Source organism: Coffea arabica, chromosome 10c (assembly GCF_036785885.1).
Source record: "Coffea arabica cultivar ET-39 chromosome 10c, Coffea Arabica ET-39 HiFi, whole genome shotgun sequence".
In the NCBI taxonomy this organism is placed as follows: Eukaryota; Viridiplantae; Streptophyta; class Magnoliopsida; order Gentianales; family Rubiaceae; genus Coffea; species Coffea arabica.
This window is the reverse complement of record NC_092329.1, coordinates 30,494,780-30,557,175: the sequence shown is the minus strand read 5'-3', so window position 1 is coordinate 30,557,175 and position 62,396 is coordinate 30,494,780. Positions and strand designations below refer to the sequence as shown.

General features: G+C 37.1%; 2 protein-coding genes and 1 long non-coding RNA gene across 5 annotated transcripts; all 3 read left to right on the top strand.

Moving 5' to 3' along the window:
- Window positions 1-35,529: 35,529 nt before the first annotated feature.
- LOC113714049 (protein MAIN-LIKE 1-like) lies at window positions 35,530-41,421 on the top strand. Its single transcript, XM_072068481.1, has 2 exons — window positions 35,530-37,343; window positions 39,900-41,421. Exon 2 carries the CDS (start codon window positions 39,900-39,902, stop codon window positions 41,385-41,387), a length of 1,488 nt encoding a protein of 495 aa, XP_071924582.1. The 5' UTR covers window positions 35,530-37,343; the 3' UTR covers window positions 41,388-41,421.
- Window positions 41,422-41,731: 310 nt separating this feature from the next.
- Window positions 41,732-46,376, top strand: LOC140015891 (uncharacterized). The gene is made up of 4 exons (XM_072068723.1): window positions 41,732-43,042; window positions 43,283-43,858; window positions 43,914-44,492; window positions 44,649-46,376. Exons 1-4 carry the CDS (start codon window positions 41,732-41,734, stop codon window positions 46,374-46,376), a joined length of 4,194 nt encoding a protein of 1,397 aa, XP_071924824.1.
- Window positions 46,377-51,490: 5,114 nt separating this feature from the next.
- Window positions 51,491-60,977, top strand: LOC140015676 (uncharacterized). 3 transcript variants are annotated; one of them, XR_011822309.1, is made up of 3 exons: window positions 51,491-51,863; window positions 54,259-54,590; window positions 60,488-60,977. It is a non-coding gene; the product is annotated as an uncharacterized lncRNA (long non-coding RNA). The 3 variants fall into 3 exon arrangements; XR_011822308.1 differs by lacking the exon at window positions 51,491-51,863 and having other exon boundaries at window positions 54,107-54,590; window positions 60,488-60,792; window positions 60,885-60,977; XR_011822307.1 differs by lacking the exon at window positions 51,491-51,863 and having other exon boundaries at window positions 54,096-54,590.
- Window positions 60,978-62,396: the final 1,419 nt, after the last annotated feature.

The window sequence follows — 62,396 nt, the reverse complement described above, 5'->3', positions numbered from 1 at the left end:
AGAGGAAAGAGAGCAAGAGAGGGCCGGCCACTTCTTGAGGATTTTTGAAGATTTTTGGGTCATTTTTGGTTATTTAAGTCAATGGTAAGAAAGTCTTAAGGTAAGCCCAATCCAATGGTGACACTTGTCACCTCATTTAATGACTTGCCTAACTTTTTTGTTTCTCATACACCTATCCACTTGGTACCTCTAAAAATCTCACAACATCCGGTAAATTAATTCCAGTATCCAAAACTTAACCTAATTGGCCGAATTTTTCCGAACTTTTCGCCCTAGTGGGTCCCACATCCAGTATACACTCTTAATTTCTCAAAACCTATTCGATACTAGAAAAATCATCTAAAAATTATATCTGCTCCTTAAAATTATCTAGAATTTTTCCTAAGCACGAAAATGCAGAAAACAAGCCATGAAAATAATAAAACCTAGAAAATGCAAAAATACGGGTTCTCACACTCTCTCCCCCTTAAAAGAATTTCGCCCTCGAAATTTCTTACCTTAATTCACGAAAAGGTTAGGGTACTTCGTTCGCATCTCCTCTTCCACTTCCCAGGTAGCTTCCTCTACCCCATGGTTTCTCCACAGTATCTTCACCAATGGAATCTGCTTGTTTCTTAGCTCTTTGACTTTTCGGTCAAGCACTTGGACAGGTTTTTCTTCGTAAGCAAGCGATTCGTCCACGTCGATCTCCTCTGGTTGTAAGATGTGGGAGGGGTCAGGATAGTACTTCTTGAGCATCGAGACGTGGAAAACGTCATGAATTCTCGAGAGACTTGACGGCAGCTCTAGTCTATATGTTACCGCGCCTATCCTCTGCAGGATCTTGTAAGGTCCGACGAATCTCGGTTGCAATTTTTTTCCTCTACCTGCCGTGACACTCCGTAATGGTGTAACCTTGAGGAAAACACAGTCTCCAACTTCAAACTCCAAGTCTTTTCTTCGGTTGTCTGCGTAGCTCTTTTGTCGGCTTTGAGCAGTTTGGAGTCGTTGCCGTATCAACTTGACCTTTTCTCGAGCCTCTTCCATCCATGGAATAGTGGTTGGATCCAATGCCTTCCTCTCGCCAACTTCATCCCAGTAGATCGGCGACCGGCATTTTCGTCCATATAATGCTTCATATGGAGCCATTTGAATCGATGAATGGTAGCTGTTGTTGTACGCAAACTCTACCAAGGTCATGTGTTGACCCCAGTTGCCTCCAAAATCCAGAATGCAAGTTCGTAGCATGTCCTCGAGAGTTTGAATGGTTCGTTCTGATTGTCCATCCGTCTGAGGGTGATAAGTCGTGCTTAAGTTGAGTTTCGTCCCTAGAGTCTCCTAAAACTTTAGCCAAAACCGAGATACGAAACGTGGATCTCGATCAGAGACGATGCTCACAGGAACACCGTGCAGCTTTACAATCTCGTCCATGTATAGTTGGGTCAACTTGTCCATGGAATACTTCATGTTCACCAGCAAGAAATGGGCTGATTTGGTTAATCGATCGACGACCACCCAAACGGCATCGTGTCCCCGCTGCGTTCGCGGCAAACCTGAAACGAAGTCCATGGTGATGTTTTCCCACTTCCATTCAGGTATCTCAAGGGGTTGTAACACGCCCGATGGTTTTTTATGCTCTGCTTTCACTTGTTGGCAAACGAGACATTTTTGCACGTACAGAGCAATTTCCTTCTTCATATTGTCCCACCAATAATTTCCTTTCAGGTCTTGATACATCTTACTACTACCCGGATGGATTGTATACTTGGATCGATGGGCTTCCTCTAGAATCTCCGTTTTCAACGATTCATCTTTCGGCACCACTATTCGGTTTCGGTATTTTAAAATACCCTCAGGACCAAAATTGAAATCAGTGGTTTCCCCTTTTTCCACTTTCTCTCCTCACTTCCGTACCATCTGATCCTCCTTTTGAGCTTCTTTAATTCTCTCCAAAAGAGTGGAAGTCACTTTAATATTGGCAAAAATCACCTTATGGCTCCCAGGGCACGATTTCCATTCACACACGGAGTCTAACAATTCCCACTCTTTGATCATTAGACTCGCGACCTGAGCTTTGCGACTTAGGGCATTGGCCACCACGTTTGCTTTTTCCGGATGGTAGTTGATGGTACAGTCGTAATCCTCTAGAAATTCCATCCACCGTCGCTGCCTCATGTTTAATTCCTTCTGTGAGAAAAAATACCTCAGGCTTTTATGATCGGAGTAAATTTCGAAAGTTACTCCATATAAGTAGTACCTCCACTTCTTCAGAGCAAAAACAACTGCAGTTAGCTCTAGATCGTGGGTCGGGTAACTTTACTCGTGGGGTTTTAAATTCCTCGAGGCAAAAGAGATCACATTTCGGTTTTGCATTAATACACAACCCAGGCCTTCTCGGGATGCATCAGTGTACATAGCATATCCGTCCACCCCGTTTGGTAAGACTAGAATTGGAGCCATGGTTAATCTTTTCTTTAATTCCTGAAAACTTGTCTCACTTCGGGCGTTCCATAAGAACCGACCATGTTTTTTCGTCAAATCGGTTAAAGGACCGGCTAGTTTGGAGAAGTCCTTGATAAAACGTCGGTAATATCCAGCCAGTCTTAGAAAGCTGCGGACCTCTGTGGGAGTTTCTGGCCTCTTCCAATTAGTCACAGCCTCTACTTTCGCCGGGTCGACTGAAATACCCTCTTGAGAAATTACGTGCCCCAGAAAAGCAATTTTCTCCAGCCAAAATTCGCATTTGCTGAACTTGGCATACAGTTGATGGTCTCTCAGGGTTTGCAAGACAATCTTCAAGTGTTGCTCATGCTTTTCACGGGTCTTGGAATAGACCAGGATGTCATCGATGAAGACTACTACAAATCGATCCAGATAGGGCTTAAAAATCCTATGCATTAGGTTCATGAAGGCGGCAGGAGCATTGGTTAGTCCAAAGGGCATCACTGCGAACTCGTAATGCCCATATCTCGAGTTGAAGGCGGTCTTCAGAATATCCTCCTTCCTGATTAATAACTGGTAGTACCCTTGGCGGAGGTCCAGTTTCGAGAAAACCACCGCTCCTTGCAACTGATCAAATAACTCATCGATATGGGGCAGTGGATACTTATTTTTAATTGTAATATTATTCAGGCCCCGATAATCAATACATATCCTCAAACCACCATTTTTTTTCTTCACAAACAGTACAGGAGCTCCCTAAGGAGACCCACTCTCTTGAATGAATCCTCGCTCCAGAAGGTCCTGTAATTGCAACTTTAGCTGCTTGAGCTCTGCAGGAGCCATTCGGTATGGTGTTTTTGAGATGGGTGAGGCTCCCGGTAGCAGGTCTATTTTGAATTCAATTTCTCTTTCCGGAGGTAAGGCTACTAATTCATCAGGAAACACATCCGGAAATTCCTTCACTACGCCCACATCCTCCACTTTCAACTTATCCGTGGGGGTGTTAATCAAAAAGGCCAAAAATCCTTGCGCCCCTCTACTTAGAAATTTCCTAGCTCGAATGCCCGAAATTAAAGTAGATGAGGCTAGCCTACCCCTTATATCCAACCTTAAGGTCGCCTCACTAGGAATGTGAAATTCAACCACTTTTGTTTTACAGTCCAGTTGGGCATTATACTTGGCTAATCAGTCCATACCCAGTATCACATCATACCCCTTAATAACCAAGCTTATCAAGTCTCCTAACAATCTTTTCTCTCCTACCCACACTTCACAATCCCTATAAACCATACTAGTAACCAAGCGTTGATTCCCCGTAGGTGTACTAACTTCTAGGTCGTATGGTAAACTAGCAGATTTTATATCGATGCCACACATGAAATCAGGGTTAACAAAGGAATGGGTGGCACCAGGATCAATTAAAACTTTGGCAAAACGGTGGAAAATAGGGATCGTACCTTTTATGACCTCTGAGGAATCTGGGACCTGTCGAGGTTCTAAGGAATAGACTCGAGCTGGCACCTTAGGTTTCGCCTCATTCCTCTTATTCGGTCCCGTGTTGGTCTTTGACGTGGTTTGAGTTCCCCTTCCTTCTTGCGTTATGAGTGGGCAGGTAGCAAGCTGGTGGTCTGCGCTTCCGCAACGCAGGCATTTGCCTCCCTTCTTCCAGCAATTGTCTTCAGAGTGATTCAGCTTTCCGCAGTACCCACAAGGTCCACGAGACGCCGAACCTGAGCCCCTCTGGAAGTTTCCACCTTGGCCTCTCCCGGCTGGGCCGCCCCTAGACTGAGCCCCTCTGCCGGAACCTGACTGTCGCCCACCTCCAGCTCCGCGTCCAAACTTGGAGGGAGTACCTTTGTCCCCTTGTCCAGAACTGCTTCCAGGAAAGCCCCGCTTCTTCGCCTGGAAGTTCCGGACTTGCAATCGAGCACTCTCTACCCTTTGGGCCTTTTCTACGACCTCGCTAAAAGCATTGATTTGAGCCACTGCGAGGTCCTTTTGAATTTCGACGTTCAAGCCCTGAATGAAACGCCTGATTCGCCGTTGCTCTGTCATGATCAGCTCAGGCGCAAATTTGGACAAACGGGTAAACTGGCTCTCGTATTCCGCCAACGATTGAGTTCCTTGGCGGAGTCGGATGAACTCGTCTTCCTTCCTTTCCTGAACTAGAGGAGGGAAGAATTTCGCGTTAAATTCTCGGATGAAATTCACCCAAGTCCTGGGCGTTTGTTCCCGTTCCCATTTTTGTCGTATGACATTCCACCAGGAACGGGCCGCCCCTTCGAACTGGAAAACTGCAAAAGTCACCTGCCGTTCATCGGTGTAGTGCAAAGCCGCAAAAATATCAACCATTTTCTCGAGCCATCGCTCGGCAACATCCGGATTGAATTTGGGAGGAGCAAACTTTTGAAAATGTTCGAGTGCTCTGTCTTCGCTCTCGATGTGGTTACTAGGGTTTTTAGGGTTTCCAGGATTAGGGTTTGTATTCTGGCCTTGTTGCTGCACCACTTGTGCTAGCAAGTTAGTCATTTGCTGCATAGCGGTAGCGATTTGCACATTGGGGTCAGGGTTAGGTCCCGTAGAAGTTTCCCCAATACCCCTATCTGGTGTGGGTTGTCTATTTCCGCGCCCACGTCCACGTCCACTACGTGTTCCTTCCATACTTTATATGATCTAGGCAATGGTACTAAACCAATATAAAACAATGCATGTAAGTAAAACCCAAACACTTTTAAAAACATACATATACATTCCAAACAAGGCAACAACACACATATAAACAACTAGTCAAGTCAAGTACAGTCAAGTCAAGTACAAACATGGACAATCCACGAGGGAAAAGCCCCATCAAAAGAAATGTACACATAGCTAATCCAACGTTCAAAACGATTAGTTAAGGCTCTTTCCCTATCCCTATATACAGAACAAAACTATCCCAAAAGAAAACCTAGGAGTCGTAACCTAGTCCGACGACGAGCTAGTAGACCCACCCGACGGGGTAGATCCAACCCTAGCCTCGGGCCCCGCACAAGAGTCCTCGTCACTCACGCCCTCGACCACCTCAGTACAGAGGTTCAGGATCGAGGCAGCTCGAACCTTCACCTTTCGGGCTCTCTTCATCTCGCGCTCACGAGTGTCCCTAAGCTGGGTGCAGAGGTCATCCACCCTATCCTCCACCTCAAGCACATCATACTCTAAATCCTTGATTCGCTTAGCTTGTTTCTCATTATCTGCCCTCAACTGCTTCACCTCAATTTCAAGCCTAGCGTTATCTTTTGCCAACGCCTTCCGCTCCCTTGCCACGGCCAACACTAAGGTGTTAGGGTAGGCGTAGGCGTGGCGACACTCACACCGACGAAGACGACTCGCCGGACTCCAACGCAAGACGGCCCCTCTCGGCTGAATCTGGTACGGGATCACTGGGAGCGCTACACGGGGTCGCTCGCCTGCAAGGCCATCACTCGGTCCACTAGATCCGTCCATCCTACACCAAAAGAGTAAATAAGCATAAATAAGGCCATAACAAAGAACCCTCAAATCAAGCAATTCTAATACACCCAGGCCAATTCAAACCTAGACTCTGATACCACCTGTGACAGCCCCACCTTCCCCTAAAGCGAACCAAAGGGGTTAGCAGACTGCCTGCCCAGCTCTCGCCAGGACTAACGGTGCAGTTTAAAGCGATCTATTGCGTTCCGGAACTTATAACGCGCGTAAACAAGGCAAAAGGGCAAAATAACCCAAAATAAAAAAAAATGAAATCCGGAGTCGGCCATGAATAGTAACCGACGCATCAGAACCCAACCAAACATTAAAACACATATACGCTTGACATTTTGCAATTACAAGCCACAATGGCATACAAAAGTAATCCAAAAGTTACTACATGTTTGGTTTGCCAAATTAAAGTGAAAACGGCCATAAAGATACATTTAGGGTCCCACTTCATATACAATACAAAAGAAATATTCATCTAGTTCATTCAGCAACCAACTAGCAAGAATCATTCCAAAAGTAATCATATGCCTGTAAGGAAAACAAAAGGAACGGTGTGAGCTAATTGCCCAGTGAGATACTATCACTTACGCAACCAATTGCATATAAGCATCAAACTTTCATTCAATATAGTAAAATAAGCAAAGGCACACGTCAAATATGGTGATAAAAGGATACAGATGGCTCTCAAGAGCCCTTTTTCTCGTTTGCATTTCTTGATCGGGCGTCATTGACTCTCCGTCAATGTTCAACAATAACCAACCGTAGACTCCACTTTACTTCCATTCCTTCCACCTAACATTCCCCAACCGGGCCCGAAATCCAAACACTTGCATTGTGGTATTACTCGAGTAAACCGGAATCGAGAGTCTCTCATACTACAAGATTCCATATAACATTGCCCCAAGGCACATTAATTGGCACGACCAAGCCCTCGCCGGCTCGATTCAATCAATTACCAATGGGGTTGAGCTCATTGATAACATTTGTAGTCGTTGGAGACTCGTCCAAACGACACCAAGTCATGCATTTCATTTCATATAACATCTCATATAACATTCCAATAACTTTCCAATAACATGCGAAACAATAAGTGAGAGTGATAAAGTACACTCTCACGTCAATCAATTAACATTCAACATCTCAAGTTCAAATATCAAAGCCATATAATAGCACACAAGTGAGTAGTACACTCACCAAGCTCGCAAATGTGGTTTCATGCACTTCCATCAAAAGAACGTTGTGCACCACGGTCACGTCCTAAAACATGCAAACAAATACAATGAGACTCGATAACGAGTCATAAACCAAGGCCACACATGACCTCAATAGGGTTCCATAAGCATATACAAACATTAAAGGAAACCAGAAATTTTGGAAATGTAACTAGCTTTGGCCCTGAAAAAACAGTTTTTGTCCTCGTTTTGCGGTAATGGCACCAATTTCACTACAATTATCGGATGAGGGTGCAAGACCCACCATTTCGAAGCTAAAAGACAGGGCTACAACATCACAGAAGGTCACTCAACCCAGTTTTGAGTGCAAACAGGTCAAAAATGTAAGATACTACATCAAAAACGTAAAACAGATTCACCAAAATGCATTCTAGCGGAAACATCATAACGCAGGCTCTACAAGTCCAAATCCAGAAATTCCAATACCAGCTAAAATCTAAGAAACAGGGCTAAATTTCATCAGAAGGCCTCAACAACCAATTCGGATGCAATTCCAGCCAAAACAACCAATTACAGGCGCAATCCTTACATTCGGGTAAAACCAGAACAGCAATAGTAATTTTGACTTTTCTCATTTTACACTACTCCGATTGACCTGAAATTTTGTAGGCACCTCTAAAATGTCATTCCCTACAACTTTCATGTTTTAAGATAAGGCCAATTCGGCCTCTAAATAGGACCTAAAATTTCGGACAGAATGCTCCCTCAAGAACCCTAGTTTTCTGAAATTTCTTCCAAACCAGAAATTGGTTGCAATTAATCACTTTTCCCACCTCCTTAAGTCATTATAGACCATTTCCAATCATCATAGATAGCCACACAATCATGCTTATATTAAAACAGAAAAATCCCCAAAAATAATAAAACTTCATCATTTCAACCACAAATCAAGAATTAATCCATAAATTTGCATCTTATACTACCACTAAGTATGATTTAAGCATCAATTAAAGGAGGAGGGTGGTTCTTCACAACTTACCTTAAGAACACGAGAGAGAGAGCTATTGACCACCTTAACTTTCCAAACAACTCCACAAATCCACTCACTAACTCTAATTGAAGAGGTTTTATAGAGTAATTTCAAGGTTGGATGGTTAGTTTTGATGATTTGGAACAAGATTGAAGTGTTTTCTTCCTTGTGCTTGGAGTAAGAGAGAGAGAAAGAGAGCAAGAGAGGGCCGGCCACTTCTTGAAGATTTTTGAAGATTTTTGGGTCATTTTTGGTTATTTAAGTCAATGGTAAGAAAGTCTTAAGGTAAGCCCAATCCAATGGTGACACTTGTCACCTCATTTAATGACTTGCCTAACTTTTTTGTCTCTCATACACCTATCCACTTGGTACCTTTAAATATCTCACAACACCCGGTAAATTAATTCCAGTATCCAAAACTTAACCTAGTTGGCCGAATTTTTCCGAACTTTTCGCCCTAGTGGGTCCCACATCCGGTATACACTCTTAATTTCTCAAAACCTATTCGATACTAGAAAAATCATCTAAAAATTATATCTGCTCCTTAAAATTATCTAGAATTTTTCCTAAGCACGAAAATGCAGAAAACAAGCTATGAAAATAATAAAACCTAGAAAATGCAAAAATACGGGTTCTCACATTTATAAATTACGATTTAGGGTTTATAAATTAGGGTTCAAGTTTTATGAATTAGGATTTTAGCTTTATAAATTAGTATTTAAGATTTATTAATTTGGATTTAGGGTTTAGAAATTCGGATTTTGACTTTATAAATTTGAGTTTAAGATTTATAAATTTGGATTTAGGATTTATAAATTAGGGTTTACGATTTATATATTTGGAATTAGGGTCTAGTTATTATATTTTAGGGTTTCATTAAAAAATAAAAAAAATTGATCTATGCATGTGGCTATTAGAAAGCTCGCCGCATGCACTATTGCATGCGACGAAGCATATTCAAAAAAAAAAAGTGAAAACAAAAATTTCCTTCTCAATCGTAAAAGAAAAATGGAAAAGAAAATTGGTTTTTTTAATAGCCGATAATTTCATTTGCGGAGACCCTTCAATTATCACACAACACCACTTCTCCGACTTTTTCTCTCATTTGCATTATTTTTGGAAATTCACCTTTTTATTGCACTGACCATTTATTTTGAACCACCGTTTATTTTGAACCCAATAAAATAAATGGTCAGTGAGATAAAACTCAAGCAGAACAAACTAAATGGTTAGTGGAATAAAACCCAAACCCAATAAAATAAACAATTGGTGGGATAAAATCTAAATCTAATATATACACTATCACGGAGGATACATGACACATAAGCAAAATTTTAATTTTAATTTTAAATTTAGATAAGTTATCATGTATTTAATGGTGATGGTGTATATAGTGTATAAAAAATTAATCCAAAATTGATTAGACATGAATCTTTTTGAATTTTTTTTTAGTTATTAAACCCGGTTTGAAGAGGAACCCGACAAAAGAGGTGGGTCAACGGATCACTAGTTCAATCGATGGTGAGTGGTTTAACTGGTGGATCACTAAATATATTTAAATATTATGTCTCATAATTTTTTTAATATAAGCTATATGGTTTAAATTGTAATAAACTATACCATAACAAATGCTCATATAGTCTAATTTATTATAGAATTATTAATTCTTATAGGAATCAATAAAACCTAAATTTAATTAGTAATCCATCAAATTTCAAGTATAAAATTTTACCTATATTTAGTGTAATTATTTAGTTTATTTACGAATGTTAAGTGTAAAAGATTTTTAGGATTAATATTTCCCTTTAAAATGAATTGTATAATATTTTATTTTTGAAATCCAATTCATAACTTATATAGTTTGTGGAGTAATAATTTTTATTAAAAGATCCCAAATAAATTTTATTTTAGAGAAGTAAAAAAATAAAGAAACAATCGACTAATATATAATATAAGATAGTTTAATAACTAGCATGTGAGTTAGTGGCCAAGTGTTAAGTACTCTCTGCTTAAATGCATGAGGTCTTGAGTTCCAACTCCTACAGTTTCTTGTCTAAATTTTTCCAACAACAACTAATGTTCTACCCAATTCAACTAATCAAGTTTTCAATTTAATTGAATTGAATTTTTCCAATGATAACTAATGTTCTACCCAGTTCAACCAATCAAGTTTTCAGTTTAATCCAATTGAACCGTCAGTTCATTGATAAGTCGACAATTTTTGTTCACATCCTATGTAATTAGAGACCCAAACCTATCTATTGCTCAGTTCACCGGGTTGTCTAATTTAACCACCAGATCAAGCCAGGTTTAATAGCTATGTTCAAACTTATTAATAGACATGTTTCTCTACTACAAGTTTATCCCTTCAATCACATTTTTTTTCACATATATTGAGGCACAAAATGTATTATACAAAAAAAAAAAAAACTTCTCAAGTAATTTTGAATCCAAAACTTAATTTTAAGAGGAAACTTTGTACTTTAACTCTTAGTAAATAGCCAATAAAAAATTTGTCACAATTGCAAAAAATACTATAACTTATCAGAAATATTCTCCAAATAAAACTTCACCTAGACCAAAACAAAATAGGATATAAGTTTGGAGACATGTGGCCTTTGCTGCCATAGTATACTCACTTTGGAGTTCCAGAATACTCACATTGAGACATAATGTTGAATTTTATTTCGAATTAGGAATTTCTCTTGGTATTCAGATTTAGGATTTTTTTTCTTTAGATTTTGTATTGTAATTTTTTTATTGGTTTTATAAGGATTATATACTTTACTCTGATCAATAAAAGCAAACAATTAGTATTGCATTTTTTTGTATTACTTTCATAGGGATTATTTGCTTACCGAAGATCAATTAAAGTATATGGCTTACCAAAAGGAAAAAAGAAAAGAAATGACTAGAATTGTATATTTAATAAAAACAATGATAAAAGGAAGGAATTGTTGAGCCAAAACTTTTATTAAAACTGAAATTTTAAAAAAGGACAAAACTTTTATTGTGCCATCTCTCCTCTTCCACCCTACGTAGTGGCGTTTCAACTATATCTTTTCTCTATGCTGCTAATCTCTTTCTCCTCTCCTTGTACTCGTTGCAAAAAGCCTTTCTACTAGGTTAATTGTACTTTCTTCCTCCTTGATTTGTTTTCCCAAATTTCATTGCCTAATCTTGTTTTGCACAATCCTTTATGCTAGAAAAAGCAATTCTAGTTCTCTCTTTTTTTTGTAAGACGATTCATCTCATTTTCACCTTTTTGAAATCTACTTGGTTAATATTTATTTGCTTTTATAGATTAAAATGATTTAGAACGTAAAATAACCGTCTCAATATTGACTATACGGCCTAATATTTTCTTTTAAAATAGAAGTACTTAATGATAAAAGCTGAGATTGATGTGTATTTAGCAGTTTAAATCCTTTTTAGAAAAGGGATAATTTCACAAATCTCCCCTGAGGTTCATAAAAAATTACACCCAGTACCAATCAAATTCTAAATATTACACTTGCCCTCCTTGGTTGTTGAAATGATTACCATACCCTTAAGGGGTGCTTTGTTCATGCTCTGGAATTGGAATTGGATATGAAGTGATATGCAAACAAACAAATTAGGATGGGTATGAACTAATGGTGTCATTGTAATGAATAGTGCTTGGTAAATAATGCTTTGAAGTGTGAATCAAAATTATTTTTCTTTTTTGTTTAACAACAAACTTTTTCTTCTATTTTCCAAATTGATAGTCATTCAACTTTTCCTGAACAACCACCATCAGACCACCCCCAACCAAAACTTTTAATTTGTTCTTTTCTCTCCAATCACCAGTCAACACTCATAACTCACAAATACAAGAATCAATAATAACTTTAATAAAAAATTCTAACACAATTTCCAGAAACTAGATGGGAATTTTTGTCCATTGAAATTAAATTTGCAATTCAACCCAACATACTCCATTTAAAGCCAATACCCTTCTTGTCGTCAATCATTACTTGTGCTTACATAAGGACAAGGAAGACATCAATTAGCGTGCGGATAAATTAACTGTGAGGAAGAAGGAAAAGTGTTAGGTGTCAAGCTTGTGTAATAATAAAACATACTCAAGAAAAATAAGAATTTGCACATAGTGGTGAGTAGAATCGTCTCCACAGGGATTGGAGAGAAATTTGTTTCTTTTTAGAGTGAGAATTATGGAGGGATTTTTGGAAAATTAAAATAAACAATTTACATAATTGAAAGAAATCAAACAAAAGAAAATTAGAATTAAATCAATAATAAGCAAGCTATAGCCAAAAAGAAAACGTCAAAAGTGATACATATAACTGCTCATTGATACAATGATTATTTCATTTATTCATTAACAAACAAGTTATAATTGCCAAACAAGCAATGACAATCAATTTTTCCATACCATATCCATAGTTAGGTATGCCCATTAACTATTTTCCTAATCAAGAAATAACCCTAGATATTCCCATAAAATTTAATTTTAAAATTGCATTAAAAACTAGAAAAACCTTATTCTAATCAATAAACTCGTTACAAGAGTTTATAGTGAGTTTATTTAGATTAGATCATATGTTTCCCTAATAGATAAGCATCAATCATATGCACTATTCCTCCATATTTCAAATCTTGCGTCCATAGATACGCTTACTACCCTTCGTCAGAAGCCCATGAGTTAAAAAAAGGATAAAAAATAAAAAAGTTTCCTGTGGTAAATTTAATACATAGAAAACTCCCTCCCCCCCCCCTTTTGGTGGTTTTAAAATGTACAACATGACACCTAATACTTTGAACTAAATTGTAAAGGTGACGGAATCTATTAAACTTAACGGAAATGATTTATTAGAATCTAAAAAAAATGTACACCTAATTTTTAACAAATATACATGTTCTACCGTTTCCCTCAATTCTCTCTATCCAAAGAATAAAACAAATAATTTTTTGAGCTATCTTTTGATTAATTATATGAGGGCATTTTAGTCATTTCGTCCATTTTTGTTAAGTTTAACAGATTCCATCACCTTTACAATTTGGTTCAAAGTATGGGATGTCATGTTGTAAGTTTTGAAATCACAGAAGGCTTTTCTGTATCTTAGGTATACCACAGGGACTTTTTTGTTTTTTATCCTTAAAAAAACAAAGTGAGCTATTCATTGTTTGAACGGAACTCCATTCAATAAAGTGAGCAAGTCAAACAATAATTAGATTTAGTGTAAGATTGACTTTCATATTTAACTCAAACTTGACTTAATAAGGGAAAACTTGACATAAGGAAATCTTACAAGTAGGACGGACAATAGGATTGGATATATGTAAAGGAAGTCAATAGTTTGTCCGACCATGTTGATGATTGTGCAAATCAACATGCCAGATCCAATCAAAGAATGATATTGGTATTTATCCTCCTTGCGATTTGAGATTCCATTTACGTGCACATTTGTGCTATTACCAAATTTGGGCTGTTCAATGCAAATCTTAAATGAACTGTGAAGAGCCCCACCTCCCCCTAAGGCGAACCAAAGGGTTCGGCGGACCGCCTGCCTAACTCTCGCCGGGACTCAGTCGTTCCTTAATCAAATCCGGAATACAACCAAAGGAATAACATACAACAATCCAAAACTTAAGTGAAACTTATATATACATTGCTATCTCAAAAGGAAGTACAACCATCAAATGTACAAAGGTTCTCACTTCACCATACAACCAGCCCGTGCCAAGCACTAGGGCGAGAACCATTACAAAAACAAAGAGCTAGACCAAGCTAGTCTATACCAAGCTCTCATCCTTGCGTGCCTTCCCCTGTTAAGGAAAACAAAACTAAAGGGATGAGATAAAAGCTCAGTGAGGTTCCGAACACATAATCAAATAATCAATCCAATATATTAAACATAGAGCATCAATAATTCAAGAAACATTTACCATGGAAAACGATATTAACACATACATTAAAAGGATACAGGCTCACAAGGAGCCATAAATTCGTTCGTTCGTTCATTCTCCTGACATTTCCCCTTATTCCTCCATTCTTTTGATAAATGCATTTTGTAATTAAAACCCTTGTTCGTTCTTTCGTTTCATTCACCCCCTCCTGGACGTTGGCCAGGCTCCACCAACTTACAAGGTAATACTCGAGTATACCGACGTTCACACCCAGGGTCACCATATCGCCCGATCGAGTCCGCTTCTGGCTCGAGTCGATCGGTAACGAAGGGCAGGGCCCAATTCAGTCAAAAGGCTTACATCATGCGCAACTAAAGTATTAATCATTAAATCATTGAAAATTTCACGATTCATTTAGGTCGAGCGCGATAAAGTACACGCTCGCCTAGAAAATTCATTTTGGAAATCATTGGAAACATTTAACACATTATCAAACAATAACAACAAGTCATGAAGTCAAGGAAGATATAACAAACAATGAACACTCACCTATTTACGCAAAATAATATCCAAAATATCCTTCCGGATAATACCGTCAGTCACCAATGAACCCTAATAGAATCAAAAGAATACATTATGCTTCAACCATCAAAGATTTAAGTGATTCAAAGACAAGTCAAATACGTACTAGTACAAAGTATAAATATAATTTTGGGTAGTGAAAAGAATATATTGAAACCAAAGGACCTAAGTAAAATATTTGTAAACTTAGACTCACTTGTAAAACTTTAAAATCGCTATTTGAGCCAAAGTGGCAAACAAAACGTAAATACCCTAAATGGTTCACATGGTATTTGCTCTCAAGCCTTACTCAAATCGCAAGTATATCGACCTAGTTCTTGAGCATAAATTTGGGTAGCACTCCCTTTGTATTTACCTATTTTTCAGCCATTTATGGCTTCATTCTTTTCCTCAATCAAACCCAAAGTTACTCACAACCCAAATTCATTTCAATAGCCATTCAATCGGCTTAAGACAATACGAGAACAAAAATCAAGCTAACAACAAGTGCGGAAATGAAGTTTAACAAAAGACAGATTTGACGGGTTTTTTGCGGAATGGACACATCCAAGGCTACACTTATCTGATTGAGGTGTAACTTATACCGTTTTGAAGCTAAGACACAGGGCTACAATTCCCAATTCACAGAACCAAAATCCAACTAACCGGCTAGTTAACTATACTACGTTTAAATGGTCATATCTCAGGCTACCAAAGTCCGTTTAAGACATTCTTAGAGGCGTTGAAAAGCTAAGACAACGTACTAAAACTTTCATGTTTTGGAAAATGACTAAATCAGAACGGATCATAGTGAATAGACACGGCCAAATGGATGAACTGTCTAAAACGGATCACTGGATGCATTATAGGGCAGTAAGGGTATTTTGGTCTTTTCACAGGCTACGTTGCTCCGATTGGACTGAAATTTTGAACATAACCATAAAATATTATTCTCTACAACTTTCATGTTTTGTACCAAGCCTGATTCGGCCTCTAACCTAGTCCAACAAAAACAGGCAGAACTGAGTCCTAGATTTCCAGAAATCTGGAATTTTGGGATTTCAAGGGAAATCTCTTCATTTTCTTGATTCAATCACTACCACAACCTCTTATACAAGCTTATATACATCATATACCATTCATACAACAAGTATGAGAAGGAAATCAGTCAAACCCTAGCTTACATACATCACCCCAAAATCATCACAACCACTTATATAGCTACTAATCTAACCAAAACATGAGTTATATAACAACTTAAACAAAAATAAAAGAACCAAAGCCATGGATCAGACCTTATACCTAAACAAAAAGGCTTGCAAGAGTAATACTTTACCTCCTCTTGAAATTTTTGGTTCCCTTAGCTTCCCAAGTTCACAACTCACAAGTTAATCGGTTTAGAATCTTGTTTCTTTCACAAAAATGGTGCAAATCAAGATGGATTGAAGGTTTGTCTTTCTTGCTCTCTCTCTCTCTCTCTCTCTTGCTCGACCAAACCAGAAAGAAATGAAGGAAAATAAGTTGAAATGAAGGATAAAAGAACAAGGAAAAAAAATTAATCAAAGAGCCATAGGGTCAGGGTGGTGACACTTGTCACCACCAAAGCCATGCAAATTTTTCTCTCTTTCCCTTGCATTTTTTGCCACAAATTTTGGCCATATGGATGAGTATGAGGGATATTTTACAAAAATATCAAGGGTATGTGGTGGTAAGGAAGTGGTGGGTTCAATCGGTAGTGATCGATACCCGCCGGTTTTAACCGATTTTTCTTAAATCGCGTATACTAGGGTTATTTTTTACCTTCTAATCACTAACTTATTATTATCATTTCTAATCATATAATATTTCCTCATCCAAAATTCACTGTTAGCTACCAAATTTGATCCTCACTCGGTACCGAATAGACACACTACGAAAAAACATGAAAACCCTAATTCGCTTTCTTGAAAACGAAAAGTGAAACCCTACTTTCTAGGTTCATTTGCACTTATTGTGGGATGATTGGATAGTAGGGCCATATTAAATGAATAATTTCCAAATAAAAGGGCATTTTTAAGAAAAATATAAGGAATTTGCAAGTCCTCACAATCTCTTCCCCTTAAGAAATTTCGTCCTCGAAATTTTCCTTTTAATAGGATCCATCAAATTTAAAGTAACCAATGGCCTGTACCTTCTACATCCTCAGAAGAAACGAGGGTCTTCATTCCAGTCACTTCTCTATTTGGCGGTCCAGGGTCGGTCTGGGTTGGCTGCTGGGTTTCTTTCTTTTCGCGCAATTGAACCGGGCAATTAGCAATCCGATGCTCGGCGCTCCCACAGCGCAGACATCTTCCCCCCTTTTTCTAACAACCCACTTAAATATGATTGGATTTTCTACAATAGACACAAAATGGGAAAGGAATTGAGGTTTGAGCTCTTCGTGATATACCTCTCGGTGGTCCTTTTTCACTCGGGTCTCCTCCTGGAGTATTCTTCCTAAGTGTCTCCAAAATTTTCACACCACCCGCTCCACGACCCTTCTTAGCAAATGGCCTACCTCGCTTACCCTTTTCTGGCCTTTGACTCTGAAAAGATGCGCTCCTTTTTTTTGCATGGAAGGTCTTCACTTGTGGCCTTATAATTTCTGTCCTTTGAATTTTCTCTGGAACTCCCATAAAAGTAGTGCTTTGTGCCATTGTTAAGGCCTCTTCGGAAATCCCTTCGTATTTCCTTTTTAGCTCTAAGTTCTTGTGCAAGAGCTCAATTTTCTCTGAATACTCGTGCTTCCATCGCCCTTCCCAGTATGCGGCTAGTTTCTTTGGAATTTTATTTCGTCTCGAAGAACTGCGATTTCCTTATACATCTCAACCCAATGTGCCATCTCACAGAATTGCTGGAACTCAGATAATAGCCTGTCGTGTGACGACCCCACCTCCCCCTAAGGCGTACCAAAGGGTTCGGCGGATCGCCTGCCCAGCTCTCGCCAGGACTCACTCACTATGGAACTCGAATCATGTATATACATCCATAGACAATAGATGCTCAAGTAAAAGATAAGAAACTTCTACACACCAGAAGTCTTCAAAGTTTTTACCATTCAAGTACAACCATCGAATATACAAGGGTTCTCATTCCTCATACAACCAGCCCGTGCCAAGCACTAGGGCGAGAACCATTACAAGGCCAAAGAACTAGATCAACTAGACTATACCGAACGCTCGTCCTTGCTCGCCTTCCCCTGCTAAGGAAAACAATTGACGTGGTATGAGCTAAAAAGCCCAGTGAGGTTCTATATATATAAACAAGTAATTAAACAAGGAACAGTAGTCATGTAATAACAATTAATCCAGAAAACATGTCCAATATAAAGCAATGATAATGCATTCATTAAAAGGATACGGGCTCCCAAGGAGCTTCTTTGTTCGTTCGTTCGTTCCCCTGACATTTCCCTTTATTCCTCCAATTATTTGAAAATTTCCTTTTTGAGAAGTAAAACCCTCGTGCCTGCGTTCGTTCATTCATCCCTTTCCGGACGTTGGCCGGACTCCACCCATCCGGACGTTGGCCGGACTCCACCTACCCGGACATGGCCGGTCTACAAGGTAATACTCGAGTATACCAAATTCACCCAGGTTCCTAATCGCTCGACCGAGTCCACTTCTGGCTCGAGACGACCGGTAACAAGGGCAAGGGCCCAGTTCAGCCAAAAGGCTTACATTCATGCGCAACTAGTATTTCAACATTTAATCACCGAAAATTTCATATTTATTTAGGTCGAGTGCGATAAAGTACACACTCACCTAGCAAAAGTTCATTTTAAAAATCATAGAAAACAAGTAACATGTAATCAAATAGTCACAAATAACCACATAGATCCAACAATCCACATAGTCATAGGAACAAAACGTATATAGAACACTCACCTATTTACGCACAACAACGTGCAAAATATCCTTCCGGATATTATCTTTAGTCACCGAGAAAACCTAAGATTAAATGAAAAGAATATTACCACTCATTTGTCACAACCAATTAGGTGCAATCAAAGAGACTCGTCGCATGATGAGTAGAACGTATAAAAAGACTTTAAAGTGGAACGTGGACATTTGGACTCGTGGATAAAAATAACTAGGGTTTCATAGACCACACATAAAACCAACTCAAAAGGGTTATAAAATTTTCTAATGGAAACACTTGAACTAAAGACAAATCAAAATCCAACTAGATAGACTAGGAAATACCATTTTCGGAATCGTTTATGTGGTTGAAACTTATCTTATATTCAAGTAGATATTATAGACTAATTGTCTTAATGAAATTCATGAAAAAGAGAGAACAAAATACTCAAGAAAATCCTAAACTACTCCTCTTTATTTGGTAAGAGTAAGTAAACATTTGGAGTTTCCAATTGAAGAAGGATCATGTTTTTAAGATGGAAAAACGGTCATAGTATTTTACAAGTTCAAATAAACCTTAGCTTTCGGGCGAAAATTTGGGCAGCATGCCCTTTGTGTTTACCTAATTTTCCAGCCATTTTGGCTTCATTATTTTTCCTCAACCACAACCCAACATCACACATAAGCAATTCAAGTCAAGAGCCGTTCCATAGGCTCACAATATCATAAGAATAAGAAATACAGAAATAACAAGTGCAGAAATTCAATTTAGCAAAAGACAGATTTGACGTATGAAAGCGGAAATAACTTATCCGAGGCTACGCTTATCGGATTAAGACGCAACTTATGCCGTTTCGAAGCTAAGACACAGGGCTACAATGTTCATGAAGGTCACTTAGTCCAGTTTCTAATGTAACTTGGTCAAATTCTCAAATTACTAAACCAGAAATCAATTCGTCGGCTGTTTAAATGCATTACACTGTAATGGACATATCTCAGAGTACACAAGTCCGAATCAGGTTTTCTTAGAGGCATTTGAAAGATAATTCAGAATACTACAACTTTCATGTTTTGGCAAAAAGCTAAATCAGAATGAATACTAGTCAAAAAACGTGATAAACTGGACTTAACTGATGAAACGGACTGCTGGGAAATTTTTAAAACAGTGAGGGTATTTTGGACTTTTCACATCCTACGTTGCTCCGATTGAGCTGAAATTTTATAGGCACCTATAAAACACCATTCTCTACAACTTTCCTTCTTTGACCTAAGGCCAATTCGGCCTCTAAGATAAGGCTACAAAACCGGACAGAAGTGAAACATGAAATTCCAGAAATCTGGAATTCTTATAATCAATTGCTAACTTCTTTGTTTTTGGCTTGCTTCACCATCTTAACTTCCCATATTAAACTTTAAACATCAAAGCCCCAAATTTTAAGCACTAGAAAAATCATAGGAAAGCTGAAAAATATTCCAATAAAATGGAAAATCATGACCCAAGCCTCTATTTCACCACATACCTCAATAATTCAACCATATGTGACATATTTAGCAACTAATCGTGAATTTAATCGGAGAGTCAAGGTTCCAGCATGTATACCTTTCCAAGGAGACTAGAAACAAGTGTTCAAGGCCTTTGTTCCTCAAGAAAATTACACCGGTAGGTAGCCTTTGTGCTAGATAACAACTTAATCGGAGTAGATTTGCGCGAATAGAAGAAACTTTTCAAGATTTGGAGAAGAAATGAAGGAGAATGAGATGAACTCTCTTTGTCTCTCTCTCTCTCTCTTATTTCGGCCAAGATGCAGAATTAATGAAGGAAATTAAGCTAAGCTTGTGTTATAAGAAGGTTGGAAAGCTAAGGATTAATTCTAGCCACAAGTTTGGCTAACACTTGGACTAATCTTGACCACAAATTTTTCTCTCTCTTGTTGCATTTCTAACCTCTAATTTTCGGCCAATAGGAGGGCTAAGAGGGGGAAGATATTTTGCTCCATTAATGATAAACTTGTATGGCAAGAAAGTGGTGATCAAGTGGTGGTTCAATCGGTAGTGCGCGGGACCCGCCGGTTCGCGCCGTTTTTCTTAAAACTCACGTACTAGGGTTTTTACTTTCCATTTACTAACCTTATCTCATGGCTACTACTCACATATTATTTCTCATTTAAAAGTCACTTTTAATCATCAAATTGATCCTCGGCCAGTACCGAAAATTCATCCGGCGGAAAAATCGAAAAACCCTAATTTTGCTCAAGTCATGAAACCGAAGCGGAAAACCCTATTTTCTAGGTTCATCTGCACTTATAGTTGAACAATTAGATAGTAGAGCTTTAATAAATAATAATTTTCAAATAAAAGGCATTTTTGAGGAAAAAATGTAGAAAATTTGCGGGTCCTCACACCCTCTCCCCCTTAAAAGAATTTCGACCTCGAAATTCCAACTCGCACTAATCAGATCAAAAATAGTTCTCAAAAGTTGATCACGTACTAAGAATCATTTCAATCTCACCACAAGGATCTTTTGGGTTACAATATTTTCCAGACTCAGCTAAGATGACCCCGTCCGGTCTCTCACGTCACTTCCTAGTCACTAGATGTCCGTAGATTTCTTATATTCATTTTAGTCGGACAAAGCCTGTTCATGTTCCAAAATACAAGTCTCAAGTACCTAGTAGCTAGCATCGCCTCAACTCTGAAGTACTCGGGCACGAGAATCCAAAGTAGGATAATTCACAACTCGAGCCGGCCGGTCCCAAGAGTAAATCACCACATTCGAGATTCCTACCCAACATACATATCAAATTTCCTCCAATTATTAAGATAAAGGTTATACAACTTATAACATTCATGATTCACAACTTACATTTCTAGAAGGGCACTTAAGTCTTTACTCAATCACATAGTAAGGACCATAACACCACTTGGCCCTATCTTGCTCCTTTGTAGAGACCACGTGAAGTGACTCTAAATTACATCGCTATAAGCAATCATTTAACTTTCAAGCCGGTCCCACAGTTTGGTATCCTAAACATCAGCCTAGGATAAACTACAAAGATCTGAAGCCTAAGCTCTGATACCACCTGTGACGACCCCACCTCCCCCTAAGGCGTACCAAAGGGTTCGGCGGATCGCCTGCCCAGCTCTCGCCAGGACTCACTCACTATGGAACTCGAATCATGTATATACATCCATAGACAATAGATGCTCAAGTAAAAGATAAGAAACTTCTACACACCAGAAGTCTTCAAAGTTTTTACCATTCAAGTACAACCATCGAATATACAAGGGTTCTCATTCCTCATACAACCAGCCCGTGCCAAGCACTAGGGCGAGAACCATTACAAGGCCAAAGAACTAGATCAACTAGACTATACCGAACGCTCGTCCTTGCTCGCCTTCCCCTGCTAAGGAAAACAATTGACGTGGTATGAGCTAAAAAGCCCAGTGAGGTTCTATATATATAAACAAGTAATTAAACAAGGAACAGTAGTCATGTAATAACAATTAATCCAGAAAACATGTCCAATATAAAGCAATGATAATGCATTCATTAAAAGGATACGGGCTCCCAAGGAGCTCTTTGTTCGTTCGTTCGTTCCCCTGACATTTCCCCTTATTCCTCCAATTATTTGAAAATTTCCTTTTTGAGAAGTAAAACCCTCGTGCCTGCGTTCGTTCATTCATCCCTTTCCGGACGTTGGCCGGACTCCACCCATCCGGACGTTGGCCGGACTCCACCTACCCGGACATGGCCGGTCTACAAGGTAATACTCGAGTATACCAAATTCACCCAGGTTCCTAATCGCTCGACCGAGTCCGCTTCTGGCTCGAGACGACCGGTAACAAGGGCAAGGGCCCAGTTCAGCCAAAAGGCTTACATTCATGCGCAACTAGTATTTCAACATTTAATCACCGAAAATTTCATATTTATTTAGGTCGAGTGCGATAAAGTACACACTCACCTAGCAAAAGTTCATTTTAAAAATCATAGAAAACAAGTAACATGTAATCAAATAGTCACAAATAACCACATAGATCCAACAATCCACATAGTCATAGGAACAAAACGTATATAGAACACTCACCTATTTACGCACAACAACGTGCAAAATATCCTTCCGGATATTATCTTTAGTCACCGAGAAAACCTAAGATTAAATGAAAAGAATATTACCACTCATTTGTCACAACCAATTAGGTGCAATCAAAGAGACTCGTCGCATGATGAGTAGAACGTATAAAAAGACTTTAAAGTGGAACGTGGACATTTGGACTCGTGGATAAAAATAACTAGGGTTTCATAGACCACACATAAAACCAACTCAAAAGGGTTATAAAATTTTCTAATGGAAACACTTGAACTAAAGACAAATCAAAATCCAACTAGATAGACTAGGAAATACCATTTTCGGAATCGTTTATGTGGTTGAAACTTATCTTATATTCAAGTAGATATTATAGACTAATTGTCTTAATGAAATTCATGAAAAAGAGAGGACAAAATACTCAAGAAAATCCTAAACTACTCCTCTTTATTTGGTAAGAGTAAGTAAACATTTGGAGTTTCCAATTGAAGAAGGATCATGTTTTTAAGATGGAAAAACGGTCATAGTATTTTACAAGTTCAAATAAACCTTAGCTTTCGGGCGAAAATTTGGGCAGCATGCCCTTTGTGTTTACCTAATTTTCCAGCCATTTTGGCTTCATTATTTTTCCTCAACCACAACCCAACATCACACATAAGCAATTCAAGTCAAGAGCCGTTCCATAGGCTCACAATATCATAAGAATAAGAAATACAGAAATAACAAGTGCAGAAATTCAATTTAGCAAAAGACAGATTTGACGTATGAAAGCGGAAATAACTTATCCGAGGCTACGCTTATCGGATTAAGACGCAACTTATGCCGTTTCGAAGCTAAGACACAGGGCTACAATGTTCATGAAGGTCACTTAGTCCAGTTTCTAATGTAACTTGGTCAAATTCTCAAATTACTAAACCAGAAATCAATTCGTCGGCTGTTTAAATGCATTACACTGTAATGGACATATCTCAGAGTACACAAGTCCGAATCAGGTTTTCTTAGAGGCATTTGAAAGATAATTCAGAATACTACAACTTTCATGTTTTGGCAAAAAGCTAAATCAGAATGAATACTAGTCAAAAAACGTGATAAACTGGACTTAACTGATGAAACGGACTGCTGGGAAATTTTTAAAACAGTGAGGGTATTTTGGACTTTTCACATCCTACGTTGCTCCGATTGAGCTGAAATTTTATAGGCACCTATAAAACACCATTCTCTACAACTTTCCTTCTTTGACCTAAGGCCAATTCGGCCTCTAAGATAAGGCTACAAAACCGGACAGAAGTGAAACATGAAATTCCAGAAATCTGGAATTCTTATAATCAATTGCTAACTTCTTTGTTTTTGGCTTGCTTCACCATCTTAACTTCCCATATTAAACTTTAAACATCAAAGCCCCAAATTTTAAGCACTAGAAAAATCATAGGAAAGCTGAAAAATATTCCAATAAAATGGAAAATCATGACCCAAGCCTCTATTTCACCACATACCTCAATAATTCAACCATATGTGACATATTTAGCAACTAATCGTGAATTTAATCGGAGAGTCAAGGTTCCAGCATGTATACCTTTCCAAGGAGACTAGAAACAAGTGTTCAAGGCCTTTGTTCCTCAAGAAAATTACACCGGTAGGTAGCCTTTGTGCTAGATAACAACTTAATCGGAGTAGATTTGCGCGAATAGAAGAAACTTTTCAAGATTTGGAGAAGAAATGAAGGAGAATGAGATGAACTCTCTTTGTCTCTCTCTCTCTCTCTCTTATTTCGGCCAAGATGCAGAATTAATGAAGGAAATTAAGCTAAGCTTGTGTTATAAGAAGGTTGGAAAGCTAAGGATTAATTCTAGCCACAAGTTTGGCTAACACTTGGACTAATCTTGACCACAAATTTTTCTCTCTCTTGTTGCATTTCTAACCTCTAATTTTCGGCCAATAGGAGGGCTAAGAGGGGGAAGATATTTTGCTCCATTAATGATAAACTTGTATGGCAAGAAAGTGGTGATCAAGTGGTGGTTCAATCGGTAGTGCGCGGGACCCGCCGGTTCGCGCCGTTTTTCTTAAAACTCACGTACTAGGGTTTTTACTTTCCATTTACTAACCTTATCTCATGGCTACTACTCACATATTATTTCTCATTTAAAAGTCACTTTTAATCATCAAATTGATTCTCGGCCAGTACCGAAAATTCATCCGGCGGAAAAATCGAAAAACCCTAATTTTGCTCAAGTCATGAAACCGAAGCGGAAAACCCTATTTTCTAGGTTCATCTGCACTTATAGTTGAACAATTAGATAGTAGAGCTTTAATAAATAATAATTTTCAAATAAAAGGCATTTTTGAGGAAAAAATGTAGAAAATTTGCGGGTCCTCACATTGGAAATCATTGGAAACATTTAAAACATTATCAAACAATAACAACAAGTCATGAAGTCAAGGAAGATATAACAAACAATGAACACTCACCTATTTACGCAAAATAATATCCAAAATATCCTTCCGGATAATACTGTCAGTCACAAATGAACCCTAATAGAATAAAAAAAGTACATTATGCTTCAACCATCAAAGATTTAAGTGATTCAAAGACAAGTCGAATACGTACTAGTACAAAGTATAAATATGGTTTTGGGTAGTGAAAAGAGTACATTGAAACCAAAGGACCTAAGTAAAATATTGGTAAACTTAGACTCACTTGTAAAACTTTAAAATCGCTATTTGAGCCAAAGTGGCAAACAAAACGTAAATACCCTAAATGGTTCACATGGTATTCGCTCTCAAGCCTTACTCAAGTCGCAAGTATATCGACCTAGTTCTCGAGCGTAAATTTGGGCAGCATGCCCTTTGTATTCACCTATTTTCCAGTCATTTATGGCTTCATTCTTTTCCTCAATCAAACCCAAAGTTACTCACAACCCAAATTCATTTCAATAGCCGTTCAATCAGCTCAAGGCAATACGAGAACAAAAATCAAGCTAACAAGAAATGCGGAAATGAAGTTTAACAAAAGACAGATTTGACGGGTTTTTTGTGAAATGGACACATCCGATGTGAGAACCCGTAAAAACCCTAATCTTTTCCGAGGGTTTTATTTCCTTTAATAGCATGTTTTCTGCATTTCCTGGCTTAGAAAATTTTCCTGAGGAATTTTTATGAGTAATTATAGTTTTTAGATGATATTTCTAGCCTTGGAAAGTTTTTAGAAAATTAAGAATATATAATGGACGTGGGACCCACTAGTGCGAAAAGTTCGGAAAAATTCGGCCAATTAGGTTAAATTCCAGATATTGTGTGAAATTTATCGAGTGTTAAGAGATAAGTAGAGTGTGTGAAATGATTGATGTGAGAGGAAAAAGAAGGGATAGGAATACATTAATGGTAGTGCCAAGTGTCACCATTTCATTGGTTTTGACTTAAGATTTACTATTCCATTTTTTTGACTTTTGACCAAATTGGTTAAATATCTTAAATTTGACCAAAAATCACCATTTTCTCTTACCATTGTGGCCGGCTCTCTCTCTTGCAAGAAGGAAGAAAACTCTTCAATATTTCAAGCTTCCAACTAACTCAAATCAACCAAACCAAGTGTTTAAACTAGTTTCTACTCCATACAATCTTACCATTTGGTGCTAGTGGTTAGTTTGGTGAAGTTCTTGAAGAAGCTAAGGTGTCCTATACCTCTCCCTCTCTTGTTTACTAGGTAAGTGGTGTATAAACTTTCCCCTACATCTATTGATGCTTAATTTGTGCCTAGTGGAAGCTAAAGTGATGATATTTGTGATTTACTTCTTGGTTTGAGATGAATTGGTGAAGTTTTTATTTTTTTGAGGAATTTTCTGGTTTAATGTGATCATGATGTTGTGGTGATGTATGATGGTTGGTAATAAGGGGTAATGACTCTAGTAGGTGTGTTTGATAGGAATTTGCAACCAATTTTGGGTTTGGAATGAATTGTGAAAAGATAGGGTTTCATAATCCCTCTTTCTGTCCGGTCTTGTATCGTGTGGTTAGAGGCCAAATTGGCCTTTTCTTAAAATATGAAAGTTGTAGGTATTGATGTGTTTGAGGTTCCTGTAAAATTCCAGGTCATTTAGAGTAATGTAGAGTGAGATATGTTGATTTTACTGTTGCTGTTTTGGGTTGATCAGAATGTGCGAACTATGTTTGAAATGGGTTGTTTTGACTGGTATTGCTTTGGATTTGGATGTTGGTGTCTTTTGATGAAATGTAGCTGGATGTCTTGGCTATCATATGCCTTTGGAATTTCGGCATTTGGACTTGTATAGGCTAAGTTGTACTGATTACAGCATAGTGTGATTTGTGAACCTGCAATTTCGGTTCTGGTTTGGTATTCTACATTTTTGACCTAGTTGTGCTAGGATTTGGACTGAGTGGCCTTCTACATTGTTGTAGCCCTGTCTTTTAGCTTCGAGATGGTGGGTCTTATACCCTCATCCAATAAGCGTAGCGCATTTTGTGCCATTACCGCATTAGGAGGCCAAAACTGTTTTTGTTGTTGGGTCAAATGAGTTACATTTCCTGATTTTCTGGTTTGCTATTATGCTTAAATATATATGTGAAACCCTATTGGGGTTGTGATTGGCATGGCTTTATGACTCGTTATCGAGTCTCATGGTCTTTGTTTATGTGTTCTAGGACGTGACGAGGGTTCACGGCGACTTTTTTAACGTCGGTGCATGAAATATCACCTACGTGATTGGTGAGTATACTACTCACTTAATTGTTACAATGTGTCTTTGTATATGTGAATTTGATGCCTTGAAGGCTTACTTGGCTATTGGAATTGAGAGAGGTGAGGGTGTACTTGACCGCCCTCACCCCTTGTGATAACATTCATGACTGTTTACCGTTTACTGAAATTATTGCAATTGATATATGAGACATTGAATTCCTTCCATGAAAAATTGATTTGGTGTCATTTGGACGAATATCCAACGGCCTTACTGTATTACTGAGCTCAACCTCGTTGGTAGTCAATTGAATCGACCCGGCGAGGGTTTGGTCGTGAAAATTGACTTGCCACGGGGACTGTACTGGGGACCCTTGTAGTAATGAGACTCTTGGTTCCGGTATACTCGAGTATTACCAAAAGCTACTGATTGAAGTGCGGGCCCGGTTGGGGTATGTTTGGTGGAAGGGATGGGAGTGAAGTGGGTTCTACGGTTGGTACTCTTAACATTGACGGAGGGTCAATGAGGTTGGATCAAAAATGTAAGCGTGGAAATGGGCTCTTGAGAGCCGTCCGTATCCTTTTACCGACTTGTTTTACTTCTTAATTGTGTACTTGAAATGAAAGATTTTGCTTATGTGATCTTTGTTGCTTATGTTGTAGTAACTCACTGGGCTTAAGCTCATTCCGTTCCATTTGTTTTCCTTACAGGAAAATGACCACTTTTGGAAAGGTTATACTTGTTGGTTGTCAAGTTGAGCTCATGTAAATGTATCTTTTGGATAGCTCTTCGAATGAAACCCTAATGTGTATTGGGTTCACTTTCTTTTGATTGGCAAACCGAACATGTATATTCGTAATGAATGGTTTTTGATATGCCGCTTTGGCTTGAAAATGTTACATTTCAATGTGTGTATGTTTGGTTGATAGTTGGTTGAATTTCGGATCAACTCGTATTTCAAACGGCAAAAGAAAAATTTTGGCTACTCTCGGCCTAGTATCTGGATTCTGACGTGGCCGGTACTGTTCATCATCGGCTTCGATTTTTTTCATTTTTTTTTATTTGTGATTTTTACTTCTTTACGCGCGTGGGTCTGTTCCGGAACGTATTAGATCGACGTGAACTAATCCGTAGTCCTGGCGAGAGCTGGGCAGGCAGTCCGCTAACCCCTTTGGTTCGCCTTAGGGGAAAGTGGGGCTGTTACATCCGAGGCTACACTTATCGGATTGAGGTACAACTTGTACCGTTTTGAAGCTAAGACACAGGGCTACAATTTTGATGAAGACCACTTAGTTCAAATTCCAGTGTAACCTAGTCAAATTCCCAATTCACAGAACCAAAATCCAACTAACCGGCTAGTTAACTATACTACGTTTAAATGGTCATATCTCAGGCTACCAAAGTCCGTTTAAGACATTCTTAGAGGCGTTGAAAAGCTAAGACAACGTACTAAAACTTTCATGTTTTGGAAAATGACTAAATCAGAATGGATCATAGTGAATAGACACGGCCAAATGGATGAACTGTCTAAAACGGATCACTGGATGCATTCTAGTGCAGTAAGGGTATTTTGGTCTTTTCATAGGCTACGTTGCTCCGATTGGACTAAAATTTTGTAGCTAACCATAAAATATCATTCTCTACAACTTTCATGTTTTGTGCCAAGCCTGATTAGACCTCTACCCTAGTCTAACAAAAACGGGCAGAACTGAGTCCTAGATTTCCAGAAATCTGGAATTTTGGGATTTCAAGGGAAATCTCTTCATTTTCTTGATTCAATCACTACCACAACCTCTTATACAAGCTTATATACATCATATACCATTCATACAATAAGTATGAGAAGGAAATCAGTCAAACCCTAGCTTACATACATCACCCCAAAATCATCACAACCACTTGTATAGCTACTAATCTAACCAAAACATGAGTTATATAACAATTTAAACAAAAATAAAAGAACCAAAGCCATGGATCAGACCCTATACCTCAACAAAAGGGCTTGCAAGAGTAATACTTCACCTCCTCTTGAAATTTTTGGTTCCCTTAGCTTCCCAAGTTCACAACTCACAAGTTAATCGGTTTAGAATCTTGTTTCTTTCACTCAAATGGTGCAAATCAAAATGGATTGAAGGTTTTTCTTTCTTGCTCTCTCTCTCTCTCTCTCTTGCTCGACCAAAACAGAAAGAAATGAAGGAAAATAAGCTGAAATGAAGGATAAAAGAACAAGGAAAAAAAATTAATCAAAGAGCCATAGGGTGGTGACACTTGTCACCACCAAAACCATGCAAATTTTTCTCTCTTTCCCTTGCATTTTTTGCCACAAATTTTGGCCATATGGATGAGTATGAGGGGGGGATATTTTGCAAAAATATCAAGGGTATGTGGTGGTAAGGAAGTGGTGGTCAAGTGGTGGGTTCAATCAGTAGTGATCGACACCCGTCGGTTTCAACCGATTTTTCTTAAATCGCGTATACTAGGGTTTTTTTTACCTTCTAATCACTAATTTATTATTATCATTTCTAATCATATAATATTTCCTCATCCAAAATTCACTGTTAGCTACCAAATTTGATCCTCACTCGGTACCGAATAGACACACTACGAAAAAACGTGAAAACCCTAATTCGCTCTTTCTTGAAAACGAAAAGTGAAACCCTACTTTCTTGGTTCATTTGCACTTATTGTGGGATGATTGGATAGCAGGGCCATATTAAGTGAATAATTTCCAAATAAAAGGGCATTTTTAAGAAAAATATAAGGAATTTGCAAGTTCTCACATGAACAGCCTAGATTAACTTAATTTCTTATGATAAATCTAGGCCATCAACTATTATTTGCAGTTGTACCATCAATCGCAGATCACCTGAATTCCATTATGAAGCTTTATCTTGGTTTTCATATTCCTATGAGTAAGTTAATCTCTCTCCTATTCCTTTTAGTTGTCTTGTCCAAGTTGTAAACTTGTCCTAGCTTTTAGAGTTCTTTTTTTTTTGGCATTAATAGAAGGTACGTTAGATTTTACAAAACGAGGTATACAAAGTCCCTAGAATCATCATCAGATAGTTTTGAAATTGAAATGGGCTTACAACAGAACAAAATAAAGTCTTCCATCAACAACGTCTTAGCCAAAAAGTCCACTTGTTGGTTCGCTTCTCTAAAAATGTGTCTAATAGAAGCCATCTGAAAACTCAACAAAATGACCTTGGAATAAATTAATTAGAGGAAATTAAATTCATTTTTTCCTTTGAAAAGACAGCTTGCATTAATAGTAAAAGTTTATGCAAAGCATGGGCAATGGCCAAAATGAGCTATGCCTCCTGTGCAATTCAACAAAGAGGATCGATCTTGATGCATTCCATGTCTAAATTGTTGCCTAAGGCAAAATCACCAAGATTTTATACTAACATCATTTTTACCCTTATCAACTAAGCAAATGGAGCACATGATAAAAAATGAACTCACAAAAGCATAAAAACATGCAAAAATCTTACACATTTTGTGTTACCTAATAATAAAAGCATGCAAAAATTCTACACATTTTGTGTTATCCAATAATAAATTATACTAACTTCTTAAAAAACTGATTTTTACTTGTTATCGAATTACTCCTATGCATGTACATATATTGAATTTTTAGAACCTATCAAGGATAAATACAAAATTTTTCCAAAACTCAACGCCTAAAGCAGAATTTTTTTTTTGTCAATGTGGGTACAATTACAAATTTAGTTAGGTAAAAATAATTTTTTGAAAAAAAATTTCATAACTAATTCAATCGTTTTTTGTTTTGTTCAGTGAGGGCACATGCACACCCTGGCCAATACGCAGATCCGGCAGTGCCAATAGAAATTTCACTGCTACATCTTGCACCAAGTTGTCTCATTCCTTTCCTTAATGCCCATCCTGTTCTGTGCTGGTTTGTATATCTATAGCAATAGTAGCTTGATAGCATCAGTCTCTCCTTGATTGCTTGAGCAATTCTACTCTTAGTGCTATTGTTCCTTGTGTGCACCTACTCTTCGTATTTGCCTTCCTTATTGCATTGTCCTAACCGAGACAAACTGCACTTGCTTTTTGGATCACCCTAAAAAAGCTCTTCTTGCTTTGCAGTGAATTCCCAAGCATTCCTAGCTCTCCAGATCTGCTGCTATAAAATATCAATTGTAACTGCTAATCGCTAGTTTTTCAAGCATCCTCTTATGTCTGAAACGCTATCCCACTGAAAAGGGGCTATGTTCCAAAGTTTCCAACTCTACTACACTCTGGCAACACATTACCAATAGTTTCTACACTTTCTCTACATCCAAAGCATATTTTATACATCACCTCTTTGAGTTCTCTTGTATATCAACTCTTTGACTGGCAAATAATCATATTGAAATTTCCATATGAATAACTTCAGCTCGTGCTTGATATTCAAGCTCCAGAGAAGTGTCTTGAGTTTATTAGCAGAATGATTCAAGCTGATTCCTTATCCTCTTCTTACGACAGGTTAATCACCTTGAATTCTTGATCTCTTTTAACAGGTCGTTAGACCGTCATTCAGATCAATAATCACTCAGACTTGACGTAGGATATTAATAGACTTTGTCAAATTAAGTCCATCTCTTGAGGCTCAAAGTTCAGCTGCATTGTTTGTGGCCCAACCCAAAATTCTCCCATTGGAGTGTATAGGTATTAGCCCATTAGTAAACACTTCTGATAAAAGGACTTCTAATTTGTTAATGCTTCTCCTTTAAGTACTTCTAATTTGTTAATACTTCTGATAAAAGGAATGCAATTTTATTGTCTAAGCAATAAGCATAGAGTACAACTTAAACAACATCTTGACCTCGATCTTTTATTCATTTCGTACATATGAGATTAAATTTTGATGTTTGGTTCCAAAGATTATCGAACACATGGCAACCATACTTCCAGATTGGTGAGGTTTAGTCATTCTATGAACTTTTTTTTGGGGATAATTTCACAAACCTCCCCTGAGGTTTATGATAATTTAACTAGGCTCCCCTCAGGTTTTACAAATTACACTGACCTCCCTTATCACAATAAAATGACTATAATGACCTTCACTAAATAAATAATTCATAGTATAATGAAATGAAATTTAAAAAAAAAAAGAAAAAGAAACTTAATCTCTTCACCTATCCTATTTACAAGTTACAGCCAAAGACGATTATCTCTCATTTAATGTCACTCCGTTCTCATCCATCAACCCCTTCCTCCTATAACTCGTTCTCAAATTATCACTAACCATTGCCTATAACTGCAACCAATCACACCACAAGCGATCCCTCAAACTCTACTATATATTCCTATTCCTCCTTTCTTCTATTTGGAATTGTCAAATCACAAGTTTAGTTGAGGATTAGATTTAATGGTTAAAGTAAAATTCGATTTCATGGTCAAACTAAAAGGAGATGAAGAGACACAATAATAATGCAATCATTGGCCAAAAAAGGAAGAGGGATTGAAATTGAAAATTTTTGCTAATTTGCCTATCATCCATCCAAAAAAATTTTTAAGATGTTAATAAGTACATTTATATTTCTTTCTATACTTGACAATTTTTGGTTGTGGTTTCACTATAAAGATAGAGTTTCTTCTATGTATTTAAGACATTAACATGTTTGGAAATTTGATGGTAGGTTAGATTATTTTGTTTTGAGAAGGTGTGGGCTTTGGGTTTGAAGTTGGGATGTGATTAGTTGTAAATAGAATTTTGATTTTTGGCAAAATGAAGTTTTTGAAGATCTCTATAGTCATAATGATACCTCTCCTTCTCTTAAACTTGATTAATCACATCCATGCCTAAATCTCCCCTAAGGATTTTCTTCAAGGCCATAATGTGGCTATGTAGTAGGAGTTGAGCCACTTATATGGAACCAAACCATGGCATCCTATGTTGAAGATTATGCAAACACAAGGGCGGTTGATTGTGAATTTAACCATTCCATGAAACCGTATGGTAAGAATATTTCTGAAGGATGGAACAAATCTTTAGAATTGAATCCATGATTTGGGAGAAGCAATTTTATAACTATGATAATGGAATTGCTTGAGTTTAGAATTTGGAATTAGACTATTTGTTAGGCTAGTTTGTTAGTATAGTGGATTTGGTTGAAATATGGAAGAAAACAATTGGCAAAATAATTTTTGTTTTATTTTGGTACAAAAAGGGTAGTTTAGGATTTTTGAGAAAACTATAGCCTTTTGGGCCTATATTGTTATATAAATAGTAAAAGCAAGGGCAGGTGTAATTTAATAAACTTGAGGGAAGGTCTCTGAAATTATCCCTTTTTCTTTTCTGGTAAAAACATGTCGAGGTTTGATTTTCACTTATGTATAACAAAGTACTTAGATAGTACTATTAAGTGACTTCTCTCAACGTGTCTCTCGATCCATAGAACATTTATCTTTTGATCATATTAACAATATTCATCAAGACACTAGTCTACAAACTATAACAACATTTAGACAGTCAAGGAGACTATGGACTAATGGCTAAAATTGAAACCCTAGGTTCAAATTCCTCCAACCTCCTCATAGTTAGATGGAATTGGAGGGTATTATTATTTGAAACCTAAGAAATAATCGTAATAGAACAGTTTTTGATGGCTCTTATAGGGATCCTCTCAATTTGATTTCCTTGTCTATGGCATTCCTAAAACCGTTCCAAGGAGTAATTCTAAAGATGAGATTAATATGCCTACCTCTCTCCAATCAAGGTCATAAATATATCATTAGATATAGCCTATCGCAAGTTTTGTTAAGGCAAATTTTGGCAGGGCTGTCTATGGATGATGAATTGCCAGGGATTGGTGTTGTAATTTGAGATGACAAAGGAAATTCTACTACTGCAATGTCCAGAAAATTCTCATGACATTAGAACCAGAGGTGGTTGAATTATAAGCAACTAAATATGCTATTCAATTGCTACATCATTTGGGTTTCAATAAGATTGTTCCAAAAGGAGATTCAGAAGAGTCATCAAAATGATTCTACATTTGGATCTGATGATTTGTCATGTGATTTGTTGATTGATGATGCCGTTGTCTTGATTCAAGACTTTATGTGTTGGGAAGTTTCATGAATTCCTAGATCATTTGATATTCCTGCTAGTAACTTTGCTAAGCATGCTATCTTTTAAATTCTTGTGTATGGAGAGACTCTCCTTCATCTTTTATTAATTCTACACTTGTATGATTAATAAAATCATTCTACTTTACTATGAAAAGAAATATAAAAATAGTTGAAAAACAGCTTGTCCAATGCATAGTTTAGTCTAGTAAAAGCTTAACATTTTCAGCAATGAAGTCCATTGTTATAAATGAAATAGGCTATAAGTTTTCCATCAGTTATGATACTTTTTTTTTAAGTGAAAGTGTCTTGAACCCGAGACTTCTTATCTACACTCCCTTCTCATACCACCCAACCCCTCCCTCCCCTCCCCCCCAGGGGGGCGCTTTCCCAATGGCACTTTTTACTTCTTGTACAAATAAGTTAATTAGTTTTTATACAGTTAAATGCAAGGGGCAGGCAAAAAAAAGTTCTTTAATTCCCAGTAGATCGTAATTAAAATAAACATTACTTATGTAATTAAGGCTTTACAATCACAATTTCTTTCATAATAATTTCAAAATAGTTGGATCCCCATGAGTGCCTCGATGTCTTCTTCTGCACCATCACAAATTCATTGAGTTACGTCCATCGTAAGAGCTTAATCCCTATGGATTCCCCTACAACTTAACGAATTCTTTTGCTGGCATGCGTTGGATGGGATTAGGGTTTTATGCAACTATTAGACAAATTACATGGTGTAATTGATAGTCAGAATGCATTTAATTTAAATTTGGATGGATGAGATTTATTGTATGACACAACTATCAATTTGTGATAAAACATATTATGTTCTTTTTTTCCTTTTTTAAATGGATGGAATCGATTGTATGACAAACTATCTGACAATAGTTGCATGTTTATCTTAGTGTTTATGTTTATTGTATTAACATCTATATATGTTTTAGTGTATCTGTAGACACCAAATTTTTGCCAAATTTTTGCCAAATTTTTGTCAAATTTAATGTTTTCTTGAATATTTCTATTTGATAAGTCATTTATTTTTCTGCATTTTTAAGTATATTTTGTAGATTTATCTTTAAAAAAAAAGAAAAGAGGAAAAGTCCCAAAAAAAATTAATAAATTAAATTAATAAATTAAAATTAAAAAAAAATCAATCAAAATCAAATTATTACTAAACTTACACATTCTCATCATTTTCTCTACCAAAACCCCTATTAACCCATTCTACACTCAACTCCCACGGGCTTTTCTTTTCATTTGGCAGAAGCCATCATTTTGAAGGAAACCAAACCCATTTGACTCCTTCTTGGCCATGAGTTTTTGGCTCTGCCAACACTCAATATTTTGCAGAGGAGAAAACACACACAAAAAGCTACTTTGGGCTAAAAAAATTTCCTCACTCGGCTCTCTCTGGAAATCAGACAAGCAAAGAAAGAAAAAAAACTAACTCCCCATTCCCTCACGCTGCTCACGGCTCCTTCTACCCATTTTTCTTCCACAACCTCAAACATAGAAGGAAAGGCAGTGGTGGGTTAAGCTATTGGAGTTTGCCGATTTCATCAAATTCCTAGGCAAAGGACTACAACCTTCATTGAGGTACATTTTGTTTTCTTTTTTCCAGTTTTTCTTTTCCTTAATTAATTAGATTAAATGCATGTTTTGATGCTTATTTGTCCTTTGCTTTCGTTTGTTGTTGTGGCTCCTGATGTTGTTAAAGTTTTGGGGTGAGCCATGCATGCAATTAAGGGAAAAAGAAATGGGCCTGTGAATGCATGTTAAATGTTTGTGAAAATGACAAAACGAAAATGAATTAAACTAGTGAACATTTTGTGCTTGTTTCTGGTGAAATAGGCGGTTGTAGTTAGTATGTGGTTTGAAAAAGTGTTGAATTATTTAAGTATTTTGAAGTTTTGAGCCTTTAAAGGCATTGAAATATTTTCTTTATTTTTGGGGCTGTTTTGACTTAATGCATCATTTTGTTGTTGTTTACTTGTCAAACTAAGATTATAGTTGTATTGTAGAAGTTATCAGGAGGGTTTTGGCATAATTTTTATGATTTTTAGTGAAGATTATAGTGTTTTAAAAAAATAAAAAACTGGACTGACTCTTTGCTTTTTGGCCACTTTTGGGTCATTTTCTGTAAAAACTAAGTCCAAAAATGGAACCTACGCGAAAAATCGAGTGACGGGGTGTATTTTGAGAAATTTTGGTGACCGGAGAGGTCGCCGGCGACCGCCGCCGCCGGCTGAAGCTTCCTCAGCTGGCCGAAGAAGAAGGAAAAAGAAACGGCTGAAGGTGGAGGAGGAAGAAAAAAAGAAAAGAAAAAAAAAAGAAGAAAAGAAAGGAAAGAAAAGGAGAAAAACAAATGATTTGGGCTAATGTTTTATTTCGGTTGGACCAAGAGTTAGTTTTGGTTGGGTTTTGAAAATGGGTTTTGGTTTCTTTCTTTTGGGTTTCCGTTGGGCTAGAGAGATAAAAAGACGGGCTGGCCTGCTCGTTTCTTTTGGATTTCGGCTGGGCTTAGGTAGCATCCGGCCCAAAAAAATAAAAATGACGGCCCGATGGCCTTTTTCTCCCAAATCAGAAACCGAAATTTGCACTTTAGCCCCTGATCTTTGGAGTGGTTTTACTGTGGCCCAAAACATATTAATTTCCTTTCACCTAGGTCCTTAAATTAATTGCATTTTGGTCCCTAAATTTTGTCTTTCATTTAATTTTGACCCCTAAACTGTGGAAAAATATAATTTTTGTCCCCAAAAGTTTTCAATTTTTGCAATTCAGTCCCTGATGAATTTTGACTCTCTTTATTATGATTGTTTCTTTTCTTTAATAGCTAATTATGTTACTTTTGAATATACTTAACTTGTAATTTTTAGATTTGCTTAAATTTCTTTATGTCTGACATATTAGTGTGATTTTAGTGCTTGTATTATTGTTTTGTTTTTCAATTAAATTGGTGCCATGATCCTTTTGTTCATTGTGAGTATAATTAGGACAATTTGACTCCATTTAGTCACCACTTCAAACGGGAGGTACTCCTATTTTATTATTTCAATGTCAATTACGTGCTCTTATGTGCTTCTATGTGTTCCTATGTGTTCATATATCTTTATATGCTTTATTTATTTGATTTAAATATTCATTCAAATTTTCTTATATATGTTTTAGTTAGTTTTTATAATGATTCGAGAGGTATTTAAATACCTAAAAAATGTAATAGATAGGATAATTAGATTTGTTTTATTATATTTTTCCCTCCTAGATTGTAGTTAGGCGCTCCCCGATGTAATAGATAGGTTGCGTGTTTATGTGGCTTATGTGTTAAGTGTTTTACCCGCTTTTCTTAGGATTTTGGCATTTAGATATTATGCTTATGTGTTATGTGTTACATGCTCTTATGTGTTTATTTGTTTTAATTTATGCTTTATTTGCTTCACTATGAATTGTTAATGCATAACGTCACCACACTAGTCCAACGCTAGTTGTGGCTTCTCTCTTCGCTTACTTGCTAGTCCAACGCTAGTAAGGATTTTTAGAAATGGGCTAGTCCAACGCTAGACCCTTTAGGCCGTCTTGCGTTAGATTCATCTTTGTGTGCTATTCACTACATCTTCAAGCATATTTTTATTTTTAGGATCTTTTCTCATTTGCATGATATTCCCTATTATATTATCCCCTACCCTCTATAGGCGCTAATCATGTCATTTAGAATTGCATCTCATTTAAACTAGTTCATTTACTTGTTCATGTTAGAATAATTATTTTCAATCATGGGAAATAGGTGATTATAACTTTTTAGTTTAAATACCCTATCAATCCATGTATAAGAAAATTATATCACGAGTTTTTGTCTCCCGTACCCTTTATGTTGCATTCCCTTTTTCTTTGATCACTTATATATATGTATATAATTTAATTTCTTTTCTTTTATTTTAATTTCATCATTCGCATACTCGTGACACTTTCAAGGAATCATTTTGCCCTTCGCAATTAATGCGATTGGTTCAATTAAACCCTTGAATGAACATTTTGTCCCTTTCAATATTTTTATAAATTTAGATTTGCATCCATGTAGAAAACATCCAAACGTGATAAAATTAAGGGTTAGATTAAGAAAATTTTGACTAAACCACGCAACTAGCTTAGACTAGGTTGAAAGGGTGCCTTAGGTTTGAGATAATTGAACCTTTGCCTTCCCTTTCTTCAACTGTGACTCCCGAATCCATTTTCTCTTGTTTTCAAAGACCTGGAGTTGTCAAAAAGGGTTTTATTTTATTTTACTTTATTTTTTTGGGTGACTTGGTACACCAAAATTTCATACCAAGTGGCGACTCTTATTTTTTCTTAAAAACCCTTTTGGACTAAATTTTGGACCCAAATTGTCGCATTCTTTTTAAGTCCCATTCTAGGTCATTTTTCATTTATTATTAATAAATCACATCTTTTTATAAACTCCTTTCTTTTTTTTATCGCGAAAAATGGGGCGCGACAACTTGGCGACTCCACTGGGGAAGTTAGAGAGTCCAAGCACTTGGCTTAGTCGTCTTTTCTCTTTTTAACCCTTATATTTATCATATTTGGATGTTTTAGGTTGCATTTTTCTTTTTTAGGATGTTTTGCATTTCACACTCGTAATCGTTCCTCGTCTTACGTGTATGTGATGAATGGCTTATTTATTTATTTATTCGTATCGCGCTTTGCATTTGGGTGGGGAAAAATATCACCATAGAGCCTCCACACGTGTTTTAATTATAATCTCTCCCCTCAAAAGGAAGCACTTCATACGTGCATGCATTATTTTTACCCTATTTTTATTTTTCTCGTGGGCGCCATCCCACATCTCCTGGTAGGATTAGAATCGATTTCCTTAGGTAGGCGGATGGTGTGCTCTGCGCCCATAGCGATGCCTAAGGGATCACTCAAGCCACCGACCGAAGGTTTTGGGATTGATGACTCTTAACTTTTTGGTCTGAAGGCTTGGGAGCCTGAAACCTTATCGAGTCTAAATGCATTAGTAAGCCAAACCTCATGCATCCATATTAGAAATTACCTAGGATAGAGTCAACATATCCAATTAGGAACACTAAGCACGAGGGGAGGGATTTCACCCCTCTTTCTTTGCTTTATTTACTTTTCATTCTTGTATCATTTATTGTCACAACGTGTTATATGTTACTTGTTGAACTAACCTCTCCTTGTTTTCCCTTTTTTTGCATACACAAACTTTAGAAATAAGAGTCCTAACATGGTACTCGTTTAAGATAAGACCGCCTCTTATATCAAGCATGTTTAAATTTTAGTCAATTGCATATGCATATGTACTGCACATCATTTTAGGCTTACCCCGGCATTTAAAGGGGGCACTTTTAGGTCACATTTCAATTATTTCATTGTATATTAAATATGCTTTAATAAATTGTCATCATGCATTAACCATAGAGGGAATGCCGCATAGGGAATCCCACGGTAGGAATAAGTCACCTTTGGTCTCGGATATGTAATCTAATGAGACTTGCATGTTTATGATTTTGTATTGCCTAAGGGGTAAAATCCCGAGGTAAGGTACTAAGAGTGAAATTCCTCCTCAGATGGCTCCGTGCAGAATGCTGAACCAGATACCTCGGGAACTAACAGACTGGAAAAATAATATGACACATGAGGTGAAAAGACTGTTCAAATATGTGGGACATTTACCGAGTCTTCTAAGCATAACCCCAAATGTTGCAATCATTCAAGCTCTACTTGGGTACTGGGATCCAGAAGGTTCTATTTTTCGATTCGGTGAATGTGAACTAACACCAACTTTAGAAGAAATAGAAGGATTATTGCAGATACATGGGAAAGGTTATCCTATGATATATCCAACTAATGGAACAAGGGAACAGTTTTATAGGTTTTTGGGATTAAGGCAGGCTAGTATGAACCAACATCCGGATGCGAGATCGTGCCCGTTAGAGTTTCTGTATGAACGATTTGGAGAAAGAGGGTCCTATGAACAGTACCGAACCGATTTTTTTATAAGTAATGAGCAATGGGTAGAAAAGCGAGTGCAAGCGTTTGGATTAGCTTTGATCAATCTGTTGTTGTTCCCGCAAAAGCATGGAAAGATCACATTTTTCACTATCAACATGGTTCAGAGCCTATTTTCAGGGATTAATGGAATAACCCCTACCTTGGTGCCTGTAATCATTGCCGACATCTTCACGGCCGCTACTGAATGTCAAAAGAAGAGAGGTTTCTTTTATGGGTCAAATTTGATACTCCAAATATGGGCAATGGAGCATCTAGTGAAGAGAACGCTCAATCCTTTGGGATCTTGTCTCCCCACAGAGAATTGGATCGAATCACACCGAGAAAGGGTCAAAAAGTATTATCGAATTGCATCTCTGACTCAGTTTATTCAAGAGTTCGATAACTTGGCACCTGAGAAAATACAATGGGTTTTGGATTGGACAAAAGTTAGGGATCCGGTTTTCACGACTACCCAACACAGTTTTATCCCCCTAGCAGGCACCAATGGATTGGTCGCATATGTTCCGCAACGAGTCATAAGGCAATTCGGGTATCCGCAAAGAATTTCGATGATACAAGGGATTGAAAATATCAGACTCAACACAGTTGCTGAAAGTCGGAGCATGGTATTGGAAGCTTGGGGAAATCTTCTTAGTTTAGAGAACTTGCACTTGGATCAAGTCAACAAATTGGAACCTAAGATCATTTCAGAATATAATGAGTGGATCAAACTGACAGTCGAACAAGCAAGAGAGAAAGCACAGTCTGCTTCCGCTAGCCCTGAAGAACAGATAGATAAGCTAAAGAAAGAGCTCAAGGATTATCAATTACAACTTATAGTGGCCGACCATGCCCTGGAAGACGCCCGAGCACAATTAAAGTGGGAGACAAGAAAAACTGAAAAGTTGGAGAGAGCCCTGGATGCATTTGACAAAATTCGAGAAGGAATTCGGAAGCTTAGTATAGGAAGTTCTAGGGAGTCTCAACGTACTAGTTTAGCAAGGCATGAGGATTTTGTAAAAATGGTCAGTCGAACCATCAATGAAGCTGTACAAAATGATTGAACTTGTCAGTGGTTAATGAGAATTTCTACTTGAATTTCTACATTCATTTACAGGTTTGAAATTGGGATTTTACCCCGAAAGTGTTGCATCATATTAGGCCGACCCTTGGCACAAAAAGGGCTCCCCCATAGGACATGCATCCGAATTATTTAAATATTTACTAATTCATGTTTTTTTTCTTTCTTTTCTTTCTTTCTTTCTTGAATAAATTACAGCAATTTGACAGAAAATCCAACCCTAAATGAGTTTCTTTTCTCCACTATCAGGTAATTTTCACAATAGCTACCCAAAGAAGCCCCATCATCACCAGGTCCCGAAGTAAAGCCTTGAGATAGTCTGTAAACATGAGTTCAGTACCAGAAACTTCGAAAAGATCTGCTATAGTAACATCGCCGGACTTCACAGCATTGGGAGCTCAATTAAGTGAGGTACTTGGTAAGTTCAATGAGTTAAGCGCTGAAATGGCCGCACAAAGGCGTGTAATTGATCAGCTGGTCGCCAGCAACAATGGTGGTGGTGTCCCAAACGACCAAGAACCTATCAATAATCACCCACCTGCACAAGACTATCAACCACCCCACACATCCACTACCCAAACACCTTTCCCTCCTCCTTTCGCTAACCCTCTTGAAAATACCTTTACCCGACTAAATTCAGACGTTTCCTATATGCATCTGAATTATGTATTGATAAACCCAACCAATAGCCAAATCCCTCAAATCCATCTACAAACCAATCTGAATATCCCCCCCAACCCTCAGGGACCCCACCACCATACTGCAGAGCCTTTTGTACTGGATACTGCATCTCAAGGGAAGGCGGCGATAGAAGAACAACCTATACCCATTGACAAAGATCTGTTAAGAAGATTGGATCGATTCGATGATTTTATGAGAAAGAATCAAGGATTGAGCAGGCATGGTGGGTTAGATTACGATGAATTGTGTCTTTTCCCGGATATTCAGCTACCATTGGGATTCAAAACCCCTAAATTCAGCAAGTATGATGGGACTAGAAATCCAAAGATGCACCTCAAGATGTTTGCCAACAAGTTAGGTAAACCTGTGGATGATGAGAATTTGCCTATGCGTCTATTTCCGGAATGCTTGGAGGGAGATGCTCTAGATTGGTATTCAAATTTGAAGTCTGGAGAAGTCAAGACCTGGTTGGATCTATCAACTGCTTTTGTGAAGCAGTATGAATTTAACTGTGAGTTGGCACCAACACGAATCATACTGGAGGGTACGAAAAGAAAGCCATCGGAAGATCACAAGACCTACGCAAAACGATGGAGAAAGTTAGCTGCCAAAGTGGAGCCTCCTATGACTGAGGAGGAGATTGTTCGTACTTTCATCAAGGCTCACGATCCACCCTATTTTGAAGAGATCTTCCGCATGACTGGAAGTCCATTTGCTGCTATCATTAACAAATTGGAGGAGTATGATGAATTTGTCAAAGCAGGGAAGATTGTTAATGTGTCTGCATTAAAGTTGCAATTGGATGCTCTACAAAATCAAAACAACAATGGGAAAAAGCCCACATTCAAGAAGAAAGAAGGTGATACTGCTTTTATATGGGATCAAGGCCCGTCTTTCAGACCCATAAACCATCCCACCTATTCTTTTCCTCACCTGTATTACACCAATCCTCAACCAGTATACCACACTACTACCCAATTCCATCATTCCCGACCAAATCATTTGAATACCTCGCCCTTACCTCCAACTCCACAACCTGTCTTTCAAAATCACTCTCGTCCCATTTACCATTCCAGACTAACCCTACAAAACAATAACCCTTCTCAAAATCCTTTTCAAACCAGTGGAATTCAAACTCAGAAGTAATTTCGAACCTTTACCAACTTGGGCTGACCAATTGATCAATTATATGAGCAGTTAAAAGCAGCTGAAAAAATTGGCACCGTTCCTCCCAAACTTTATCCTAAAGGCATTCCTCCAGGTTATGATCCACAAGCAATTTGTGCTTATCATTCTGGAAGTCCAGGTCATACCACTGGCAATTGTTGGGCTTTAAAATATAAGATTCAGGACATGATTGACTCTGGAGACATCCTTCTCAGACGAAAGGGAGAGCAAGGACCGAATGTCAGTAAGAATCCTTTACCTGAGCATGGGAGCACTGTGAGGGTTATCGTCGTTGATGAAGATTTTGTCGACCCCAGTCAGTACATTGTAGATGAAACTGAAGTGTTTGGCGTGATAGAGACTGACCATGCGGAGATGAGAAAAATGCTGTCTGTTGAAGAGTCCATAACTAAGGATAATGCTGAGAAAAAGTTAAAATCTTTTGTGTTTGAGAAAGAGGAGCCGTTTATGATAGAAGGAGGGCCTTCTGAGGCTGATAATTCTGAAGTTCCTTTTATTTTGGATCTACCATCTTTTGAATGGGATATATCAAAGCCTGCCATTCTCGAATTTCCAGAGCAAATGCCTGTCAATAACTTGCAAGAGGTACCATGGAACTATGAGGAGTCTACTATTAATTGGAGACAAATATTGCTTGAAGGATGAGGTATCTAATATTACTAGGCCTGGAAACTTTGTGGGAAACCCCGAAGTCGATGTTCAATCCAGGGCCAAGATTAAATCCCTGACACCCAAGTCTCTTGTGTCTGAAAAGGAAGCTGTGAATTTTCTAAAGATGCTGAAGAGAAGCGAGTACAAAACAGTGGAGCAGTTGGATCGGATGCCTGCTCAGATCTCTTTTTTGAATCTTCTCTTGACCTCCGAATTACACAGAGAAGCATTGCTCAAAATCTTGAACGAAACTCATGTCCCTAAAGATATTCCTGTGGATAAGTTTTCTAATATTGTGGGTAATGTACTTGCCGCTAATCATATCGCCTTCTCCGATGATGATCTGACTGCAGAAGGGATTGGACATAACAGAGCCTTATATATATCAGTCCGCTGCAATGGAAAGCTGTTGCCGAGGGTTTTAGTGGATAATGGATCAGCGTTGAATATCTGTCCGTGGAACACTCTCACCAAGCTTGGATTTCTTGACATTAAACTCCGTCCATCTGCAACTGTGGTTCGAGGATTTGATGGTTCAAGGAGGGAATCTATGGGTGAAGCAGATCTGGTATTGGAAATAGGCCCTGCTCAATTCCAAGTTACTTGCCAAGTGATGGACTTCTCCAGTATCTACAATATTTTGCTTGGAAGACCTTGGATACATGTTTCCAATTCAGTGCCATGTTCTCTGCATCAAATGCTGAGGTTTATTGTGAATGATTAGCTCATTACTGTGTTTGCTGAGGATGACTGTACCATGATCGTTGATGCAAAGTTTAATGGTGAAAACAGAAAAAGGACTCCAATCTCGTCTCATCACGTTGCTGGCATCGTCTGTGTGGGATGGGCATCCAGGAATAAGTCGCTGACTCAATCAGATTTGCTAGAGGCCAGTATTATGATGGCAAGAGAGATGATCCGAGGCGGATATGAAATAGGAAGAGGTCTTGGGCGAGAATTGCAAGGAATTTTGGAGCCGATAGAGATCCCGATGCAAAAGGATACATTTGGATTGAGATTTCATCCGACTGCTAAGGACAAAAGGGAAATGCAAGCTCGAAAACAAGCTGAAAAGAAGGGCAAGCAAATTGCCTTAAATATTCCACCGCTATATCACACTTTTCCTCGTCCATCTGAGGTGATTATGCCAGAAATGAAGAATCCTGTGGAGGAGATTGAACTGGACCTGTCTCAGTTATTTGTCGGGGCCACTTGTGAGGAGGAGCCATCAGAGAATGCAGAATTTTTGCCAATTACCGAAGGAGCTATTCAGAATTGGACTGCAGATTATCTTCCCTCTCGAAGGAAATTTCGATGGCCACAAATAAAATCCTTTGACCCTTTGGATGTCACCATTTTGGAATTCGATGGCTGCAATCTCGATATCTCTCATGAACTTGAAATCATGCAATCTGAAATTCAAAGCGAGAGCGATACTGAGGAAGAATTTGAGTCTATTTCAAGGGATTTAAAACAGTATGAAGAGAAACCCAAACCCAATTTAGAAGAAACAAAAATCATCAATATTGGCACTAAGACAGAGGTTAAAGAAGTTAAAGTCAGCATTCATTTGAATAGGAAACAGAAGGAGGAAATGATTGAATTCTTAATGTTTTTTCAAGATGTGTTTGCATGGTCATACGATGATATGCCAGGGATCTCTACAGACATAGTGGTTCACAGATTGCCAACTGATCCAAATTTTTTACCTGTAAAGCAGAAGCCGCGTAAATTCAAACCAGAAATGAGTCTCAAAATAAAGGAACAAATTGTGAAACAGCTCAATGCTAAGATAATCATGGTGTTTCATTATCCCATCTGGCTATCCAATCCCGTGCCAGTGCCTAAGAAATCTGGGGAGGTGCGAGTATGTATTGATTACAGAGATCTGAATAAGGCCAGTCCGAAAGACGATTTTCCTTTGCCAAACATTCATATTCTTTTGGACAATACTGCCGGACACAAAATTGAATCTTTTGGTGATTGTTTTGCTGGGTATCATCAAATTTTAATGGTAGAAGAAGACAGAAAGAAAACCTCTTTTATTACCCCATGGGGAACCTTTTGTTATAGAGTGATGCCTTTCGGGTTGAAGAACGCTGGAGCCACCTATCAGAGGACCATGACTACCCTGTTCCATGACATGATTCACAAAGAGATGGAGGTCTATGTGGATGATATCATAATTAAATCTAAAAAGGTTGAGGACCATTTGGTTGATTTAAAGAAGCTGTTTGAAAGATTGAGGAAGTATAATTTGAAGTTGAACCCTGCAAAATGTGCTTTTGGAGCTCCGGCTGGTAAGTTATTGGGTTTTATTGTCAGCAAAAAGGGTATAGAGATAGATCCTGTGAAAATAAAAGCAATTCGAGATATGCCCATTCCAAAAAGTCAAAAAGATGTGAAGAGTTTTCTTGGAAAGATCAATTTCATTGGCCGATTCATTGCATAGTTAACCTCTACCTGTGAGCCTTTGTTCAAACTGTTGAAAAAGAGTGCGCCAATGGATTGGAATGAAGATTGTCAGCAGGTTTTTGATAAGATCAAGAATTATTTGTTAAATCCTCCGGTCTTAGTGCCACCTCAGCCAGGGAGACCTCTGATTATGTATTTGTTTGTTCTTGATGAGGCTGTCGGATGCGTTCTGGGACAGCATGACGAGTCTGGGAAAAAAGAGCAAGCCATCTACTATCTGAGCAAGAAATTTACAGCATATGAAGCCAACTATTCTTTCCTTGAGAGAAGTTGTTGTGCTTTAGCATGGGCAGCTCAGAAGTTGAGACATTATTTGATTGGTTATACCACTTACCTGATTTCCCGTTCTGATCCTCTAAAATACCTGTTGGAAAAGTCGATGCCCACGGGATGTATGGCTAAGTGGCAAATGATCCTTTCCGAATTCGATATTGTCTTTACAACACAAATGGCAGTCAAGGGTCAAGTCATAGCAGATCATTTGGCAGAAAATCCAAGAGATGATGATTACCAGCCATTGCATACTTACTTTCCTGACGAAGAAATTCTATTCGTTGGAGCAGTTGAGGACATGAGTGAGCAGTATCCTGGATGGAGGTTATTTTTCGACGGTGCGTCAAATTCTTTCGGAGCTGGAATTGGAGCAGTTTTAATGTCGCCTGAAGGGAAGCACTATCCCGCTACTACCAAATTATGATTTCCTTGTACCAACAACATGGCCGAGTATGAATCTTGTATTTTTGGATTGAAAATGGCATTGGACATGGAGATCAAGGACCTGATAGCATTCAGTGATTCGGATTTACTTGTGCACCAGACGCTTAAGCAGTGGGTAACTCGGGATTCAAAAATTATGTTGTATCATTGTAACTTGCTTGGTTTGGCCAGCAAATTCAGAAATTTGGAATTCAGACATATTCCCCGCACTCGTAATGCCTTTGCTGATGCTTTAGCTACTCTGTCTTCGATGATCCAACATCCAGATGAGCTGGTGATTGAACCTATACAGATCCAACTTCAGAATAGGCCAGCGCACTGTCTGGTTACGGAAAGGGTCATTGATGGTCGCTCCTGGTACAATGATATTAAGGAATTCATGAAAACGGGATCCTACCCTCCTGATGCCGATGCTGTTGCAAAAAATTTCTTACGCAGGATGTCAGTAAGATTTTTCTTGAATGGAGAAGTGTTATACAAGAAAACATCTGATTTGGGCCTTTTGAGATGCATCAATGATGAGGAAGCCGATTATATGATGAAAGAAGTACATAGTGGGGTTTGTGGGCCACACATGAATGGGCATCTACTGGCTAAAAAGATCATGAGAACAGGATATTTTTGGCTTACCATGGAGCATGACTGTGTAGATTTTGTTAGAAAGTGTGTTAAGTGTCAAATGCATGGTGATGTTATACGTGCTCCTCCTATAGAATTGCATAGTATGACTGCTCCATGGCCATGTTCGATCTGGGGAATGGATGTGATCGGAACTATTAATCCTCCTGCTTCAAATGGGCATCGATTCATTTTAGTGGCGATTGAATATTTTACCAAGCGGGTTGAGGCCGCGTCCTATAAACATGTGACTAAGAAAGTGGTGTCGGATTTCTTGAGAAATAATATCATCTGTCGTTTTGGGGTACCAGAAACGTTGATCACTGATAATGCTAAAAACCTCAACAACGATATGGTGGATGGATTATGTGAACAGTTCAAGATCAGACATCGAAATTCTGCCATTTATAGGCCTCAGATGAATGGAGCCGTCGAAGCCGCAAATAAGAACTTGAAGAAAATCATTCGTAAGATGACTGAAGCACATCGGGATTGGCATGAGAAACTGCCTTACGCATTGATGGCCTACAGAACTACTATCAGAACTTCTACTGGTGCAACTCCTTACTCTCTTATGTATGGAATGGAAGCAGTACTACCTGCAGAAGTTGAAATCCCTTCCTTACGCATTCTGATGGAAGCTCAGATAGAAGAAGCTGAATGGGTCAAAGAACGTCAAGAGCAGTTGTCTCTGATTGATGAAAAGAGGTTGAATGCCGTGTGTCATGGACAATGTTATCCGTAACGAATGGCTCGGGCTTACAACAAAAAAGTCAAGCCCCGCTTATTTGAAGTTGGAGATAAGGTTTTGAAACGCATTCTTCCAATGCAAGATGAGGCTAAAGGGAAGTTTGCTCCCAATTGGCAAGGAACATTCATTGTTAAGAAAATGCTATCCGGAGGAGCGCTTATTCTTATGGAAATGGATGGACAAGCTTTTCCCCAACCAATCAATGCAGATATGTGCAAAAAAATTTTCATTTGAAAAAAAAAATAAATTTCTTTAAAAAATACTGCAAGAGACGGATTTCAAGCATAATTCCTCTCATTTTTCCATTTCGATATACTATCCCTAATTTTTCTTCTTTCTTTTTTACTTTTCATAACCATTTTCCTTTTCACTTGGCTGTCCCTTAAGATCACTAACCCCATACTGGGGCAATTTGTTTTTTTTTTTTAAAAAAAAGAGATGAAGAAGAAAAAAAAAGAAAAAGAAAAAATAGAGATTCTGTCAGAATTACACTGGGGCAAATTTTATCTCTTTCTCACCCTAGATCAGGGTAAGTTTTGAAAGAATGCTATCTCAAATGATTGCAAACCCATCATATGATCCGCTGTCAAGCCTTTCAAGCTTTAACATTTCCTTTGCTACTCTATCCGATTCTAATCACAAGAATCAAAATTGCCGAATCTCATCTTTTGCAGTATTTTGAAAAAAATAAATAAATTTTCCTTATTCAACTAGCAAATGATGTAAATACAAACTTTTCTGAAACATGTCAGAGAAGATTGTCTCACTGATGCTACTCATTATCAGAGTATCACTGCAATGATACAGTTGGGGTTAAAATAGTCTTGTCTATGTCTCTAGGTGAAAACCTGAAAGGGCACCTAAAAAAAATGAGGAAGAGAAAAGAAAAAAAAAGGAAAAAAAACAGCAACAACAAAAACAAAAAAAAAAGAGAAAAAAAATGAAAATGAAAAGGGTAGGGGTAACCTTAGTGAAAACCCGAAAGGGCGCTGAGGTAGGGTTTTGGAGTACAAGAGAATCAGCAACAGAGAAAAAGATGTTGAGGTCTGAAAGCTGGTGACTATGTTGATTTGGGTCTCGTTTATACTGTTGTTCTTTTGCCGACAATGAATTCCAAAATGGATGACTACGAAAGGGTCAGATGGAACATTTTTCCTCATCAAAGGCTATCCTCTAAATACGAATCCAAATTTTGATCCTTGGGCCTATATTCAAAAATTCAACAATTTTGTTTTACTATTCTATTTGCAATTTATTTATTCTGTATCATTACTTATTTTACACTAGCATTATTGCATGATGAATAATACTTTTTTTTTAATTTTAATTAATTGTTTATGTTTCTCACTCTTTGGGTCTTATTCAAAAGACAATCCCTTATAATTTATCCCAAAGAAGTCATGAAATCGAAGGTCCTGTGATAATAAAGTATGGTCAGTTGACATTCAACAGTTGCAAAGATTCTGAAGGGGATTACTGACCGAACCTAAGGGAGCGATTTGGCGATACTGAAACTCATGTTTACATGGTTCTCAAGGCGAAGGGATCACATGGTGGCGGCAGTATTTTCATCACAACTGTTTCGTTTCTTTCTTTTTGCAGGAAAATCATGTGACACAATACTGGCTTAATTAAGCATGATTCACACTGAGGCAAACGGTAGAAGGATTGAGCTCCAAGTGTTGTTATAAATTTCCGGAAAAAAAAAATCATCATTATTCCCTTTCTTTTAAAGTTTGAAAAATCAAAAGAGTTGCAAGTCCGCCAAGTAAGTTTTCTTGGTTTCTTACCTTTTAAGCAACATGCATTCTGATCTTTCAGTTCGATAGCATAGAATTGGTGTTTTCATTTCGACCGTCTTTATTTTCGTTGGGCACGGGTTTTATCCCTCCAACCTCGGCAGGCTCGGGTTTTATCCCACTGACCATTTTTATTGTCGTTGGGCATAGGTTTTATCCCACCAATCTCGGCAGGCTCGGGTTTTATCCCACTGACCATTTTAATTTTCGTTGGGCATGGGTTTTATCCCTCCAACCTCGTCAGGCTCGGGTTTTATCCTACTGACCGTTTTTATTGTCGATGGGCATGGGTTTTATCCCTCCAACCTCAGCAGACTGACCGTTTTTATTGTCGATGGGCATGGGTTTTATCCCTCCAACCTCGGCAGGCTCAGGTTTTATCCCACTGACCGTTTTTATTGTCGTTGGGTATGGTTTTTATCCCACCAATCTCGGCAGGCTCGGGTTTTATCCCACTAACCGTTTTTATTTTCGTTGGGCATGGGTTTTATCCCTCCAACCTCGGCAGGCTCGGGTTTTATCCCACTGACCGTTTTTATTGTCGATGGGTATGGGTTTTATCCCTCCAACCTCGGCAGGCTCGGATTTTATCCCACTGATTGTTTTTCTTCATTATTTGATTAATAATTGTGCATTATCATTCATTTTGTATTTCATGTTTAGAAGTTCTGAGAGTTCAAACTTTTTCCAAATCACAGATTGTCAATATACTTATTTCATTGGGTTTCACTTGTATTTGAACTACGTTCGACCTGATTCCCATGGCGGGATACGTAGGCAACTCTACATGAGTTCAGTCACATTTTTGTAATATTACTGCATCCTTTTGCTCAATAATTATAGCCAAGTGTTGGCTTGTTGTTTTAACTTAGATGCAGTTAGAAGAAACAGAAGAACAATTTTGGTGTCTACGTCTTTGTCTTGAGTTTCTTTGAAACTCTAGACAAAGAGGGGCAAGTTATAGACACCAAATTTTTGCCAAATTTTTGTCAAATTTAATGTTTTCTTGAATATTTCTATTTGATAAGTCATTTATTTTTCTGCATTTTTAAGTATATTTTGTAGATTTATCTTTAAAAAAAAAAAGAGGAAAAGTCCAAAAAAAAATTAATAAATTAAAATTAAAAAAAAATCAATCAAAATCAAATTATTACTAAACTTACACATTCTCATCATTTTCTCTACCAAAACCCCTATTAACCCATTCTACACTCAACTCCCACGGGCTTTTCTTTTCATTTGGCAGAAGCCATCATTTTGAAGGAAACCAAACCCATTTGACTCCTTCTTGGCCATGAGTTTTTGGCTCTGCCAACACTCAACATTTTGCAGAGGAGAAAACACACACAAAAAGCTACTTTGGGCTAAAAAAATTTCCTCACTCGGCTCTCTCTGGAAATCAGACAAGCAAAGAAAGAAAAAAAAACTAACTCCCCATTCCCTCACGCTGCTCACGGCTCCTTCTACCCATTTTTCTTCCACAACCTCAAACACAGAAGGAAAGGCAGTGGTGGGTTAAGCTATTGGAGTTTGCCGATTTCATCAAATTCCTAGGCAAAGGACTACAACCTTCATTGAGGTATATTTTGTTTTCTTTTTTCCAGTTTTTCTTTTCCTTAATTAATTAGATTAAATGCATGTTTTGATGCTTATTTGTCCTTTGCTTTCGTTTGTTGTTGTGGCTCCTGATGTTGTTAAAGTTTTGGGGTGAGCCATGCATGCAATTAAGGGAAAAAGAAATGGGCCTGTGAATGCATGTTAAATGTTTGTGAAAATGACAAAACGAAAATGAATTAAACTAGTGAACATTTTGTGCTTGTTTCTGGTGAAATAGACGGTTGTAGTTAGTATGTGGTTTGAAAAAGTGTTGAATTATTTAAGTATTTTGAAGTTTTGAGCCTTTAAAGGCATTGAAATATTTTCTTTATTTTTGGGGCTGTTTTGACTTAATGCATCATTTTGTTATTGTTTACTTGTCAAACAAAGATTATAGTTGTATTGTAGAAGTTATCAGGAGGGTTTTGGCATAATTTTTATGATTTTTAGTGAAGATTATAGTGTTTTAAAAAAATAAAAAACTGGACTGACTTTTTGCTTTTTGGCCACTTTTGGGTCATTTTCTGTAAAAACCAAATCCAAAAATGGAACCTACGCGAAAAATCGAGTGAGGGGGTGTATTTTGAGAAATTTTGGTGACCGGAGAGGTCGCCGGCGTCCGCCATGGCATCCAGCTGAAGCTTCCTCAGCTGGCCGAAGAAGAAGGAAAAAGAAACGGCTGAAGGTGGAGGAGGAAGAAAGAAAGAAAAGAAAAAAAAAAGGAAGAAAAGAAAGGAAAGAAAAGGAGAAAAACAAATGATTTGGGCTAATGTTTTATTTCGGTTGGGCCAAGAGTTAGTTTTGGTTGGGTTTTGAAAATGGGTTTTGGTTTCTTTCTTTTGGGTTTCCGTTGGGCTTGAGAGATAAAAAGACGGGCTAGCCTGCTCGTTTCTTTTGGATTTCGGCTGGGCTTAGGTAGCATCCAGCCCAAATAAATAAAAATGACGGCCCGATGGCCTTTTTCTCCCAAATCAGAAACCGAAATTTGCACCTTAGCCCCTGATCTTTGGAGTGGTTTTACTGTGGCCCAGAACATATTAATTTCCTTTCACCTAGGTCCTTAAATTATTGCATTTTGGTCCCTAAATTTTGTCTTTCATTTAATTGTGTTGGGAAGTTTCATGAATTCCTAGATCATTTGATATTCCTGCTAGTAACTTTGCTAAGCATGCTATCTTTTAAATTCTTGTGTATGGAGAGACTCTCCTTCATCTTTTATTAATTCTACACTTGTATGATTAATAAAATCATTCTACTTTACTATGAAAAGAAATATAAAAATAGTTGAAAAACAGCTTGTCCAATGCATAGTTTAGTCTAGTAAAAGCTTAACATTTTCAGCAATGAAGTCCATTGTTATAAATGAAATAGGCTATAAGTTTTCCATCAGTTATGATACTTTTTTTTTAAGTGAAAGTGTCTTGAACCCGAGACTTCTTATCTACACTCCCTTCTCATACCACCCAACCCCTCCCTCCCCTCCCCCCCAGGGGGGCGCTTTCCCAATGGCACTTTTTACTTCTTGTACAAATAAGTTAATTAGTTTTTATACTGTTAAATGCAAGGGGCAGGCAAAAAAAAGTTCTTTAATTCCCAGTAGATCGTAATTAAAATAAACATTACTTATGTAATTAAGGCTTTACAATCACAATTTCTTTCATAATAATTTCAAAATAGTTGGATCCCCATGAGTGCCTCGATGTCTTCTTCTGCACCATCACAAATTCATTGAGTTACGTCCATCGTAAGAGCTTAATCCCTATGGATTCCCCTACAACTTAACGAATTCTTTTGCTGGCATGCGTTGGATGGGATTAGGGTTTTATGCAACTATTAGACAAATTACATGGTGTAATTGATAGTCAGAATGCATTTAATTTAAATTTGGATGGATGAGATTTATTGTATGACACAACTATCAATTTGTGATAAAACATATTATGTTCTTTTTTTCCTTTTTTAAATGGATGGAATCGATTGTATGACAAACTATCTGACAATAGTTGCATGTTTATCTTAGTGTTTATGTTTATTGTATTAACATCTATATATGTTTTAGTGTATCTGTAGACACCAAATTTTTGCCAAATTTTTGCCAAATTTTTGTCAAATTTAATGTTTTCTTGAATATTTCTATTTGATAAGTCATTTATTTTTCTGCATTTTTAAGTATATTTTGTAGATTTATCTTTAAAAAAAAAGAAAAGAGGAAAAGTCCAAAAAAAAATTAATAAATTAAATTAATAAATTAAAATTAAAAAAAATCAATCAAAATCAAATTATTACTAAACTTACACATTCTCATCATTTTCTCTACCAAAACCCCTATTAACCCATTCTACACTCAACTCCCACGGGCTTTTCTTTTCATTTGGCAGAAGCCATCATTTTGAAGGAAACCAAACCCATTTGACTCCTTCTTGGCCATGAGTTTTTGGCTCTGCCAACACTCAACATTTTGCAGAGGAGAAAACACACACAAAAAGCTACTTTGGGCTAAAAAAATTTCCTCACTCGGCTCTCTCTGGAAATCAGACAAGCAAAGAAAGAAAAAAAACTAACTCCCCATTCCCTCACGCTGCTCACGGCTCCTTCTACCCATTTTTCTTCCACAACCTCAAACATAGAAGGAAAGGCAGTGGTGGGTTAAGCTATTGGAGTTTGCCGATTTCATCAAATTCCTAGGCAAAGGACTACAACCTTCATTGAGGTACATTTTGTTTTCTTTTTTCCAGTTTTTCTTTTCCTTAATTAATTAGATTAAATGCATGTTTTGATGCTTATTTGTCCTTTGCTTTCGTTTGTTGTTGTGGCTCCTGATGTTGTTAAAGTTTTGGGGTGAGCCATGCATGCAATTAAGGGAAAAAGAAATGGGCCTGTGAATGCATGTTAAATGTTTGTGAAAATGACAAAACGAAAATGAATTAAACTAGTGAACATTTTGTGCTTGTTTCTGGTGAAATAGGCGGTTGTAGTTAGTATGTGGTTTGAAAAAGTGTTGAATTATTTAAGTATTTTGAAGTTTTGAGCCTTTAAAGGCATTGAAATATTTTCTTTATTTTTGGGGCTGTTTTGACTTAATGCATCATTTTGTTGTTGTTTACTTGTCAAACTAAGATTATAGTTGTATTGTAGAAGTTATCAGGAGGGTTTTGGCATAATTTTTATGATTTTTAGTGAAGATTATAGTGTTTTAAAAAAATAAAAAACTGGACTGACTCTTTGCTTTTTGGCCACTTTTGGGTCATTTTCTGTAAAAACTAAGTCCAAAAATGGAACCTACGCGAAAAATCGAGTGACGGGGTGTATTTTGAGAAATTTTGGTGACCGGAGAGGTCGCCGGCGACCGCCGCCGCCGGCTGAAGCTTCCTCAGCTGGCCGAAGAAGAAGGAAAAAGAAACGGCTGAAGGTGGAGGAGGAAGAAAAAAAGAAAAGAAAAAAAAAAGAAGAAAAGAAAGGAAAGAAAAGGAGAAAAACAAATGATTTGGGCTAATGTTTTATTTCGGTTGGACCAAGAGTTAGTTTTGGTTGGGTTTTGAAAATGGGTTTTGAAAATGGGTTTTGGTTTCTTTCTTTTGGGTTTCCGTTGGGCTAGAGAGATAAAAAGACGGGCTGGCCTGCTCGTTTCTTTTGGATTTCGGCTGGGCTTAGGTAGCATCCGGCCCAAAAAAATAAAAATGACGGCCCGATGGCCTTTTTCTCCCAAATCAGAAACCGAAATTTGCACTTTAGCCCCTGATCTTTGGAGTGGTTTTACTGTGGCCCAAAACATATTAATTTCCTTTCACCTAGGTCCTTAAATTAATTGCATTTTGGTCCCTAAATTTTGTCTTTCATTTAATTTTGACCCCTAAACTGTGGAAAAATATAATTTTTGTCCCCAAAAGTTTTCAATTTTTGCAATTCAGTCCCTAATGAATTTTGACTCTCTTTATTATGATTGTTTCTTTTCTTTAATAGCTAATTATGCTACTTTTGAATATACTTAACTTGTAATTTTTAGATTTGCTTAAATTTCTTTATGTCTGACATATTAGTGTGATTTTAGTGCTTGTATTATTATTTTGTTTTTCAATTAAATTGGTGCCATGATCCTCTTGTTCATTGTGAGTATAATTAGGACAATTTGACTCCATTTAGTCACCACTTCAAACGGGAGGTACTCCTATTTTATTATTTCAATGTCAATTACGTGCTCTTATGTGCTCCTATGTGTTCCTATGTGTTCATATATCTTTATATGCTTTATTTATTTGATTTAAATATTCATTCAAATTTTCTTATATATGTTTTAGTTAGTTTTTATAATGATTCGAGAGGTATTTAAATACCTCAAAAAATGTAATAGATAGGATAATTAGATTTGTTTTATTATATTTTTCCCTCCTAGATTGTAGTTAGGCGCTCCCCGATGTAATAGATAGGTTGCGTGTTTATGTGGCTTATGTGTTAAGTGTTTTACCCGCTTTTCTTAGGATTTTGGCATCTAGATATTGTGCTTATGTGTTATGTGTTACGTGCTCTTATGTGTTTATTTGTTTAATTTATGCTTTATTTGCTTCACTATGAATTGTTAATGCATAACGTCACCACACTAGTCCAACGCTAGTTGTGGTTTCTCTCTTCGCTTACTTGCTAGTCCAACGCTAGTAAGGATTTTTAGAAATGAGCTAGTCCAACGCTAGACCCTTTAGGCCGTCTTGCGTTAGATTCATCTTTGTGTGCTATTCACTACATCTTCATGCATATTTTTATTTTTAGGATCTTTTCTCATTTGCATGATATTTCCTATTATATTATCCCCTACCCTCTATAGGCGCTAATTATGTCATTTAGAATTGCATCTCATTTAAGCTAGTTCATTTACTTGTTCATGTTAGGATAATTATTTTCAAACATGGGAAATGAGTGATTATAACTTTTTAGCTTAAATACCCTATCAATCCATGTATAAAAAAATTATATCACGAGTTTTTGTCTCTCGTACCCTTTATGTTGCATTCTCTTTTTCTCTGATCACTTATATATATGTATATAATTTAATTTCTTTTCTTTTATTTTAATTTCATCATTCGCATACTCGTGACACTTTCAAGGAATCATTTTGGCCTTCGCAATTAATGCGATTGGTTCAATTAAACCCTTGAATGAACATTTTGTCCCTTTCGATATTTTTATAAATTTAGATTTGCATCCATGTAGAAAACATCCAAACGTGATAAAATTAAGGGTTAGATTAAGAAAATTTTGACTAAACCACGTAACTAGCTTAGACTAGGTTGAAAGGGTGCCTTAGGTTTGAGATAATTGAACCTTTGCCTTCCCTTTCTTCAACTGTGACTCCCGAATCCATTTTCTCTTGTTTTCAAAGACCTGGAGTTGTCAAAAAGGGTTTTATTTTATTTTACTTTATTTTTTTGGGTGACTTGGTACACCAAAATTTCATACCAAGTGGCGACTCCTATTTTTTCTTAAAAACCCTTTTAGACTAAATTTTGGACCCAAATTGTCGCATTCTTTTTAAGTCCCATTCTAGATCCTTTTTCATTTATTATTAATAAATCACATCTTTTTATAAACTCCTTTCTTTTTTCATCGCAAAAAATGGGGCGCGACAGTATCCATTGTATAGTGCAATTGAAAGCAGTAACTGCAGAAGACATGAATCACACGGATGCCTCGTTAGAAATTGAAGGGTCAAGGTTTGGTTAAAAAATCTCCAGGAGTGCCTTGAGGATGAAGGAGACTTCACAATGGATAAAGCCTATCTGGAAAAGATTAGTTACCAATATTGCAATGACAAATAATATTATTCCATGTATAATTGTCTTCTTTACTTCGTTGACATGCCCACTTCTCTGGATAATGATCACAAGTAATCTCCAAAATATTCTTTTCCAAGAATAATTTGCATTTTGGCCTCATTGGCCATAATCAAATGATTTGGATTATTCAGGAAAGGTATCCACTTTCCCACATGAAATCTATGCCATATGTGTACATGGACAAAATCCAACATTGGATCTCAATAAGTCTTTTCCTAATCAATAAATTTCATGAGTGGTTACACTCTTAGCGAATTGGTTTTGAGATGAAAATTGAGGGTAACGTTATGATATTCGGTTTGTCTAATGGGGGCCAACGCTCATTAAAATATATTTCAAGTGTTATATTTTTTAAAATATGAGAGTAATTAGAAAAAGTAAATAAATATAAGGAAGGATAGGCAAAATTAAATAGGAAAAGTATATAAATGCAAGAAAAGATAATAATTATTAGTATATATTTATGGTAGATTAGATGACTATTAAGTGGGTTAATGACACCTATTAGAAAAACTCTTATATTTAAACTTGTAGACCCCAATCCAAAGTTCCATACGCACCTTTGGTCCTTTTAATTGCCTCTTACAACTCCATGGGCTTTGAGCAAGTTCCGATTTCCCAACAAATCCGAATCACATATGATAAGGAGTGTTAAGGGAAAACATCCTCATGAATTTCTGTAGGAATCTTATATTAAGGAATAAAGTTCATGAACCACTTTCTTTATATTGCCATTTGAGATGGAAGTTTAGGTTCATTACATACACGTGTGTGTGTGTGTGTGTGTGTTTAAATGCAATGGACACAATGATTGTGATGATAATACACAGTAAGTTACCTATAATTAAAATATGCTCACGAGTGCACCCAAAAAAAATCTATACATATATATATATGTGTGTGTGTGTGTTTATACACACATGCATGCATGCATACATACACACACACACATATATATATATATATATATATATATATATATATATATCAAAATTAGTAGGTGTGCAACAAGTTGAATCAATTTAATATTTATATCATTACTGGGGGGAGTACCTGTGCATCGCACAGGTGTTTGGTGCCTGTGGTTAGAGATTATTTTTCATTGGATAAATAAGAATACATTTTGGAAAGAAATAGTCATCAAATATGACAAAATTAATAATAGTACATTTTAATTGCAACACACAATTGTACACTTTGTGTTTATCAATACTTTTATATTTTTACTATTACCAAAAGGCCTCTATAAATGTCAGTTGAAAATCATCCAAGAGCAGATATAAGTTGTTTCAGACAAAAGAATATCTTCCAACGGCTAGTTATAGCAACATTTTAATTGCACAACATGTTAATATATTTTTGTATTAATTGCACAACAAAAGTCACATTTTAATTAAGTGTGTCTATAACACCATTTCAGTAATTATACCAATACATGAGCTTATATGAATTGTATTTGATACGAAAACGATTGCAAAATAATTACATATTCCAGAAATATTCAAATGTCTCCATAAATCAAAACTTTAAATGTACCAAAATGAGGGCATTTTAGGAAATATATCTAAACACATACTGCCCTTAATTGTATCAAAAGTTTTTAAAAAACTGCACATATTTCACATTTCCAAAAAAATTCTATCCATGTGGTTGAAATTCAAATCCCCTTTGACCACAATTCACTCTTATATAGTATAAGGAATTTGTGTTGCAACTTTGTAATCAACCGTGTACAAATTCTAGCTAAAATTATGTAAATTAGTAACATAAAACTCTCATTTCTTGTACAAATTTTTTTTTGCGAGTGTATGTTCATGCCTTGGCTATGACTTCCCTCTCTATTATGGCACGTAAATTCGGATGCCATGCACAACACAATTATTCTTTGCATATAGGGTTATTTACAAATGTTACAATCACAGGACAAAATAATTCCCTTATTCTTTATCAAAAGTAGCTCAATGAGAATATCTATCAAAAGGATTATCAGCACACAAAGATGTCAAACTTCCCACTTGTATATAGTTGATCCTTGTGTGCTTCGATTCATGGGTTGAAGAAATACATTTACCAACATAATGATAGTCCAAAAGAATTTACACGAAGAGGAGGAGAGTGGATTGCAGCCAAGGATGATCTGTTGGGAATCACTACTAAATTATAAGACTTTAGTTTTAGTCCTTCCCCCCGGCAGATTGTCCTTGGCTAAATTTCGCTTTCTTTCTCTCATGCAACTCTTTTGAGACCTTGAGTTGTGCTCTATTAAGTATTCAACTTTAAGGCCAAACTTTGTCATTGTTCTTGAATAGGTAAATTGTCTTATGTTTTTCATATTTTTATCCATGTAAGTTTCAACATCCCTTATTTTTAATCTTGTACAGAAATTAAAAAAAAAAAAGGAATGAGGTGTGCTCGGTATAACTTACTCAATCATTCATGCCCTTAATCCAAACAATTTATTTTTTTATGTAATTCAAACAATTTATATTTGTTGGTAACACCAATAACATATTATTATATTTTAGTCCTTTGTGACACACCAGATATAATTTTTAGATTTTTTTAGGCCTGTAAATGTTAACTTCCCTCATTTGCATTATTTCTATTGGTTGGTAATAGGGATAAACTAGTAGTAGGTTTCAAATTTCAATATGTTTTTTCCTCAAAAAAAAAATTAATCATGATTTAGTCCTTTGTGACATTTCATATTACCTTTCATTTTGTGTGCATTGTTCAATGTACTATTATTCTTCTCATTGTCTTTTCTGTTTTGATTCAACAGATAGCGCAACACTTGGTTGAAACATTCCCTGTTAGCCTCAAGGACCGAGCTAAACCCTAATCGAGAGGATTCTCATCTCTATGATTTGGGTCAGGTCAGCCTTTGCAGTGAAATGAAGCTTAAGTTACACCAATTAGAGAAGGCCAGTTGAGGTTTTATCACAAAAACACGAGACGAGTTGGAGAAAAAACATGGGCACCTTGATCCTTGGATTATATTCAACACATATAAAGTCTCCAGCCTAAGTGGTCGGAGGGAACACCAGCAGAAGGTTGGGTTGAATGATAAAATTGGAGCGATTATAAGTAAGAGATCCTGAATTCAAAATCTTTCCATTTACAAAAACAAAAAAAAAAGTTCTCTAACCCAAGTCTTATACTTCCCCGCCCTTTTACAGTTCCCTCAGTCTATCTCGCGAATTTCAGATGGCGGCAAAGAGCCAATGTAGACACCAAATTTTTAATAATTTTATGTAGCATCTATTTCATGATTTTCATTTTTAGATTGCTTGCATTTTAGTCCGTTATTGTGTGTTTTGCACTATTAGTTGTTATGATGTTTTAGTTTTATTCATTTTCGCCCTTTTAGTTGACCTATTTCATTTGCTATTCATTCTTATTTACTTTTAGTTTTAGTTTTTAGTTTTTAGCTTTTAAGTTTAAGATTAGTATAGAGTTTTTTAGAAAAGAAAAGGAAAACATCAAAAATATGTTTTAGTCATTTTTATTCAATGCTTTCTTGGAAAAAAGGAAAAAAAGGAAAATCATAAAAAAAGAAAAAAAAAGAAGAAAATTGTTCACAAAAATACTTTCAAATTCAATCTTTGGGCACTTTAGTTATTTTTATCAAGTTATTTTGAGAAAAAGAAAATGATAAAAAATGAAAAATTAAAAAATTAAAAATGGCCATTTTTGTTTAGTTTTTTGTTTAAAATTATTTTTGTTTTGTTATTATTATTATTACCTGGTTTTTGTCAATTTGTTATTATTTATATTTTATCATTTCTGTATTTATTAAGTTGGAAGTTGGAAAAAAAAGAAAAAAAAAGGGTAAGTAGCGGCATGCAAGCTGCGTCAAAACGCAGTTTGCAGGGAAGGATTTGCAAGGAAGGACTGGGGAGCCTTGGCTGCAAATAGGTAAGAAAAGACTGTAGGTTAGGGGAGGGGGGCTTCATATAAATAGAAAAAGAGGACAGCAGCCGCTGAGGGAGAGGGTTTCGAAGGAGAGAAAGAGATTGACGGGAAGAAATAGAAAAAAAGAAACGGCAGAGAACGGAGAAGAACAAAAGGGCAGCCGTAAGAATTGAGTGGAGAACCAGAAAAACTGTGAAGAAATGAGAGGTTTTTCATCAGAGAGGTGACGGCCGCAACTGGAAAAACAGAGAAGGGGTTGGCGGCTGCATCAGAAAGGGGGGATTAGGAGAGAGCTCCCGTGAGAGAGGTTCTGGAGAACGGCAGAAGAAAAACCAGGAAGGGAGAGACAGAAGGGAAGAACCGAGAGAGAATTTTGAGACGGTTTGAGAGAGTGAGAAGGAAAATCAAGCACGAGAGCTCACGGCTGAGGAAAGGGGGCAAGGGCTGGATAAGAAGGATTGATTCCTGTCTCTGCACCTCATACGGTGCCCTTGAAGTCTCTTTCCAAAAATCTGCATCAACTGATTTGGCATCTGGACGCAATCTTTTCGATCCTTCCTTGGTCATTGAACTCCATAAGTTGTTAAAGGTAATCTTTTTTTGCCTTATACTTCTTCCGGAAGCTCAGTTCTGCCTTAAGTAAAAAAAACCTTGCTGCGTTTTGTTCACTTTGCTGTTTTCTTCCTATAACAGCCCATTGGGTGGGTTTTTGTTGCGTAATTCGTTGCCTGATGCTTGCGCTTGGAAACAAGTTCTGTTGTTTGATTAAGATATTG

Bases quoted from the DNA above. Each gene is read 5' to 3' on its own strand.
- LOC113714049 (XM_072068481.1), top strand. From the start codon at position 39,900: ATGGCTCCGTGCAGAATGCTGAACCAGATACCTCGGGAACTAACAGAC.
- LOC140015891 (XM_072068723.1), top strand. From the start codon at position 41,732: ATGAGTTCAGTACCAGAAACTTCGAAAAGATCTGCTATAGTAACATCG. The intron at 43,043-43,282 runs GTATACCACACT...TTATATGAGCAG, and splicing joins ATTACACCAATCCTCAACCA to TTAAAAGCAGCTGAAAAAAT. The intron at 44,493-44,648 runs GTATTGGAAATA...GTGAATGATTAG, and splicing joins CTATGGGTGAAGCAGATCTG to CTCATTACTGTGTTTGCTGA.